Source organism: Thrips palmi, unplaced genomic scaffold (assembly GCF_012932325.1).
Source record: "Thrips palmi isolate BJ-2018 unplaced genomic scaffold, TpBJ-2018v1 HiC_scaffold_19, whole genome shotgun sequence".
Lineage (NCBI taxonomy): Eukaryota > Metazoa > Arthropoda > Insecta > Thysanoptera > Thripidae > Thrips > Thrips palmi.
In genome coordinates, this window is record NW_023144628.1 from 11,153,834 (window position 1) to 11,218,961 (window position 65,128).

The 65,128-nt window shown below is 51.6% G+C and overlaps 9 protein-coding genes, 1 non-coding gene and 1 pseudogene across 15 annotated transcripts in view; 7 read left to right on the top strand and 4 right to left on the bottom strand.

Annotated features, from left to right (window-relative positions):
- The first annotated feature begins 2,302 nt into the window (after window positions 1–2,302).
- On the top strand, window positions 2,303–4,604 carry LOC117645796 (annotated as a pseudogene).
- A 677-nt stretch (window positions 4,605–5,281) lies between these two features.
- On the top strand, window positions 5,282–14,052 carry LOC117645808 (transcriptional regulator ATRX homolog). 4 transcript variants are annotated; one of them, XM_034386247.1, is made up of 27 exons: window positions 5,282–5,437; window positions 5,850–5,947; window positions 6,036–7,369; window positions 7,444–7,592; window positions 7,660–7,779; window positions 7,865–8,073; window positions 8,155–8,288; window positions 8,387–8,416; window positions 8,944–9,093; window positions 9,194–9,269; window positions 9,352–9,483; window positions 9,570–9,821; window positions 9,893–10,056; window positions 10,154–10,317; window positions 10,395–10,532; window positions 10,609–11,027; window positions 11,119–11,305; window positions 11,390–11,537; window positions 11,646–11,861; window positions 11,954–12,131; window positions 12,220–12,390; window positions 12,485–12,665; window positions 12,809–12,852; window positions 12,933–13,004; window positions 13,323–13,505; window positions 13,590–13,662; window positions 13,748–14,052. In XM_034386247.1, exons 2-27 carry the CDS (start codon window positions 5,855–5,857, stop codon window positions 13,813–13,815), a joined length of 5,085 nt encoding a protein of 1,694 aa, XP_034242138.1. In that variant the 5' UTR covers window positions 5,282–5,437; window positions 5,850–5,854; the 3' UTR covers window positions 13,816–14,052. The 4 variants fall into 4 exon arrangements, with proteins under 4 accessions (XP_034242138.1, XP_034242140.1, XP_034242141.1 ...); XM_034386249.1 differs by having other exon boundaries at window positions 13,326–13,505; XM_034386248.1 differs by lacking the exon at window positions 5,282–5,437 and adding an exon at window positions 5,540–5,560.
- Window positions 14,053–14,293: 241 nt separating this feature from the next.
- Window positions 14,294–20,194, top strand: LOC117645809 (RNA-binding protein 26-like). Its single transcript, XM_034386251.1, is given in 13 exon segments — window positions 14,294–14,573; window positions 15,088–15,275; window positions 15,370–15,420; window positions 15,516–16,795; window positions 16,798–16,933; window positions 17,322–17,553; window positions 17,673–17,902; window positions 17,992–18,281; window positions 18,368–18,476; window positions 18,571–18,710; window positions 18,794–18,954; window positions 19,045–19,174; window positions 19,253–20,194. Coding segments are annotated over 13 exon segments (3,198 nt in total). The 5' UTR covers window positions 14,294–14,349; the 3' UTR covers window positions 19,280–20,194.
- A 58-nt stretch (window positions 20,195–20,252) lies between these two features.
- LOC117646338 lies at window positions 20,253–23,790 on the bottom strand. The gene is made up of 7 exons (XM_034387217.1): window positions 23,785–23,790; window positions 23,617–23,671; window positions 23,042–23,125; window positions 22,505–22,618; window positions 21,602–21,735; window positions 20,867–21,022; window positions 20,253–20,507 (listed from the first exon to the last, which is right to left on the bottom strand). The coding sequence occupies exons 1-7, from the start codon at window positions 23,788–23,790 to the stop codon at window positions 20,253–20,255; spliced, it is 804 nt and encodes a 267-aa protein (XP_034243108.1).
- A 1,878-nt stretch (window positions 23,791–25,668) lies between these two features.
- LOC117645916 (synaptogyrin) lies at window positions 25,669–30,789 on the top strand. Its single transcript, XM_034386468.1, has 4 exons — window positions 25,669–25,874; window positions 26,524–26,895; window positions 26,982–27,162; window positions 27,289–30,789. The coding sequence occupies exons 1-4, from the start codon at window positions 25,773–25,775 to the stop codon at window positions 27,318–27,320; spliced, it is 687 nt and encodes a 228-aa protein (XP_034242359.1). The 5' UTR covers window positions 25,669–25,772; the 3' UTR covers window positions 27,321–30,789.
- Window positions 30,790–32,150: 1,361 nt separating this feature from the next.
- Window positions 32,151–40,568, bottom strand: LOC117646093 (clavesin-1). Of its 2 annotated transcripts, none has more exons than XM_034386787.1 (7): window positions 40,441–40,568; window positions 34,839–35,022; window positions 34,210–34,369; window positions 33,725–33,786; window positions 33,324–33,634; window positions 33,092–33,185; window positions 32,151–32,911 (listed from the first exon to the last, which is right to left on the bottom strand). In XM_034386787.1, the coding sequence occupies exons 2-7, from the start codon at window positions 35,020–35,022 to the stop codon at window positions 32,757–32,759; spliced, it is 966 nt and encodes a 321-aa protein (XP_034242678.1). In that variant the 5' UTR covers window positions 40,441–40,568; the 3' UTR covers window positions 32,151–32,756. The 2 variants fall into 2 exon arrangements, with proteins under 2 accessions (XP_034242678.1, XP_034242677.1); XM_034386786.1 differs by having other exon boundaries at window positions 40,382–40,529.
- A 508-nt stretch (window positions 40,569–41,076) lies between these two features.
- LOC117646091 (DNA polymerase nu-like) lies at window positions 41,077–46,016 on the top strand. The gene is made up of 13 exons (XM_034386784.1): window positions 41,077–43,086; window positions 43,160–43,341; window positions 43,427–43,665; window positions 43,745–43,854; window positions 43,922–44,054; window positions 44,149–44,213; window positions 44,284–44,460; window positions 44,536–44,666; window positions 44,737–44,994; window positions 45,076–45,233; window positions 45,312–45,482; window positions 45,551–45,709; window positions 45,821–46,016. The coding sequence occupies exons 1-13, from the start codon at window positions 41,194–41,196 to the stop codon at window positions 45,976–45,978; spliced, it is 3,834 nt and encodes a 1,277-aa protein (XP_034242675.1). The 5' UTR covers window positions 41,077–41,193; the 3' UTR covers window positions 45,979–46,016.
- Window positions 46,017–46,110: 94 nt separating this feature from the next.
- Window positions 46,111–49,739, bottom strand: LOC117646092 (RAD50-interacting protein 1). The gene is made up of 13 exons (XM_034386785.1): window positions 49,465–49,739; window positions 49,135–49,376; window positions 48,852–49,025; window positions 48,649–48,780; window positions 48,381–48,549; window positions 48,214–48,303; window positions 47,897–48,116; window positions 47,650–47,815; window positions 47,345–47,516; window positions 47,053–47,258; window positions 46,798–46,963; window positions 46,575–46,708; window positions 46,111–46,500 (listed from the first exon to the last, which is right to left on the bottom strand). The coding sequence occupies exons 1-13, from the start codon at window positions 49,591–49,593 to the stop codon at window positions 46,278–46,280; spliced, it is 2,223 nt and encodes a 740-aa protein (XP_034242676.1). The 5' UTR covers window positions 49,594–49,739; the 3' UTR covers window positions 46,111–46,277.
- Window positions 49,740–49,925: 186 nt separating this feature from the next.
- Window positions 49,926–60,002, bottom strand: LOC117646339 (kinesin-like protein KIF19). The gene is made up of 12 exons (XM_034387218.1): window positions 59,877–60,002; window positions 59,258–59,326; window positions 53,926–54,030; window positions 53,443–53,649; window positions 53,001–53,372; window positions 52,572–52,918; window positions 51,890–52,155; window positions 51,648–51,817; window positions 51,353–51,566; window positions 51,073–51,278; window positions 50,697–50,998; window positions 49,926–49,971 (listed from the first exon to the last, which is right to left on the bottom strand). Exons 1-12 carry the CDS (start codon window positions 59,943–59,945, stop codon window positions 49,926–49,928), a joined length of 2,373 nt encoding a protein of 790 aa, XP_034243109.1. The 5' UTR covers window positions 59,946–60,002.
- Window positions 52,441–52,512, top strand: Trnam-cau. Its single transcript has one exon. It is a non-coding gene; the product is annotated as a tRNA-Met (tRNA).
- A 4,290-nt stretch (window positions 60,003–64,292) lies between the features above and the next one.
- Window positions 64,293–65,128, top strand: part of LOC117646373 (STE20-related kinase adapter protein alpha) — a 2,541-nt gene continuing 1,705 nt past the window's right edge. Inside the window, exons 1-4 of one of the 2 annotated variants that reach the window (XM_034387253.1) lie at window positions 64,293–64,469; window positions 64,548–64,600; window positions 64,718–64,963; window positions 65,050–65,128. The exon at window positions 65,050–65,128 is cut by the window's right edge and continues 154 nt beyond it. In XM_034387253.1, coding sequence (XP_034243144.1) covers window positions 64,742–64,963; window positions 65,050–65,128 — 301 coding nt within the window. In that variant the 5' untranslated portion in view covers window positions 64,293–64,469; window positions 64,548–64,600; window positions 64,718–64,741. Of the gene's footprint in view, window positions 64,601–64,717; window positions 64,964–65,049 lie in introns of both variants that reach the window. The other variant, XM_034387254.1, reaches the window with a different exon arrangement.

Below are 65,128 nucleotides of genomic sequence, written 5' to 3' on the forward strand. Positions count from 1 at the left end.
GAATCCAGCCTCGGCCATCTTGCTGCTTAGAATTTCAGACTCTCGAAACAACAAAACCGACAGCTCTCACGGGGGTGATCTGACTCCTGGAAGGTATATTATGCATGTGCGCGAGCATGTGCGGCTCCAGGTGGAGTGAAGGGTGATGGGGGGCAAAATGCACTGCTGTCCGGGATTTCGACCGCCTCCAGTGGTCTTCTGGCCCACTGTGAGGTGTAGGTCCGCTGGTCCGCTCCCAGCCGTCTGATTCCGAACACTGCTTCGTCGCTCTGTCTCTCTCGCACCCCTACGGACCGCCCCATGAGTGCGAGAGAGACAGAGCGACGAAAGCAGTGTTCAGAATCAGACGGCGACGGCAGGCCTCCGGCCCATGCGGTCTGCGGCCCTCACACTGCAGGCTGAGTCCGAGCACTGCTTTCCTCGCCGCTGTCTCTCTCGCTCCCTTGCGGTACGTCCCATGAGCGCAAGAGAGAGAGAGAGAGACGAGAGCAGTGCTCGGAATCAGCCCGCTGCCCTTGCTCCGCACCGGCCGGCCGTCCTTGCGACAGAGAGGGGCGACTATCAGCGCCGCACCCTGAGACCACAGACCTCGAGTCAAGCGAGGGACTTCCCTGCCGCACGCGCCCTCCGACCCGGCTGTTCTCGAACGCCACCGGAACAAGGAGACGCCGCGCCAAGGGCCGAACCTTTCGCCCGCCACACTGTTCTTCAACGAAACGTGACGTCATATTTCGGCATACTATTTGCTAGATTGTGAATTTTGTCACGTTAGTCAGCAGACTGATTCCGAGAGTCGTTTTCGTCGCTCTGTCTCTTCGCATGGTCTTGTCTTGAATGAGTGCGGGAGAGCCAGAGCGACGAAAACGACTCTCGGCATCAGTCAGCACAGCGCGCGGTCCATGTCAAAATAGAGTCCCGAGGGGGTAAACACTTCAAGAAATCGTGTACAGACTACTCGGTATTACGCTGTATTACGGAGGTATTACACGTGTATTACGGCCTTAAAATGCAAAAATTTGGCACATTTGACCCGAAAAAGGTATTACGACTACGTGTATTACGCGTAATACACGGTTTTTGTGTACAGGGTATTACGCGAGTGGTTACCCCCTCGTAGAGTCCCGAACGACGAACGCGCTGTCAGGCTGCACGCGGCCCCGACCCGCGGCACTTGCGAGCGATTCCGAAGCATTTTTCTCATCTCTGCCTCTGTCGCACCCATGAGGTGTTCCGTAGACGTGCGAAAGAGACAGAGCGATGAAATGTCTGTTCGGAACCGCCCGGCTGCCCGTCGTTATTTATCCACACCTCTCGGGGCCTCGTCGGAAAACTGAAAAACATTTCCTGTCCGCCTAGCCGTCTCTCCACCTTCGCCTCGCCTCGCCACACATTCTGCGGCCGCGGAGCAAGTCCTCTTCGCGCCATGCCGAAGAATCTGTCACTCTCGCAACCGCACGGGGACCGTTATGAGTGCGACAGAGACAAAGGGATGAAACGGCCCATAGTGGGCCAGAAGACCGGCGGAGGCGGCCAAAATCCCTGACGCGTTTTGAGGTCCAGAGTCGCTAAATGGGACTCGAACCGAACGTGTGGCCCCACCAATGGATTGCTCTCCGAACGAGGAATCCATTGGTTGCATCACACACTCGGTTCGAGTCCTGTGTCCAGCGACTCTGGAGCTCCAAATGCGTCTAGAGTTTTGGCTGCGTCCGATGTACGTTGGGCTGCCTATCCTCCAGTTTGCAGGCGCTCGGCAGAGGAGGGTGAAGCACTTTTCTCTCTCCCACTCGTGGGATGTGCCGGGGCTGGGCACTGTTCGGGATCAGGCTGCGGGGACGCAAAATAACCACGTCTTCCGACGCGGTGTTCACCCATCCCTTACTGAACGGAGAGTTAGGTTCCCTCGCGCGGCGTTTCCAAACGAAAGGGTAGGTCACTGGAAGAGTCGTTTACGTCGTTCTGTCTCTCTCGCACCTATACGGGACGCCCCATGAGTGCGAGAGAGACAGAGCGACCAAACGACTCTTCTGAATCGCTCGGCTGATGCCGAAGCCGAAATGCGTCGCCCTCCGTTTCGCCGCTCTGTCCCTCCCGCACCCTACGGCAAGCCCTACGGCCCCTATGGGACAGTAGAGGACCCCAGGGCCTGGGGGCGCATTTTGCCTGCCTGGTGGTTTGCAATTGCACCCCCCCCCCTCCCCCCGTCCGCGCTTCCACCAAGGAATGCTTCGAGTGCGAGAAAGACGCGGAGGCCCTGGCAGCCCTGGCTCCTCCAGTCCACGAACAGTCATCGCGGCGCCGCGGTTTACTCTGCTCTGCAGATACCGCGGGGGGCAAGGCAAGCCGGCCGGACTATAAGACGAGGAGACGGCCGGTGGAGGAGGACAGTTCCCCGCGGGCAGGCCGAGCCAGAGCGTCGCGATCATGCAGTGTACCCGAGTTGCCCGAGTGACCGGCAAAGGCAGGCCAGGCAGGCCGCGGGTCGTGGATGCGGTGGTGCTGGCGGTCGCCGTGTCCGCCCTCGCCGCGCACTGCTGCGCCGAGCCCGGCGGCACCAGCAAAGGGGGCCTGAAGACGGCGGCCAGCGAGAGGAGTGAGTAGAGCGAGGGGCAACCCGATTACCGGATTGGTACCTTTGAACCGTACAGGATTACCCCGGATTACCATTGAACCACGCAGGATTACTCCGGATTACCTCAAAAATTTCCCGGTTTACTCCAGATTACCTCCAAATTTCTGGTCATCCGGATTACGGATTCCAAGTTGCTGTCAGCCGATAGTAAAAACATCACATTTGGTGGATGGCATGCGTTCTAAATGTCAAAATCTTGTTCAGGAAACAGCTAGTTAGCCCCGTGTGTAAAAATTACCCCAACTGACCCTCTGGCGACTCTTCAAGGCATCGGCTCGCTCTAATCCTGAAATCGTTTTCGGAATTGCGGAGCAATTTCCATCGATGTCGACGTACTTTTTTTGTTCCGTAATCCATGCCATGTCTGAGCCTCAAGTGATCGTTCTTTCCCGTTCTTCTGCCTCTAGTATTCGGCCTCGGCGGCTACGGCGGCTACGGCGGCTACGGCGGCTACGGTCGTGGCGGCCCACCTACCCGTACTACGGCAACAACAGATACCCCTACGGCTGCAACGGGTACAACTGCAATGGCGGAGGGGGCTTCGGTTACAACACCGGATTCGGATATCCTTACGGAGGCAGCGGATACGGAGGATACAACGGCTACGGCGGCTACGGCGGCTACGGCGGTGTAGGCTACGGCGGCTACGGAGGGTACAGCGGCTACGGCGGCTACGGCGGCTACGGCGGCTACGGCGGCATCGGGTCCACGGAGGTCGGGTACGGCGTCACCGGGGCCGGCGGCGGCCTGTACCCGTCCTATCCGGGCTACGCAGGCTTCGGCGGCGCCTTGGGCCGCAGCTTGGGTCAAGAGCGGCAACCGGCAACGCAGATGCGCTTCCAGGGCAAGAGGAGCAACACGGAGGCCGAGGAGATGGAGGGCGGCGGCAGCGGCAGCAACGGCAGCAGTGGCAGCAGCAGAACCCCGCAGTGAGACAGTGAAGCGCCGCACTCGAGGCGGTGGCGGATCCAGGGCCGCCCTGAGGACTCCTAAGGCAAAGACGAGCTCCACTTTCGACTGCTGACAGGTGCAAAGTGTCGCGTTTAGCCTGCTATCCAGGCGTCAAGAAGAGCTATTGACTCTTTGCCCTCCCCTGGATCCGCGCAGAGCCGTCTGGGCCTCAACAGCTTTGGGCAAGGGGGTGAACACTTCAAGAAATCGTGTGCAGACTACTCGGTGTTACGCTGCATTTCCGTGGCCTTAAAATCCAAAAGAAATTCAAATTTTACCCAAAATGTTTTTCGTGTATTACGCGTTGTACAGAAGTTTTGGGTACACGCGAGTGTTTACTTTACTTCGGCTTTGGGACCGACTAGAGCCGGATGTGAAGCCAACCCAAACCAAGGTTGTGGGCTGGAACCCCTAACTTAAGGGCCGGCGCGGGGGCCTGCCTAGGGCAGGCGCGGTTTAAAGGAAAGGGGGGGGGGGCGAAGGGGCGATCGCCCCCCTTTGAGATTCCCTAAACGCCTGCTGGTAGGCAACCAGCATCACATGCCCCTGTAGGTAGGCAAAATATACACAAACGCCCTCCTGTCGGGGGCTCCTGAAACCGCGCCTGGCCTACGGTATGCCTAACTCCAGTCGAGACGATGCTTCCTCGCTCGGCGACGAATAAAGCGATCCGTGGAAAAACTGTTAGGCATGTAATGAAACTGAACTGAAAACGAGAGGCTTGTTTTGATTATTTGTTCGCCTCTCCACCGGTGGGCCAGAGGTGCAACAGTCAGCGGGGGTACTGGAAGCAAGTCGTCTCCATCTGCCCCCACTCCTCTTGTATGCTATTCCGCAGTCCTCTGGTCAAAATGAACTGAAAACTGAGCCGAGTGTATGACCTGTTTCAAACTTTCCCAGTCACTTGGGGTCGCATTGGCTGCTCATGCCAAAAAGTCCCCACCCCTCCTCACGAAATCTGCAATTATATTGTATCAACCTAAAAATGTAAAAAAACCGAATAAATTTATGATATTGATGACTCTTTTTTTCTTTAAGATAAACATTTCCATGCACCGCACCAGTACTTAATCGCGCAATTCCAAGCGCCACCCTGACTTTTGACATTGGGTCTCAATTGCATATTGACTGCGGGTCACGCTTTCTTTTTCGCTTTTCCCATTTCACAACCTACCCTCCTCCTTCGTTATACACACACATACCTCTCTTTTACATCGTGCCCTCCCACATTACACCTCACTTTTACACCCGGTGTCCGGCATGAAAGCACGCACGAGACTAGAATCACACAGCAACGTCACCCGCGCGCAAATAGGCGGAATTGAGGAGGCAGGCGGCGAAGCATAGCGAAGCAAGCCGCCCGAAAGTAAGGCAACAAGTCATGCTTGGCCCCTGTATGCAGGCAACTTTTGCGACACCCCACTACCCCCACCACCCCCACCCTGAATCCGGATCCCGGCCTGCTCATCACAGCTCACGCAAGGTGCCTCATCAAGCACCAACCCGCCACCGAGGAAATCGGTCGGCCTCTCTTGTGATTCGTTGAATAGAGATGCACCCCGAAAACGGTTGATCGAGGGGCGTAGGGAATGCCATAGCAGTATTTTACTGTGTTCACTCAGTCGGATGGGGGTGGTGGCGGGGCAGTGGCGGGGGTGGTGGCGGCGGCGGGCGGCGGCGGCGGTGGCGGGGCGGCAGTGCAGCTGCAGTGGCAGTGGCAGTTGTTGGAGGCGGGATGCGGTAGGCGGTAACAGCGCATTGCTTTCCTCATTTTGCGCTTATTGTCACAGGTTGCATTTGCTAGAGCCTGAAGATGTCCTGAGAAAGCCTGGCAATTTAATTTAGCGTTCAAAGGTTCGTCAAATCTTTTGTCTTAACATTGATAGGTGTGACGACGCTTGTACTTTGACTAGCAGTCTGTGTACCTGTGAGCCTATTCGCTCGATTTTCTTGGGTAAACAAAGCGTTCTGCAGATTGTAATGTATAATGAGACGCGATGACGCACTTATTTCTATGTTATATCCTAAAATGTACTAACTTAAGTTTCGTTTCGTTTTAAACTTTTCCTGCTTGTCGAAGTGTCATGAGTTTGGCACAGAATCTGTAGGTTAAAACTGTTTTGAGAGCTGAAATTTTCAGTCACTTAGTTTCTGTTGCTCATTCCCTACAGAATTGTCCACAAGATAAATCTTCACTGACGTGCCTTGTGTATTATCGGACCTTTGTACTTTCTCGCTAACTTTGTGTATTTTACGTGCGTTGTAGGTAATATGCCGCAAGAAGGAAGCTCGCAACCGAAGCGCCGAAGGCGCCTTCGTTCAAGAAGTAGGAATCAATCTGCTTCTCCGGGCAGCGATTCTGAGGTAGGGGTACTGCGGCATTGTCCTCTTAATTTCTCTCTATCACTTTATATTGTAGGTAGTTGCTCCTAATTCTGGACTATGGTTGCAGGGGCCTTCCAATGTAAAAGAAAGTTCCAACTGCAGAAAAAATTCTGTCAAGGCTGGACCTCTTAAATCTCATTCTGAGAAAGTTTTGATATCAATCAAGGATAGCTCTGGAGATCTGTCAGATTCTGATTTTGAGCCAAAAAGCTCTCAAAGACTGAAGCCTCGCTTACAGAAGAAACGTAAGTCCAAAGACAAAGATCCACCTAATGAGACTTCAAGAAGAGATATGGATGAAGCAGGCCCAAGTCATGGAGGAGCCATCAAAGTTAAGAGTGAATGTTCTGCATCTGGCAATTCAACCCCAAAGCCTCAATGGGTTTTATTGGATAGCCATGCTGAAGATATAGCTGGTATAGCCGGAGTTTTGGACGAGCAAATTGCCAAATTTAAGCAGAGGTATTTGGAATATAGCTGGGAGGAAAATATGTTACCACTGGCGGTTACAGAACTGCAACGATTCATTAAACGAGGAGTGCAGTCGCTTTGTGATGTAGCTGAGGATCTTAGGTCTTTAAGCACCAGCAGTGGTCTTCAGCCTATCAAAGCAGAAATCAGCTCAGATGAAGCAAAGAAAGAATTAGCTCTCAATGAAGAGAAAAAGATAAATGGAAAAAGTACTTCAGATACTATTGAATGTTGTGAATCAAATTCTAATGATGAAAGCAGTCCTAAGGCTAAAAGAACTCGAAGATGTGGAAGTACAGACTCTGATCGTGCTGCTAGCCCAGGTGTATCCACAAAAATTCAGAGGTGTGGAAGCACTGAATCTGTTGCCACTGTAGGAAGTCCCAAAGCTGGTCTCTGTGATTCAGACACCCAAGAAGGTCAAACAGAACCTGAAGAGTTAACCAGTGCTGCTGCCATGAATCCCAACACTAGTTGTGACATGTTTTCGGATCTAGACCTCCCTGAGCAGTCTATTCCTGAAAATGGTGAGAATTCTCCATCAGATGTTAACCATAAAAAACCGTCAGATATCGCTCAGAGCATCAAGTCATTGGATTGCAAGGCAAACTTGATGGCAGACTCCGATAGTGATTCTGAGTCAGACAGTAGGGAGGTTGGAACAGTCTTCAATGGAACTGCTTCAAGTGGCTCTGATTCTGATGAACAGATTTCATCTCCTAGGAATTCTGTAAAGAGGAAGCCAAAGAAATCTACCTTTAACATCGAAGATCTTGATGTGTACCACAGTGATATTAAACTGCAAGGAAAATGTTCCGTGAAAATCTCGAAGCTCCCTGAAGCAGATGAAAAGAAGTATATTCAATCTATTGGCAGCTACTACGATGTCAACACTTCTGAGGATTCAAATGATGACAATTCAGTGAAGAAGTAAGTTGAAAACCAATTTATGTGTATTACTGTGCAAGTTTTCTTCTGATATGATACTATTTTCTTTATTTTAGTTTGGTCAACCTTAAGAATTTACAAACAAAGGGCAAAGGCAGTGATAGTGAAAGTGGCACATCTTCTGTCAAGAGCTGCAAGGAGAAAAAGGAAGTTGCAAAGGACAAATCCAAGAACAAAGAGAAGCTTGCTGATTACATGAATAAAAGTTAGTGGTTGATTGTATTTCTTATATTCAAAAGGAATAACTTAATTTATTACTTGTGAATTTTCAGCTGACATTTCTGAAGGAGAGCATTCTTTTGAGAAGCTTCAACCTGACTGCAACAGTACACTTCAAGATACTGCAAATATTAATGATGCACACAAAAAACTACTGCTTGAGTCATCTGATAGTAAGAGTTATTTCAAATTAAGGACATTTCCTGTATACTAAAGTAAACCAAAGAACTTGTGTGTTTATTTTTGTTTTCATTTTAGGTGAAAATGAACAAGCTGATGATGAGTCTCAAGAGATGTCAAAGGTTGACAAAAGAAGTGAGTCGGGAAATGAAGAAAGTCCACCCACTGTCTCGGATGCAATTGAGACTGGAAATGTACAAGGCGATGATGCAAAGTCGGATGATGCAAAGTCAGATGATGCCAAGTCAGACGCTGACAAGTCGGACAAAGAGTCTGATGTTGAAACTGTAAGTCTTTCTCTCAATTCATCCACATTTGCTTACATTTACTTACATTTAGTTTTGGACTTCTGTGGTTTGTGATTGTAGAAATCTGAATCCAAGAAGAAGTCATGGCGGAATAACCGGCTGCTCACAGCCAAGCTATCTGATACTGATACAAGTGATGAAGAAAAGCGATGGGAAAAGAGGAAAATGAAGCTCAAAGATGAAAACAATTCAAGGTACAGTAATCATTGGGCCCCTTTCTTGTAGAGAAATAAATTTGTTAAAGTGAAATCCGAATGATCATAAAATAATTTTATCTTTAACTCTTTTAAAGTGATGATGAAAATATTCAACCCAAGAAACGGTAAGCTCGTTTTGTGTAATGTGTTTTGCACTGCTATGGAATAGCTTTTTAATTCAGTGAAACCCAGACTTAACAATTCATCTAATACTGAGGAGTTTGTTGTGACCGCTTTCTAAGAAATTTTTTGATTGTGGTAGGGCTGCATTTTATAGCACAAGGTTTTTGGTTTTGCATTATTTTGTTGTTTTTTATTAATATAGTTATCTCAAGGTTTCACTGTGGTTTGAGGCTTTATCTTGTTTATCTTTCAGTGCTTTTGGTATTGGTTCATTTAGCTCAATGCCTGCTGCTTTCATCCCCAGGCACAACTGGACGGTTGCTTTTGTGCAGTTCTCATGAGAAACCCCTTGTTGAATATGCATCTGTTTTTTTTCTTAACAGCCCATACATTTTTGTACACCCTAAATTGAGCTCACTCAAAGTGCATGTGAACTGTAATGTGATGTTTGCTATCAGCAAAGTTCTGCTCTTATGTGGGGTTTCTAATTTGATTTTGTTACTGAATTACTTCTTTCATAACTTTGCAGGAAAACAAAAGAGTCTCCCAAGAAAAAGGATTCAGATATAGAGGTGATTAGTGATGACCAACAGTCTTCCAGCAGTGAAGATTTTATCAAGAAGAAACCCAGGAGGACAGTCAAGAAATCATCATCTTCATCATCTTCTGAGGAAGAAAAGTATAACCACCTTTTCTTACTCAATCCCACAGTATGGTTTTTCTCTCCTCAGCTGACAAACTGTCTGATCTGTCTCTTGTATTTTTCTTTTGTTTTACAGGCCAAAGAAGAAACGGAGGAGAATTAAAGTTCAGAACTCTAGCAGTGACGATGAAGAGGAATCTAAGATAAAAGATGTAACTTTATTTCATTACTTCAACTCCAATCTTACAAGTTTTGAAAGAAATTTTATTCTTATCAAATCATTTGGTTTTGCAGGCTGAGAGCCCTACGAAAGGTCGTAAGAAGATTAGGCATGTAATTAGTGAAGAAGACTTAGAAAAGGGGACAAAAGAGGCAGCCAAAGAGGAGGAAGAGCGTCTCAAGCGCATTGCAAGCAGACAGAAGATGGTGTGTATACCTTAATTTCTTGCTCTAAACTCAAATACATAGCAATGTATTGAATTTTTTAACATTTATATTTATTTGTTAACCAGTATGAAGAGTTGTATGAGAATGTTCAGAAAGGATTTCATGTTTTGGATAGTCTAGTTCTAGACTTTGATGAAAAAACCAAAGAACCACTTGTAGAAGTTGACAAGGCCTTAGTAAAGAAACTAAAACCTCACCAAGCCAAAGGTGTGAAATTTATGTGGGATGCTTGCTTTGAATCACTGAAGAGAATTCGATCAAGCAATGGATCTGGATGTATTTTAGCTCACTGCATGGGACTTGGAAAGACATTCCAGGTAACTCTTTTTTTCATTTGTAAGTCCTGATCTATCCGAGAGTCAGTTTCTAATGGGCTTTTAACATTCAGGTTGTTACCCTTGTGCATACATTGTTTAAATTTCGTGAAACAAAGGTTGAAAGGGTGTTGGTTGTTTGTCCTGTCAGTACTGTTTTGAACTGGGTTAATGAGTTTCACAAGTGGCTTGATTCAATACGTGATGGTCCAGATGTTGAAGTCTTTGAAATGACAAGGTAAGTACATGTTTGTTATGTTATTAATTTAGGAATAAAATTATTTCCTAACCTGGCTTAATTTCTAAAATTCTTTGTAACAATATAAACAACCAAGGTGCAAGCAGAACATGGAACGCTCATACAAATTGAGAGAATGGGTGGAGAGTGGCGGTGTAATGGTTATTGGATATGACATGTACCGCAATATAACAAATCCTGAATCTAAGCGGGTAAGAGGAAGCCTGATGAAAACATTCCAAACAGCCCTAGTAAATCCAGGTATATTCAAATTTTTTTCCTCTATTAAATGGTACTTTTATAAAACATAAGCTAGAATCTGTTTCTTTTTATTTCAGGACCTGATTTGGTTATCTGTGATGAAGGACATTTACTTAAAAATGAAGAGACTGGGACTTCTAAAGCTTTGACTAGGATTAAAACGCTTCGGCGTGTGATACTCACTGGCACCCCTCTACAGAACAATTTGAAAGAATGCAAGTATTATATGTTTTCTCCTGGACCTTGGTGTTCCATTCTATAACTGATAATTTTTCTATTTCATCCTTTAAGATCACTGCATGGTGCAATTTGTCAAGCCTAATTTGTTAGGTACCAGGAAGGAATTTTTAAACCGGTTTGTGAATCCAATAACAAATGGACAGTTTGAAGATTCAACATCTCATGACGTGAAGCGCATGAAGAGAAGAGCCCATGTCTTGCATAAAACCTTGGAAGGATGTGTGCAGAGATTTGATTACTCTGTTTTAACACCCTACCTTCCAACCAAAGAGGAATATGTTATATTAGTCAGAGTAACTGATACACAAGAAAAATTGTACAGACATTACCTAGAATTTAAATCTGCTAGAGGTCAAGCGGGCAAAGGAGCCCAACTATTTGCAGATTTTCAACAGTTGCAGAGAGTATGGACTCACCCAAGAGTTCTTAAAATGTCTCAAGAACGGAATGAGCTTAAAGCAGAAAAAGAAGTAATTAAGCATAACTTTAATTGTGAACCTCCTTCCTTAATTTCTAATGATTTTTAATTGCATATTTTGATGATGAATTTGATTTTTTCAGGATGCAACAGACAGTGAAGGCTCTCTAAGGGACTTCATAGATGATGGTTCTGGCAGTGACTCATCTTCATCGTCTTCATCAAGTGAAGAAGATGATGATGATGTTGTTTGTCTTAGTGGTGGTGAGACCAAAAAAAAGAAAGCACCGCCAGCTAGGAGAACAAGGTCTAACAAGGATGTATCACCAGGTGAGATAATTGTATTAGTTTGGGAAGCACATTTGTTTTTTTTTTAACTTCAAGAGAAAAGCGGTGACAAATTTTTTCCCCTAGAACCGGAGGCTATTGAACCACCACCTAAGGAAGTTGAATGGTGGCAACCATTTGTTCAAGACTCAGACTTTGAAGATATAAGAGCTAGCCCTAAGATGCAACTATTGTTTTCTATATTAAAAGAATGCGAAGAAAATGGCGAAAAGCTGTAAGTGAAGTGGTTATGCTCAAAATAATTCTACTATATTGTACCAAATCATCTACTTATCAGCAGCTTGTTTCTTTTTCCTTCTCTCTCTCTGCCCCTTTTATACAGGTTGGTCTTCAGTCAGTCATTATTTTCATTAGATGTAATTGAGTATTTCCTTGGTAAAATTGATGAGGCGACTCAAAAGGGAGTTGAGGATGAGGCTCTAGATGGTCACCGCGGTTCTTGGTCTCTTGGAATTGATTACTTTAGACTGGATGGATCTACTCCCACAGATTTGCGTAGTACTTGGTGTAATGTTTTTAACAGGCCAAGCAATCTTAGGTAAGATATCTATAACCTGTGACATCTCCTTGTTATTTTATCCTTGAAATTCAATCTGTTCAACAATCATTAACATTTTTCTTGTCCAATAGGGCTCGACTTTTCTTAATATCTACCAGAGCCGGTGGGCTTGGAATCAACTTGGTAGCAGCAAATAGAGTGGTGATATTTGATGCATCATGGAACCCAAGTCATGATGTTCAAAGTATTTTCAGAATCTATCGTTTTGGTCAAACTAAACCATGTTATATCTACCGTTTCCTTGCTCAAGTATGTTTCTAAACCACTTGTCAAGTAGAAAAACCATTTGAATTCTAGTAAATTTTGTAAATAATTGTACGTTATTTTTTAAATATAGGGAACAATGGAAGAGAAAATTTATGAAAGGCAGGTGACCAAACTGTCTTTGGCTTGTCGAGTTGTGGACGAGTTACAGGTAGAAAGGTACTATAAAATGGCTGATCTGCAAGAGCTGTACATGTTCACTCCAGCTGATCGTGACTCCTTTGTGGCGCCGAAACTTCCAAAGGTACCACCATTTATTTACTATGTAGCAATTGCAAATTAATCTTCAGGCAGGGCCTCAACATATTTGGCCAATGAACTAACCTGAACTTTACCAGGACCACCTGTTTGCTGAGCTTCTGAAAAAGTACAAATCAACCATCACCTCCTATCATGAGCATGACTCTCTTCTTGAAAATAAGGAGGAGGAGGAATTGAATGAAAGTGAAAGACAGGCAGCTTGGGAAGATTATGAGAACGAGAAGAAGGGACCAATTATGCAACAGCCTGTAGTACCAGGTGATGTTTTGTTAAATTTTTCTAGAAACATTAATAGCAAAGCCTTTTTAGATTTATCTGCACTTCTGGTGTTATTGTGACTCATGAACACTTTTTGAAGATCAAAATAGAACCTAATACAGTTTTTTCCACCCCTTTGACAGAGCTGCCTAGTCTAGACCAGATCAAAGAAACACTACGACTGAGGGTAAGCATTACATGAAGTCCAAAAGTAATAAAACAGAATCACAGCTTATGATGAAAGATACTAACAGGTTTTGATTTCAGGAGCCCATGAGGCCGGATGAAGAACTGGAGCAAATGGCTCTTGCTGCTTACAGGCGGATAGTTGAATTCCAGGTAATCAGATTTAGATTCTTTTTCTGTCCTCTTTCTTCTTGCTTAGTCACATCACATAAAGTTAGGAGATCCTTCCTAAATGGGCAGTGTCTCTTTCCTCTTTCTGAGTTGGTCTTCATTCAGTTGCCTTTCCATTGAAACCACCTCAATGTGCCCTATGGGCAATTTAGTTTTTAGTTTCTCATCCCCTTAACTCAAGTCTAACTATGTCAGGAATGCTTTTTGTTCTTGATTGTCTAACAAAATGGTCTGAATGAAATACCTTGGAACACCTCATACAGGAAAGTAGTGTTAAAATGTATGTGGTTTTATGCCAAGCAGCAACAGCAACAGCAGCAGGCGATTCAGCGACAGCAAGCGCAGCAAGCGCAGCAGCTGTTACTGAGACAGCAGCAGTACCAGCAACAACAGCAGCAGATGCAGTATCTGAGAATGCAGGAGCAGCTGATGCAGCAACAGGGTTATGCTGCTCAACAGTATCCATACCAGTACGGCCAACAGGTAACTACATTGAGTGGTGCTATAATGAGGATAGCGTCAGGATCTATTAACGGCAATTTTTTGTTTTGTTTTGTTTTCCTGTAGCAACCTTATCTCAATGCAAGAGCCCCTGCTCCTAACTTAGCATCCACTTCAATGCCATCTCATTCTAGACAAGGTAAATTGAGATATAATTTACAGTGTTTACTATTTTATCTGCCTGAATGTTGCTATCTTATTAATGTTTCCTTCTGTTTTTGTAGGATATGTGCAGCAGCCTGCAATCCTGAAAAAACCTCCTCAGGTGCCAAGCAATTCACATCAAAAATAAGTTTTACATTATCTGTTGATAGTTTCTTTTTAGCACATTCATACATTATTTATTTTGATTTGCCTCTCTGGTGGTCGTATTGCTGTATGGTATTTGTTATTTTACTATTTTTTTCTGATACTTATATACGATGTCATGTTTATTTAATACAATTTTATTTGCTCTCTGACTTGTCTCTGACTGTAATGGAGAACAATAAAGAGTTGTTTCTTTTATTTAGAAAAAAAAAACGTTAAAGCTTTGTAGCAAATTATTTGATGTTTCCCTCTCCCAGAACTAGGACCAGAGATAGCAATCATAATGAGGACAGGAGAACTATAAAGGCCTTCGGCTCCGGCTCTGTTCAGGGCCTGTCACATGTTTGAAAATTGCGCTCCTGAGGCGTCGCCTGCTAAGACTGTCGAAAGACTGTCTGCGTGAAGTTCCTTCTTTTCCATTTCTTCTTTGGTTACGCACAAGTCGTTATTCGCAAAGGCTCTGGAGAGCCGCGCTGAGCAGACAAGTGCTGCCAACAAACTAGGTGCAGACTGAAACATGGCGTTTAGGAAAGAGAAGGGGTCGGACCCCTTTTCGCAGAAGACAAACAGATTTGATAGGTTCGCTCAAATGTCAAAACAAGAGGAAATGATACAACAGAAAAAGCGTGAAATTCAAGCTAAGCTAGAAGCCCAAAAACGTAAGGAAGCAGAAGATAATATCAAAAAACTATCAACGACTAACCTCAACAAACCTGGAAACAAGAAACCCATTGGAAAACCGTAAGTTTTTATTTACTGTACAATTGGGCTTGACAGCTGAGATAAACACAGAAGCAATTTGCCAAAATAAAGTTGTTTTGTTGTTCCGACTGAAACTCCATTACCTGTTAAACTTGCAGTAATTAGTAGTGAAATCTACAACTTTGTTTATAACTGTCTGTAAGGCTTTTCTGGTAGATTTTGTGTATCATTAGTATTACTCATTTTTAAATTATACATTTGCAGGAACCCTAATTAAGTGGTTGTCAGGGGGGAAGTTCTGCTAGTACACTATTAGAGTCGATTTCCCAATGCTTCTGGACCACTAGTTTTACGAGTTGTTTTGATTTCTTATCCATCTTGGTCTTTATTAAGTGCCTAGCCATTGAGTTATCTCTATGTTCTGATGATATTAACACAAGTGTTAATTCTTTTATATTCATATTCTCTAATTCTATGGCAGAAGCTCTCTCTTTGTCTGTCTTTTGGGAAACATACAAGAGTTGCTTTACCATCCGAATGTTTTATCTCCCAGGTTAAATGTGAGATCTATTGGCTCTCAACTGAAATCGTCCACTTCATCAACGACAGCACAGACATCACAGCCTTCACAGTCGTCACAGTCATCGCAGTCATCGCAGTCCTCCTCAAGTGGTGCCTTAAATATATTTTCAAATGATGGTTCTTTCATGGATCAGTTTCGAAAACTGTCTGGAATCAAAGGTTTGACTTTAAATAAAAGTTTTGCAAAGTAGTGAAGAGTAGAATAAACCTCCACATGCATGTAAGAAACTTTTCATTTTCTGTTTGTTTTCAGAATCTAAGCATAGTGGTCAGAAACGTGATGACGGGAATTTTCACCCAGATGGTGAGCCCATAAACTGGATAGCAGGATTTTTGATTAGTAATAGAATCCATCCTTTCTTATAGTGTGTTTTTTTTGTTTTTTTTTTTTGTTGACAGACTGCAACGGCCCAAGCCGTGACAGGAACGACGACCGAGAGGATCAGAAGAGACGGGATCGCGACAGGGACCGGATAAGAGACAGAGAGCGAGACCGAGACAGGGACCGCGAACGGGACCGGGATCGCAGTCGGGAGAGAGACAGAGACCGCGACAGAGACCGTGACAGAGACCGCGACCGGGGCAGAGACCGGGACCGGGACAGGGAGCGATGTCGAGAGAGGGACAGGTCTCGCGAGCACGTGAGAGACCGCTCACACGACAGGGACTCCTTTCGAAACAGGCGGGAGGAGCGCTGGCAGAGCGTGCAAAGCGTGCCCGAGCCCGCTCGGCCTGGCTCGCCGTACTCGCCGACCAAAGTGGAGCAGTACTCCCCCGTCTTCTCGCCCCTGTACCCGCCCCCCAACCTCAGTCTGCCCCCGCCTCAGCCCTTCGTGTCTTACCCCGGAACGGTGTCCGTGCCCTCGGTGCCACCGCCCCATCAGTCTCACCAGCCTCACCAGTCTCATCAGCCTCACCAGCCTCATCAGTCTCACCAGCCTCATCAGTCTCACCAGCCTCACCAGGCGCCACAGGCAGGACCTGGCCCCGCTCCCTGCCCCACCTCCCTTCCATCCCTGCCCCCGCCCACCTCCATGGCCCTGCAGATGATCCCGCCCCCTTCCCCCATCCAGCCCCACTCCATCCCGCCCCCCTCCCCCATGGACCCCCACCTGATCCCTCCGCCCCCCATGCCCCCCACGGGCATCCCACCACCGGGCATGCTGCAGTTCCAACCTCACGGCCCCCACAGTGTGCCCCCGCCCGTGCCGCCTCCTGGCGTCCGCCCCCCTGGAGTCCCGGGGGTGCCGCCTCCCGGCATGCCGCCCCCGGGAGTGCCGCCGCCGGGCGTGCCTCCGCCCACTGGAGTGCCGCCTCCAGGTTCCAGTGTCCGGCCGAACATCCCTGCCGGAGTGCCTCCTCCATCACTGTCTCGGCCCCCTGGAATTCACCCGGGCATGCCTCCTGGAATGCCTCCGGGCATGCCGCCGGGCATCCCCCCTCCTGGAGTCCCTCGCCCTGGAGTTCCCCACACTGGAGTTCCTCCCCCGGGGGTTCCGCCTCCGGGCGTTCCACCCCCGGGTGTTCCTCCCCCGGGTGTTCCTCCCCCGGGTGTTCCGCACCCCGGCGTTCCACCCCCGGGCGTTCCTCCTCCGGGTGTTCCTCCTCCAGGCGTCCCTCCTCCGGGCGTTCCTCCCCCTGGAGTCCCCCCGCCCGGCGTGGCGCACCCGGGCGTTCCGCACCCGGCGTTCCCCCTCCCATGGCGCACCTGACGGGAGTTCCGCCCCCAACGGTTGTGTCATCGTACCCCCGCCTCCCCGTCATGCCAGTGCCGCCCCCGCACGAAGTCAAACCTGTCGGTAAGTTCGCATCAATGTGTCGTGTCTATCGTTGTAGCAGCGCTTCAGCTGAAAAAAAAAAAGCGGTTCTGTCTTGAGGAAACTCTGCAAAATATCATTTTTAATTCTACTTGAAAATTGAAAGAAAAGAAATTTTGGTGTCCATCAAATTTTTGCATGTATTATCTTTATGCTGTTGGTTAAAGTATGTCATTCACCCAGAAACATAAACAATAATAAAAATGGTCTGCTGAAGTTTTAGCAATTGTGCTTCAAGGCCTCCAGTAAAATTGCAATTTGTTTCAAGGATCTATATTTTCCTGCTGAAACTTTTTTTTTTTTTTTGTTTTTGTGTGTGTGTGTGTGTGTGTGTTTCTATTTTTAAATTAGTTTGTAATTTTGAGTGATTTTGTTGTTGTTGCAGAAGCACCATCTTTACCTTCCTTGCATTCAACTGCTGCATCTCTCATAGTACCAGTTCCTCCTCCACTGAATGGCGTTCTGCATTCACTAAAGAAAGATCATGTGCATGGAAACCAGAACACTGGCAGTCTGGAGGATGATGATGGAGTTTTGCAGCTTGCGAAAATGGTGTCCCAGTGTGGTGATGATATAGAGGATATCATTAAAGCACGGAACACAGATGATGCAAAATTGTGGCAAGTTCTAATTTTCATGATTTCTTTTTATTGTTCCCTACTCTTGTACCCTTAATCTGAATGTTGTTTTTCTAATACTTAAGTATTTATTTTAAAAATATAATTATTTTTCCTTAAAGGTTTTTGCACCAGAAAGACAGTAATGCATATTTACAATACCGCCACCTTGTTGAGACATTCAGGAGAGAAGTGCATCGGGGTGAAGTTAACGATGAGACTAATAATTGTTCAGAAAGAGAGAGGCATCAGAATGTTTTATCTTTGCAAGGTTCCCCTTGTTCTGGGAAAGAAACCAACAGTAGTACAGAGAATGGTCAACAACTGGGTTCGTATCCAGGAACATCACAAGGTAACTAATCTTACTACCAAAAATAGTTTTCATCAAATATTTTAAAGCCAACTGATTTCTATATGTACTTTGTTTTCGTTTCCTCACAGGGGAATCTGAAAGTGCAGCTGTTGCACGCAAAAGGAAGAGGAGAAGTCGATGGGCACCAGAAGGTGGCAAAGCTGATGCGCCCTCATCCGTTCCTTCCATTCTTTCAATTAATGTGCCACCGCCAGGTTACCAAGGAATAGCAGCTCCTGTCCAGCAAGGGCAAGGGGCTACTCCTACGCTAAGTAGAGTAAATAGAACTGACCCAGGTCTTCTTCGGTATGCTATCCAAACATTTGGAACAACAAACCTATCAGAAGAAGACTGGAAAAAGGCTGAAGATCACTACAAGGTGAAACACTGACTCTAACTGTACACGTGCGTAGTTTCTGTAAATGACATTTTTCTATCAACTTTTTCTTTTTTTTTACCTTGTAGATAAACCTCTTGTATCAAGACTTATTGAGAAAGAGAGAAGAAATTAAGAAATTGGAATCAAAAGGAAAGCACAAGTATGAATACGATAGTGATGAAGAGTGTGATGGAGGTGGGGTTCCTTTCCACTTACTTGTTCAAGCTCTCAAGTTATATTGCAATCTTCATAATTAATTCAAATTAATAATTGTGTTCTTTCTTTTCAGGGACATGGGAACACAAACTAAGGTCAGCTGAAATGGAGGCAACAGAACGATGGGCCGAGGAGCTTACCAGGCAATCTCAAGGCAAGCATCATATAGGTGACTTCCTACCACCTGAAGAACTTACTAAATTTATGGAGAAGGTATTAAAATTTTCTTTGTGGAATGTTGAATTTTAGAAGAATCTGTGCTGCAGGTGATGTAATGATGGTTGTTTTCTTTGCAGTATTCTGCATTAAGAGAAGATCGCGAACCTGATCTGTCTGATTATAAGGAGTTCAAATTAAAAGAAGATAATATAGGATTTCAGATGCTTCAGAAATTAGGATGGTCTGAAGGTCAGGGCTTAGGCTCAGATGGTTCAGGAATTGTTGACCCTATAGGAAGGTCGGTTTTCACTTATGTTTCAATTTAGAGAAATTCTTAATATGCTTTGCTAACATCTTAATAATTGACTGTGTTTTCTTAATTCTGCAGAGCAAACCAGAGAAGCGAAAACCAGGGACTTGGGGTAGATCGCCCTGATGAAGTGTGTAAAGATGATGATGAGTTTGAGGCATATCGTAAGAGAATGATGCTGGCCTATCGGTTTAGACCTAATCCCTTGGTAAGTATTGGAACTGTTGACCTCCATTGTGCTGAGTATAATAATATGTGATGACTTTTGCTCTTTTCTTTATTGCAGAATAATCCTCGTCGTCCATACTATTAAACTGTTTTTGTGGAAGATATTTTTTTACTCAAAAGCAACATTTTTAGAAATAGTGAGTGATAAGAAGTGTTGACTTTCTTTTCTCTTCCACCGTTTTTCAATTTTTCATTTTATCAACAATACTGATTGCCCATCTTTTCTATTTTATCATAATTTTTCTATGTGTATTTTCCTACAAGAACTTGTCATCATCTGCAGCTATTTCTATAAATTCTTATAGATGTTTGGAGTTACTGGAGTTTTCAAAGGAAATCATTTAATTTTATTGTAAAATTCACTCTTTTCATCGTAAGGAATTGTTACTAGGTGAAAAATCTGAGAATCTTGCAAATTACTTCATGTATTATTGAACATTATGAACCTATGAACCACTTTAATGTTGTATTTAGTTTGAGGTTTTGCAGAGCCCTGCAAAGTACATGTGCCATTTTCTTCAATGTCTCTATAGGCCAAAGGAATAATGTGTTTTTTTGTTTGTTTTTGTTTTTTTGAGAAGCGCTCATGGTGGGCCATTAGTCATCAATTCATATCTGAAATTTCCAGGAAGAACTAATTTGATGGAGGGAAGCATTTAGCTCTATTGAGTCTGGAATGTTGGATGTTCTCATTCTGTACAGATTGTTCAAACACTGGTTCTGCAGTGATTTGTATTTATTGTTGTGTATCATATTTTATGTTTTATAGATGGTTATATATATGTATGTATGTATATTTGTATGCGTGTGTGTGTGAGTGTGTGTGTGAGTGTGCTGTCTGTGTATTTGTTTGCTTACTCGTTATGTAAGCGTTGTTGAATCATCTGTGAAAGAATTTTCGTGACTGCCTCAAGCTGAACATTTCCTCTGCACATGAGAACGATTGTTAATCTGACGCAAAAAAAAAAATAGCTAATAAAATGACGCACTTTGAATACAAGTTTCCTCGTCTTTATTCTCAATCTCAATAGCATCCCGCTTCGCAACAAGTGGCTAGCTCAGGCGCGGCCGTGGCCGTGGCCGTGGGGTGCGAGGCGCTGTGGAGTCTGCGCCCCAGCCGCAGCCGGGGTGGCGGTGGCGGCGGCCGCTCTGGCGCGCATGGACGTCCCCGAGCCCCCTCGGACAGAGACCCAGGCGCGCCCGCCCGGCCCGCCCGGCACGCCCCCTCGCCGGCCTTCCCTCAGGCCCGCACTCAAGCCCAAGCCCAGCGTGGAGGAGGACTGCTCGATGTCCTGCAGCCGACGACGAATGACCTGTGAAGGAGACGGAAGAGTTCATTGTGTTGAGCGCTCATTCAAATTTCGGGACACTTCGACGCACAGTGGGCCAGAGGACCGGAGGAGGCGGTCAAGATCCCGGATGCGTCTCGTGCTCCTGAGTCGCTAAATGGGACTCGAACCGAACGTGTGACCCCACCTATGGATTGCTCTCCGAACGAGAAATCCATTGGTGGGGTCTCACGGTTGGCTGGAGTCCCATTTAGCCACTTCTGCAGCTCAAAACGCGTCTAAGAATTGTGGCCGCCTCCACCGGTCTTCTGGCCCACTGTGCGACGCCTCCTGAGGAAACCATGCCATCCTTTCTGGGTGCAAGGAAACCAACGAGGGCGTACCATGTTCTCGCGGTCTATCTGCCTCTGGCGCGCAGTGCGGTTGATGGCCGAGGAGGCCGTGATCTTGATGGGCGTGGCTACACTGGGGGGCGTCACCCTCCTGCACGCGCGGAGCCGCCGCAGCAGGTCCTGGTTCTCGCGCTCGATGCGCCACATCTGCACCACATACACTGCACAGTGGGCCAGAAGACCGGTGCAGGCGGCCAAAACTCTAGACGCGTTTTCAGCTCCTGAGTCACTAAACAGGATCGAACTGAACGTGTGACCCCACCAATGGATTGCTCTGCGAACGAGGAATCCATTGGTGGGGTCACACGTTCGGTTCGAGTCCCAGTTAGCGACTCTGGAACTCAAAACTCATCAGGGATTTTGATCGCCTCAGACCCACTGCGCGTCGAGCGCCTGCGAATCTCGGGGTAGGCCATCACAATGACAGCACTGCGCAGCGGCGTGCCTACCCTGAGGTTCGCAGGCGCTTGCTCTCGGTTCTCGGCTCGCTAACCGCACGAAGAAACTTCGTGAATGCACGAAGAAGTCTTCGTGCATGCGCGGTGAATGTGTGTGGATTTAGTTCGAGAAATCCTCGTAGAGGCAGAGGCAGAAGAATCTTCGCTAGGAAGTTTTCATGAAGTACTACCCAGAATCTTCGTGAACTTCGTAAAAAGTTCCGTCGGCATTTTTTCCCCCAGAGGTACCTTTGTAAAGTCCGGGAATGAATTTTTACAGCGTGCACACCTGGTCCAGGCTGAAGGACCTGCCGCGGTGCTCGACGTCCTGCCTGTAGGGGTGCGACGGCTGCCCCAGCGGCTGCCCGAAGCCCAGGCACTGGTGGGCATGGCCGTCCAGGCGCCGCGACCGCGCCAGGACCCCTGCAGCAGTCCCCGCGGACACAATGCACAGCGGGCCAGAGGAGCGGTGGCGGCGGCCAAAATTCTGGCCGCGATTTGAGCTCCGAAGTCGCGAAATGGGACTCGAACCGAACGTGGGACGTGGGACCCGGTATGTGCTCTCCGAACGAGGAATCCATTGACCGGTCACACATTCAGTTCGAGTCTGTTAAGCGACTCTGGAGCTCAAAACACCGCGTCTGGAAGTTTGGCCACCACCACCGGTGTTCTGGCTCACTGTGCAATGCTCAGGGGAAACGAGACATTTTGTCACATTCGTTTGAACGTGTCGACACGTTCCTGGAATGGGAGTGACAGGGAGACATTTAGAGTGCACTCAGGGGGTTTTATTTTGAGTGAAACTGCTGAGTGACCTGGCCCGTCGCCGTTAGACTCGTCCTCCGAGGTGGAGGCCGCCGGAGTCGTCGTCGAGGACCTGGAGGTGCTGGAGCGGCTGGACAGTCCGGGAGGCCGCGGCGCACCGTGCCCGACTAGGCTGCGGTCCTACAGCCAAACATCAACTTTGAACAGACAGACAGACAGACAGACAGACAGACAGACAGACAGACAGACAGACAGACAGACAGACAGACAGAAGACAGACAGACAGACAGACAGACAGTCAGTCAGTCTGTAAGTACCTTGCGGTGCACGTGGCGGCACTCGGAGCGGTGTCGCGGACGGGCCGCCAGAGAGTCCCCCGCCGCCCCGGCCCCAGCCCGCCTCCCCGGCGCGGCGCAGCAGTGGTCGCCGCGGTCGCAGAGGCAGGGCTTCTGCCGGGGCCTCCACTGGCAGGGCCGGCCTGGGGCGCTGTCCAGGGCACTGCTCGAATCCGAGTCAGACGACGAAGCGCCGCTGGGCGAACCTGCAGCGGAGCAAAGGCACGCAAGAGTCATGACGCGGCAGGGGGGGGAACCTAGAGTCCTGTAGTCCCACTGCAGGACTCTAGAGGCAGGGCGAGGAACCTAGAATCTCGTACGTGTAGTCCCACTGCAGGACTCTACAGGCAGGGCGAAGAACCTAGAGCCCTGTAGTTCCGCTGCAGGACTCTAGAGGCAGGGCGCGGAACCTAGAGTCGCGACTCCTGGTCACTTTCGGGCTTCTCAGTTGCGTACCCAGAATATTTTTGGAGGGGGGGGGGGTAAACAGCCATACTTTATACCTAAATCCAGGCCTTCCTTCCAGGAGTATGAAAAGGAGGGCGGGCGTCGTGAACCCCTTGACCTCTCCCAGCGCAGCGCACGCCATAGCTAACGTGAAAAATTCCGCCGAACTCTGAGAAACTCACCTCCGGCAATGGCGATCGCATTGGTCTTGGTTATTTCCAGCTTCTGCAGCTGCCTCTGTACAGACGCCACGGGGCAGCTGCTGCCTGGAAGAAGTGGCCGTGGTCAAACTGGAAGGGTGCGGGGATGCGCCTGGCACAGTGGATTTGCCAGAAGACCGGTGGAGGGGGCCAAAACTCTAGACGCATTTCTGAGCTCCACTGTCGCTAAATGGGGCTCGAACGAAGCGTGTGACCGCGCCAATGGATTCCTCATTCGGGGAGCAATCCATTTGGTGGGGTCACACGTGCGGTGCCATTCAAGCGACCGGGATTTTGACCGCCTCCACAGGCTTTCTGGCTAATCCACTGTGAATAGCTGCACGCGCGCAGCGGATCGGCACACAACACTGTAAAATCGATCCCAAGTTTGATCGCCCCAAAATCGGCAAGCTATTCTGAATGCCAAAAAATTGGCAAGCCTGGCGCTGAAATACTCCACAGGTTGCCAAATTTTGGCATTGCAAATTTCGGCATTAAAAACAACTTGCCAATTTTTGAGGCAAGCAAACTTGCCATCGGCTGAGCAGTGCAGTTACATTTTGAGGCCGCGACGTGCTTCCCGTCCCTCAGCGGCGTCGCCTCCAGCCGCGACTAGAACAACACAGAACAACTCTAAGATGCACCTGGACCGGCCGGCCGTTCTTGTTAACAGCGGAACCTTCGCGTATCATTTGTACATGAGTTTAGCTGCTGAGCGTATTAACTGACATGGCAATGGCAGGCTGATTTTTCAGTGCTAGAATTGCGCTTCTAGGAGTGCTCCATCGTGCGTACAGCCTACTTGCAGTGGCGGATCCAGAGCCGGCGAGCCGGCCACAGCCCCCCCCCCCCTCCACTAGCATTTTCTCGATCGCGGGTTTTCCCTGTTGCAGTTTAGTTGTCTGCGTTTACCTCGTCCTTGAAATGCGCCCGACCACGCACCGCGGTCGTCTTGGGTGCCATTCAACACGCTCGCTCAGGGCTACGCAGGGCACTGCTATTTCTTACAGAGGGGCGGTCAGGGGCGGCAACAACTGCTTCAGAGCCTTTAGAGCTCCCGCCCCGCCGCCACCAGACCGCGGGGTAACCAACCGGGGCAACAAAGGCCGCTGCACAGTAGATTTGCCAGAGGACCAGTGGAGGCCCATGGAGGCCCCAGAAAAGTTTTTCCCGGGCACGCCTTAGCTTTTTGCGACGATAATGGTCGACCACCTCAGATTTGTCTGAAATTCATATGGAACCATGCATTGTTCCAAGAAAAAGATGCCTGGTGCCCAAGGGTCTTTGTTGCGCAGATGTTAAAATGACTTTTCCCCTGAAACTAAATGAGTTGAAGACGCTGCTATGAACGGTGGGTTGCCTACCTATGCGGCGCATGCTAAAAAAATCCCAGTCCAGCTACTATTTGCCAGACAAAGACCGTCTTATGTCGGAATTGCCTCGAAATGGTGACAAGAGTCACAAGGGAGTCATCTAGTACAACATATTCAAATTCGGGCCGTTAGCGACTGAAAACGTGAAAAACCATGATGTATAATGCATCATGGTTGTTTGTCGTTTTGGGCCAAAAAATTTAAATAGCCCAAAATTGGATTTTTTTTAGAAATGACTCGCCGACGCTATTTTGGCTGTAAACAGTATTTTTCTAGAGAAAATCTGGAATAACAAATGAGTTGTCGCTTTTGAGCAGCAAGTTTGAACTGAGTTATGATTAGCATAGGCGTGGGCCGTACTTCGTTTGACGATATTACGCTTGTCAAGGGTAAATTTTCCACGTAAAAGTCAATTCCTGTGTTCCTGTACAAGAATTGGCATTTGGTGTTCCTCTTTATTATGAACCAAGCCCACAAAGTATAAAAGCGTCAAACGAAGCACACACCACAAGTTCAAACTCGCCGCTCCAGGTTGGGGCCGACGGTGCTGCTCTCTGGCGGACCCCGCGATCGACAAGCGCCTTCCTGAAAGGGTCAAGTTCAGCTTCGAACGTGGAAACTCAGCTCGCCGCTGATTGGCTGCGACAGCTCCCATGTTGCACCGCGCGAGAGTGTGCATTCGAGGCGCGCCAAAATTGAATGGGGTGAGGGCACTTGGGGACATTTGTAGGGCGCATTGCCAAAATCACAAGAAACTTCAAAATTCTCTTATAAAGTCCGTACGGTCTATATCTGTTGCACTTCGATTGTCGACGATACGGGCGTATAGCCTCCATCCGTCTCTGCGCTCTCATCGATTCTCCCTCCCTCTCCTATTGCCGAGTTTGCAAAAGTCAGCAAAAGTTTCGCTCTGGTCAGTCATCAGTGGCAGGGCGGCGTCGATTCCGACACCAGTCACGCCTCTCCGCTGTCGTTGTCGTCGACGCGCGGGCCGCGGGCAGTGGTGGGCATTCTCATCGCGATCAATAAAGACCCGCCGAGTCAAAGCGCCCAAACACTCTCGTGTCGCAGATAATATTTCACAGTGGCAAACCAACGGCTCCACAAATAGCCAGATAATATTTCTCTGCCGTTGGACGACGCTCTGCGTACGCGAAAGCAGCCAAGAGAGCGAAATATCGGTATTTGAGCACGGTTGTGCCCCTTGTCTCCCTTCCCTGCGCGGGGGGGTAGGGGCGAGGGGGGAGGGAGGTAGGACCCACAAGCAAGCAGAGGGTGGCTCGTCGCGGCGCTTGCCCAGGCTCGACTCGGTCCTCAGTGGGTGAAGTTCTCGGCTAAAGATGGATGTCGGGGGTGCTTACGGTGGTGGAAAGGCGGGGGCGCCCTTCGACCCCATCACATTCGTCCAACGGCCGCAGGTTATTCTGCGAGCCGTCTGCCTGGTGAGTAGAAACACCCATTTCTCCCGGGACCCTTTGCTAACCTTACTGGCCCCGTAACCCAGTCCTCAGACATGGGGCGTTGTGTAGATCGATTTTGTAAGCGGCCATGATTCCTCGCTGGTTTTAAGAGGTCAGCTAAATTTTACTCGTTTCTGTCCGTCGTGAGACATGATTTGAAGTCAATTCACTGAACTGAACATCATCACACTGGGTTCTTTTAATTCGAGCCTGACAGCTATGAGATGACACCACAGGTTGCTACCCACTCAACCCACACACTGCCTGAGACAGCGTTTTTGCTCTCACAGTAGTGCTTGCTGAAACTATTTTAATGAAGTTTATATTCATGTTGTGGTTGTCATTTTTTCAAGATTATCACCCATTGTTATCTTAGCGGCCCTGTCAGCTGTCAAATGCATCTTCCCTTTATCTCTGCTGTCATTCCTCAAGCGTTGGAAGGAAGAACACCTTCATAAAATCCTGAAATTAATTAATTTTTTCAATACATTATTAAACCTTACATAAATTTGACACTTATTCTTATTCAAGATTTTGACTACCAAAGTTGTCTAAAAACGAGCCACCTAAAATGTATGTTAGTGGATGACGTTCGTAATTCAAAGTGGCTTTGTGGTTTTCTGTGTTTCAGCTTTTTGCCATTATTGTATTTGGCTGCATATCATCACAAGGTTGGCAAAAGGAGCCTGGTGCAAAGCAAGAACAATGCCTGTACAACAAGAATGCTAATGCTTGTAACTATGGAGTTGGCATTGGAGTCATTGCTTTCCTTGCATCTGCTGGATTCTTGGCTGGCGAATACCTGTTTGAGCAGATGTCTTCTGTCAAGTCAAGGAAGCACTATGTATTGGGTGATTTAGGATTCTCAGGATTCTGGGCTTTCCTCTACTTTATTGGATTTTGCTACCTGTCCAATCAGTGGGGCAAAAGTGAGGAAACTCCGGTTGGAACAAGCAATATGCAAGCTGCCATTGCTTTCTCCTTTTTCTCTATTTTCTCCTGGGTATGTTTTTGAAGTAAATGCCCTCTCATTATACTTTTTGAATTTTTTCTTAAATTATTTCTATTTATTTCCCTACAACTTTGCAGGCCGGCTGTGCGTGGTTTGCCTATCAAAGATTCCGCCAAGGCTCTGATGCTGCATTTGCCCCAAGCTACGATGCAGATCCCAATTCCGTCCCAGGTGGTGCACCATATTCTTCCTACCCTGTAGGACCTGATGCTGATGGCGGATATCAAGAACCTCCATTTTCTGGCAATCAAAATAGAGGTAAGTAGAATTTTCTCTTCAATTAAAGAACTAAATAAGAATTTAAACATAATTTTTTGGCAGATAAACCTTTTTAACATGCTTGGTTCTCCATGTTAATGTATCTGTTTACCTCATTTTTTTAAGGACCTGGAGACTTCCAAGCACCTGCATATTGAAGTACTGAAAAAGAAGACATTCTTTGAACCTGATGCTTGGCTGGCTTTGAATTCATCCCCAAACTGATGTTGAGAACAACAATTTTGGCATGAACATTGACAAAACAAGAAAAAGAAAAAAAAGCATATACATGTATATTGATGAATATAGTCAGCCTGCAAGAGGCTTTGCAGCTTACTTATGTTAATTCATTCATTATCAAAGATTGATATTGTAGATTGATATTGCATTCCAGTAGTGTTATCTGCAAAAAGTCCCATTGTTTTAGGGTACTCTTTTATTTTGTGGCCCTTTTGTGTAAAAAGTCACTTTAGTATCTCATGGAAGATCTGAATTTGTGTATAGGGTCATTCTTGCTTTACTTTACATTTGTATTCTTGTGTGGTTCCCTTATTTTTCTGTTAGGAAAACTAACAAAGCAGTGACATGAGTTTGTAGAAATTATGTTTTAATTTTGAACATATAATATGGATACCATTTTGAATTGGCGTATCTCGTAGATTCCCTTATATTGCTGTGAAAACAGGCATTCTATTCAGAGATAAAGCCTCAAGGGCCTCAATATATTTGTTGATGAAATGAATCTAGCACCGGACATGGATGTTGTTTTGTACATACGGTAGAGGATAGTGTGAAAGTCATCATTCGTGTGATGTAGTATACTCTGTGAGCTGTACCAGGTATATAGCTTGCATTGTACTGTTCAGCAAATAATATTGTGTTCCATCTTCTCTTTGTGAGGCTTTTTCTACCTATTCTTCTTGACCTTAAATTCCAATCCTAAGAAGCTTTTCAAGGTCAATATGGAATTTTAATAATTACCTTTGAGAGTTATCAGTACTTACTAGATCTAAATTTCTCAAAGAAATAGTTTCCCCTCCCTCCACACCCCTTTAAATGTAGTCGTTAAATCCTTTTAAAATTGCAGTAATGCTTCAAATAGGTATGCAAACCTTTTCTGTGTATATGAGTGACCTTTTGATGCCTTTACTTTTTTACTCTATGGGGAAAGTTATTCTTTCTTCCAATTAAAATCTTGCATTTCCTCGCATGTGCATGAGAGCACGTACGTGAGCTTTACTGAAACTAAATGCTAACAAGTTTTGCTCATTCATTCCCTGTTAATTGCACCTGTTAACTCACCTGTACCATATCTTAGACCTTGATGTTTCAAATGTGTTTTACTTGTTCATGTTCCATGGCAATATATACTTTGTACTTACTTGTGAAGTTAGGAGATTTAATGTGTAAAAATTTATCTATGTCTTGTCCTTACCAAGTGTGTTGGTAATGATGATTCATGACAAACCAAGCACCTAGTCTGGCAAGCAGTATTTTACTGTTGTTTAAGAAAATGGTAATTTTATGATTGTTATGAATTTTCGTAGGGATGTATAGTTTTATCAAAGGCACAAAGTATTTAGTTGTAACTTTATGAACAAACCCTTGCTATCTTTCCATTCTCACTGGTTTTTCCCAAAACCAGTAATTGTGATGGGTTTTGATCAAGTGATGAAATGCTTGCTTAAGATCATGTCTTGCGTTGAAGGAAAAGTTACCTCTTAGGTGATTTCTTAAATATACAACCGCCAATAAAGGCCTTCTGTGTAGATCTTTCCTTGTTTTCCCTCTCTTATTTTTCTTTTTTTGAGTGTGTGTATTGGTCTTAATATCAGCCAGGTACATTTGCATGTGGTGCCCCTGAGCTACTTAAAATTCATGCTCTTCATCCAACTTTTGAAGCTTAGATCCCTGTGAGTTTATTGTGATACTGGCTAAAAGATTTTACTTTTACAGAAAGATTGGCAAATTAGCATATATTTGTGTGTTAGAGTTGCGCATATGCGCATGAGTAAATGTGTTTATTTTACAGGGCTGGCAAGATGCATCTATAATTTTTTGCTTTGACATTTTGTTGTTAAGTAATTTGGGGCCAAAGAGGATTGAGCTATCATGTAGAGAATGTGTTTGTTTTCTGGACAGATTGATTCGCAAAATGCATCTGGACAACTTTTTCTGAATTGATCATGAGTAGGAATCTTACCATTCTTATATGAAAAATCTGTGATCTCAATTGTATTCTCTGCTCTAGCCTCTTGACATCCATGACTCAAATTCCCAGAATGGAATCATGTCTAGTTGAGTGATGGAATGGGCCAGTCTTACCTCAGCCATTTGGTCGATCTCAACTCCTCTAAGCAACTTTTGAAGTCTAAATTCTTGGGTTTGTTGCTGGCTATTTTTCCCTAATGTAGATAAGGCCACAGCCAAGATCATTACAAAGTAATTGATTTCGTTATTAAGCTATGATGCTACAAATACTTCTGAGTTTGCTTGTAGAAATGGTAATGACAATACTAACAATACTTTAGCATGGCAGATGCATATTGTGGAAACTTACTTTCCAGAGCTCTAAAGTACAGGACTTGTTTGAGGCCTAGTATTTGTTGTGCTTTAGACTTTGAATTTTAAATGCTGACAGTGTGAGCCAGTTTTAGCTGTTGTGTGGTTGTCCTTGAAAGTTTGACTTCATAGGGAGATACTACTGAAATAAACCTTAACAGGGGCTAGTGCTGTCTAATTCTGTTCAAAAACGAAGGAATGTGCATCTATTTCAAGTCAAATAGGTTGGAGCCTTGGATACCAAAGAAATAATGTGAAGATTCAAGTCTTCATCATTATGTTATTGCCATTTCATGTGTGATTTCCATGCTTGTTTGACTGCCATGTATATCAAATAGCTAAGTTTGAAATTAGTATTGTGTACATAATTTGTGTTTCCTCTTTCTAAGAGACCACTTAACTAATTTATTTTAGATCGTTTAAAAAAAAAAGAGACCTCATCAAGGTGTAATACAGTTTAATGGTCTTGTCTCCTCATTGAAGTAGCTCCAGTTCTAAAGAAAATAATTATGTGTGTGGCATCGAACGTGTCCAGGTGTTCCAATTTTGTCTGCACGCTATTATATACTACTCAGCAGTGGCTGTTGTTATTTTTTAAAAAGTGAAGGAAAAACTTAGCAATCAGCCCTTTGGTTGGAGTTTCAATGGGGACGATGTGACGCCAGAGAAGTGTTCTTGCTTCACTAATTAACACTTGCTCCCATCTTTGAAAAAAATTATCTTCCCATAATTATTTTAGTTATGTTTTAACTGTGTCAAAAATCACAGTATTTTGAAAAGAAACAAACATGGAATTTTCCAGCTCCTCTTAAGAAAGATTGAGACAACTTTAATCATGTGACTAGAGCTCTAGTCTAATGCTTAAATCTGTTTAAATTTCACATATTTTCATTAGAAGACCACAAGATTCACCCTCCAGTTCTCAAACTCTGCTGCTTGGTGGTGTCTAGTCTTGGCTTGAAAACTGTTGTTACATTTAGAATGCTGTAAGTTATGTGTTTTGACTGTAGAAAATGTATATTGGAACATAACTTTTGACTGTCAATAAACATTGTGGGGAAATAATTTGTGACGCATTGATGCACAATATGAACACATCTGGAACCTTTACTAAAATGAAAATAAAGTTTTTTGTTTTGTCAAGAACACATTTATTGTGAAACTTCTAATACATCATAGTTTAAAGAAATTAACATAAAGGCTAAGCAAGGAGCTGGTGGGAATTATGTCCAGAGTTGCGCGCAGGCAAGACGAGCACCGGGGGGAACAGTAAATACAAATACCTGAACTTTTGAATTAAAAAATTTACATCTTGGTTTCGATTGAGGAGAAATAGCACTCTCGAAGACTGTTGACATTGGCAGAGACAGCGAGATCGTGTGTTGTTTGGTTTGCCTCTGTCGGGCTCGCGAGTCCAGTCCAGTCCACTGTGGGAATTCCCCCTCGTCCCCTCGCTCCGCTGCGTTCGCCTGCTTTGCCGCCGCGGCCCGCTCTACTTCCACTTGGATCCAGCATCCATCGAATCGGCAACCACGAACCTAGTGCAACCTTGTGCGGCCGAGAAAAGCGTGCGAGTGACGCGATGCGACGTTTATTTACAAAATGAGAAGTGAGCGCGAGTGAATGCAAGTCGATCCTCCCTACGAAGACACTGTACACGATGCGGATTAACGAGAAAGAGTGTGCGTTAGTTACGATTTCTATACAAAAGCGTAAAAGTGACAGACCCCGAAGAGAACGGACCTTCCCCCTCTTGTTACTGTATGTGTGGGTGTGTGTGTGTGTGTGTGTGTTAGCTGGCCTGCCCGCGACAGCCTTTGGGCGACCATACGCCGACTTCCCCGCCGGCGTCGCGCTCAGCCGTTTTGTTAGATAGATGGTTAATAATGCGGTGATTGGTTACCAGCTCGTTTAAATGCAGCTACACTGTGGTACGAGGGGCTGCCGCCACCTGTCGGCGAAATTAAAACTACTGCAGCACCATATGCTACGGATAGCATTCAGCTTATGACTTTCGTCGCTACTACTTCCTACTATACTATTTTTTACAAGTTGCCTATGCCGGCACGCGACGGTGACCAAGGCCCGACCGGCGTCCACTTGAACCTCTCCCCGACATTCCCCTTCCCCGCACTCGATCCGAAACGAAGAAACGCACCTGGGGGGCTTAGGACTTCCCTCCCGTTTGAAGGGAGCGCCCCGCGGCAGGGCGCGAGCAGCGCGAGCTGGCCGACGCCCTCGCCACCAGAACTCGCAAACAACCAAAAGGACAGTAGAAAAATTTCATGACTAGATTTCCACTTGAATTTAGAGGTCGTGGACCATGCCTTGGCCACGGCTATTCCGACGCACCCGTGGACGCGGCGCGCGCCGTGGTCCCGTCTGGCCGGGCGACACCGTGGCCGGGCGACACCGTGGCCGGGGTGTCGCCGGGCTGGGCCGGCTCGCCGCGGCGTCCTCGCGCGGACACCGCGGCCGAGAATAGTTGGGTAACTTTGCACCACCATCAAGGGGACCTCAAACGACTACGCTAAACTACAGCTACGTACTTGTGCGCGAGGCGCGGCCGACGGGCAGCCCACTGGTGCGGGGCTGCGCGCCGCCGGCCCCCGCTATCCCATGTCTACCTAGTTCTAGTGCCTAAGGGTTAGTACCTGCCTAAGCGTGTTATTAGAGGGAGACAGAGAAGCTATGCGGTGCGAGGAATCAGTCCTATCGTGGTTGCCGACGTTGCAGACGTTGCCGACGGGGGACGTACCGCGTCCGCGGGCTGGAGGGGCGAGAGTCCGCGGCGCCGCGTGAGTTCGGCAGCAGAGAGGGAATTCCCCAGTGTGGTCACAGTCACGCCCACACTGTCAGCACGGGCCGGGCGAGACTCGGCGATACCCCTCGACGCGCGCCCTGGGGTATCGCCTCGTCACGACGAGAGGCCCCTGCCGGTTGGACGGGCGACGTGGCGACGTGGGCTCGGACTCGCACTCGGTGGCGTTGTCGTCGCCGACCTGGTCGGGGCGGCGGGCGCGGCGCGGCGGTCAGTCCACCTCCAGCTTGCGGAACGAGCCCGACAGCCCGGCGAGGTCCTCCTGCATGTCGCTGACGTACCGGGCCTTGGCGTGCAGCTCGATCTCCATGTCGTCCAGAGCCTTGATCATCTCGCGCTTCGCCAGCAGCTCCTTCTTGAAGTCGGCTGCAACAGGAAGGCGGTTGCAGGCGGGCAGCACAGCGGACTGATTCTGAGGGTCGTTTTCGTCGCTCTGTCTGTCGCACATACCATAGGGGACGCCCCATGAGTGCGAGAGAGACAGAGCGACGAAATCTCGGAATCAGTGTGCAGGCCGTGTGGGTCGCGGGAGGGACCAGTACTCACCGATCATGTCGGCCATCGGGATGGTGCCACCGTACTCCTTGGGCAGGATCTTGGGGTTGATGTGCTCGTGCAGGTCCGCCACGCTTGTGTGGAGCTGGAAACGCAAAGGGGCAGGTCAGCGCCAATTGGGGAACACACACACACACACACACACACACACACAAGGACAGGAGAGAGAGAGAGAGAGAGAGAGAGTGCGCGCGTGCGACGGACGCCACGACAAGCGACTCACCATAATCCTGTTGCGCAGCTTGTCGTTGAGCAGCATGGTGAAGAACTCGAACAGGCGGTTGGCCATGCTGGGCACGTTGAGGAAGTGCGTGGCCTTGTGGCGCATGGGCGTCGAGTCCTGCAGGCAGCGGATCATCTTGCGGATGTCGGCCAGCGACCACAGCGACACGTGGCCCGCCGTCATGCCCGCCTCGTCGTTGACGTACGAGTAGCCGCACACCTGGTTCTGCTCGTCGTCCATGATGGCCTCCACCACCAGCCCGTGCGTGCGCGCCATGTCCGCCGAGGAGAACTTGTACGGGTCGAAGCGACCTGCGGGCAGAGCCATGGGTTTACGTCTGTCCGTTTGCTTTCTTTTTCTCATCTTCCAAAAGTCGGGTGGGACGTGAAAGGTGAACTCACCCGCGCAGGAGAAAAGAACCTTCCGGCCGAAGTCATCTCTCTCGGGGAGTGGGATGAGGTACCTGCCAACGCCACGTCATAACTACCCGGTCAACGCCGAGGCGACGACGCACAGTGGGCCAGAAGACCGGCGCAGCGGCCAAAACTCCAGACGCGTTTTGAGGTTTAGAGTCGCTAAATAGGACTCGAAACGTTCGTGTGACCCCACCAATGGATTGCTCTCCGAACGAGGAATCCATTGGTGGGGTCACACGTTCGCTTCGAGTCCTGTTTAGCGACTCTGGAGCTCGAAACGCGTCTGGAGTTTTGGCCGCTGCGCCGGTCTTCTGGCCCACTGTGTGACGGTGGGGCTGAGCGCCCGACGACGGAAGAAGGGCAGTGCCGGCGAGCAGGGCTGCCGCGCGGTGCTGCCTACCCTCGCGTCGTCGGGCGCTCCCCCCACCCCTACGCTCCCCACTCTCCGCCGCGCTACGGCCGCTACGCACCCGGCGTCCAGGATGTCGCTGATCTTGGGGTCCATGACGTCCAGCCCGCGGAACCACTGCGGGTACAGCTGCCTGATGGCGAGGTAGCGCTCCAGCATCTCCTGGGCCATCGGCACGGAGAACTTCTTGGTGCGCAGGAACCGCAGCAGGAACAGCGAGTCTGCGGGGGAAGAGGGGGGAGAGGGGGGAGGCGTGAAAAAGGAGAGAAACAGGCCCGGGCGCCGCCAGCCGGCCGGCCGCATGCAAAGCTTTCATTCAGCGAAAGAAGTGTGGCATTGGGGCCAACCAGCGCGCTGATTCCGAACCGTTCGTCTCTCTCTCTCTCTCTCTCTCTCTCTCTCTCTCTCTCTCACACACACACACACACACACACAAACACACACACACACACACACACACACACACACTCGTGGGGCAACCCTAATGGCCGTGAGAGAGGCAGAGTGACGAAGTGTTAGGAATCGCTCTGCAGCCTTCTGATTCCGAACACTGCTTCGTCACTCTGTCTCTCTCGCACCCCTACGGACCTCCCCATGAGTGCGAGAGGGACAGAGCGACGAAAGCAGTGCTCGGAATCAGACGGCAGGGGCAAACAGGCCGAAATCTGTCCACGCCACGCCGAGCCTCACCGGTGCGGCACTTCCTGATGTGGGGGTGCTTGGCGATCCAGTCCCTCATCTGCTGCAGGGCGTGCGCCCTGGAGCCGTCGTCCTCCCGCAGCTCGGTCCTGGCCGCGCGCCGCAGCTCCTCGCTCAGCCCGCACTTGTAGGCGTCGCCGTCCGCACCGAACAACTCCGTCCGCTCGACACCCATCTGCAAAACACGGACAAAAGGACACGGGTCAGCGAGAGTCGTTCTCGTCGCTCTGCCTCTCTCGCACCCACGCGGGACGCGCCGTGAGTGCGAGAGAGACAGCGCGACGAAAACGTGGCAGTGCGGGAGCGGAAAAAGCGCCGTTGTTGCGCGCGTGACGGGAAGCGCCGGCAGCCGAGAACACGCCGTTGTTCTCTGCCCTTGACCCACAACGGAAGACGGCGCAACGGCTGGCACGCCCCCGCTGCACTTGATGGAGAGCGTGGCGCGTGCAAGGCGTGAGTCACCGACAGTGCTGCGCCCGCCGCGGCGCCGCGCCACTGGGACAAGGTGAGCGTGTCCGGCCGGGCCTCGGCCGGCCTCAACTAGTGCAAGGACCTCGCGTCCCGCGGTCGCGCCGGCCGGACTCCCGACTCCCGTCAGCGCCAGCGGGGACCGCCGCCGGGCGCTGCTCGTCAGGCGCACATCACGTTAGCTCACTCCCAAAATGGCTTTCGTCGCGCTGTCTCTCTCGCGCTCGCGTGTGGCGAGAGAGACAGTGCAGAGGTGAGAGAGACAGCGCAGATGTTTATAGTGGGGTGGCGTCCGCGGCGGAAACGCGGCGAGTACGCCACTGGATTGGGTGGTCAGCTGATCAATGCCGAGTGGCACCCTGTCTCTCTCGCACCTGTACGGAGCGCCCATGAGAGGGAGCGAGACGGGCCGACGAAGTTCCTGCTGACTCGGGACGCGGTGGCGGCCGCGGCGGCGCGGGAGGCACCTAGCTGCACGCGTGCACGTGTGCATGCTGCAGCAGGTGCACTGGGAGGGGGCACGTCGATGACCTTGACATGCGCCGCCGGTCCAGCCCAGTCCGGCCCAGTCCGGCCAGACGAGGAAAGGGAGGAGAGAAAGGGGAGGGGAAGGGCAGACGGACGGACGGACGGGTGGAGAGAGAAAGGAGAAGGTGGGGTGGGGCGTTGGCAGTTGGAAGGCCGCCCAGACACAGCGGGTCGGGTCGGACCGGGCGCACGGGCCGCGGGCCGGCGGGGACGGCGGGGTGGGGCCCTCGGCCACTTTCACTGGGCCGGCCGGCCTGGAGTGGGGGCCGCCTGGGCCGCCGCGGCATGCGCAGCCGCGCAGCATCCGTCTGCTCCATCACAGCGCCATCCAAGATCAGCGCCGTCAATCATCGGCAGGGAGAGAGGGAAGGGGTACCTCCGCGGGGCGTTTCGACATCGCAACGCACCCACCACGGCGGCCACGGCGGCGGCCCGCTGCCCTTATGCCAGGGCCAGCACACTGCCAGCAGCACGCGACGCGCGCGCGCAGGTGCGCGCGAGGGACAGCAGGTGTTCGCGCGTTCGCGCCGAGCAAAAGCAAACGACTTCTTTTAAAAAGAAAACATTAAAAAAATATAAAGTAGATACGAAACAATGAGACTTTCCCTTGCTCGCCATCGTGACTCGGGCGTCCCCGGCGTCGCCGCGTTGCCGCAAGGGGCTGGGGCGTCGCCCGCGCCGCCAGTCGTTTCGCGTCGCTCTGTCTCCGGCGCTCTCATGGGGAGCCCCGTAGCGGCGCGAGAGAGACCGCGATGCAAGCACTGTTCGGACTCAGCCGCCAGGCGCAATGAATGCTGCCACGGTAGTCGCCCTCGTCGACGAGGAGAGGCGGCAAAAAAAAGGGGCGGCGTAAAAACAACGTCGGGAAACGCGCCGATTGTCGAAAAAACGAGTGCAAAGTGTCCAATTCAGTGTATTAGCTACACGGTTCAGCGAGCGGCGCGCTGCGTGGGTTGCGTCACGCAAGGAACACACTCACACACTGACAGGCAGACCTAGGCGGACACGGACACACACAGACAGGCGTGTGCGGCGCGACGAGGCGCTGTCACGCGGCGCTGTCAAAACCGAACGCAGGCAGTAATGCGTTTCGGATGCGTGACGCAATGCCGGGGCGTCGGGACGGCGGGACGGCGAGATGCAGCTCAGCAAGCGCAGCGGCCCCGCAATCCGCGATGGCGATGGCGATCGGCGTCGCCTTGATGCCGGCCGCCCGCCATGGCCGCCACGGCCCCGCCACAGGCCACCCGCTTTCTCCCACCCCGGCCACACCGCCCCAGCCTGCCCCAGCCTGCCCCAGCCACCCGCCTCCGGTCCGGTCGGTCACCCACTCGGCACCGGGCCGCCCGGAACAGCGCACAGCGTACTGTACATCCGTACGGACCGCCGATGACCCAGAATGCATCTCGGCTTGTTTGAGGCGGGACCCTCGGTGACCGTTCACCCGCGACGGCTAAAGGAACTTGGAATGTGTATTGACCGGAGTCCTTCCCCAAGAACACGAAACGCTCAGTGACGTCATTTTGATGTCAATATAACAAATTTTAGTCAAAATTTCGACAAAAAAAAGCATCATTTTGACGTCAGTTTGACATCCTTTGACTGCTTTTGTGAGTGTTTCGTGTTCTTTGGGTTTGCGCGAATACTCCGGTAGTGTAGCCCTTCCGAGCGGCAAAGGTGAAGGCAGAGGCAGCCGAGCTGGCGGGGCGTGCCGTGCCACGGCGTGCCCTCTGCCCCGTCGGCCTGCACGGCCTGTAGGCGCTGGCCTCGCACTCCTCGCACGCCAGGGAAGCTCCGCGCTCCGCGCCATCGCTTTGCCATTGCTATTGCTATTGTCAGGGAGCCGGCGAATTAAGTCGTGCATTTCATTTTTTCCGCGTCCTTTAAACTCTCGGCGTAATGGGAGATGCAAACGGCGACCCTCGCGTCGACCCCGGGGCGCCGTGCCCGGCCGCGCCGCGCCATTAACTCGTGGTCTCGTGGTAGCTGCTGGCTGTTTGGCTTTTTGAACGTCCGATTATGAAGACGTTGTTATGCGCGCTTCGCGGGGGCCGAAAAAGTGGTGACGTCTGGTTTGGTTCGTCAAAGAACGGCAATTGCTGCGCGACAAACATTAACGACCAGGCAGACCAGAGTAAGCTGTTCGTGTTTTCCGCCATTGCCTGCTCCGGGCGGTACAAAAACATGCCCTTGTCTGCGAGGCTGCGAGTGCGTTTCGTTTCCACGCTGCAATTTGAGAGGCTTTCCCCGCGCCCCTCCGCCGCCACCGGGCATGCACTGCACTGTAGGCACCAGGGTCGCGGCAGTGTCGTGCCGTTATGGCATTACGAGACGACGGCCCGCCGTCCGCGTCCTCCAGGACACGCCGCCCTGTCTCTCTCGCACCCGGCATGCCCCACCAGTGCGACAGAGACGAAAGCGTTGTTTGGAACCAGCCCGCTGCTGCGGTCGTGGGTTCAAATCGCGGCCGCGGCGCCCTTTTCGTGCGGGTGCTCCGGGTGCTTTGGGTGCTCGGCGGGCGAGAGCCAGAGCGAGCGAATGCCTTACGACACTGGTCTCTGCCACGGCTCTGGCCGTACCGCGGACATGCGGTGAGTGGCGCGGGCCAGAGGCCAGAGGCAGCCGCGTCTGAGCGGGACGTCCCACGAGTGCGAGAGAGACAGAGCGACAAAAACGACTCGGGATCGCAGCCTAAGGCCGGGGCAGGCCGGTGGAGGGCGGACCACCAGGAGCCGAGCGAGCTGCCTCATCATCGCGGTGGTCGGATCGGAGGTGGTTATGCCCGCCCCGCCGTGAGTGCGTTCGAGTTCGAGTTCGAGTTGGCCTTCCCCGCGCGACGCGGCCCTTCGATTGCGCCACTGCGGCCTTTTATTGCGGCACAGGTTCGGCGCGCTCGGCGCTCCAATTTCTCATACGGCCTGTCTCCCACGCCACCCGGGCCTCCCGGGCCTCCCGGGCCCCGAGCAGGCCGTCGACGTCCCGATCGACGACGCGGTGCCGCCTTGCCGCCGCGTCCACTGAGGCGGGGCGAGCAGAGCGGACGAGGCGGCCGACGAGCGCAACAGCCGCTGCCACTTCCAGGCAAAAAAAACAAGGGGAGAAGAAAGGGTTCCCGTTGTCGGCGCCCCGGCGACCGGCTATCTCAGATGACACGCCGGACGAAACTCGGTCGATCAGGGCGCCCGGCGGGCCGTGACCGGGCCGTGACGACGACGGCGGCGTGACGCTGTGAGGAGTTTTCGGAAGCTAGAACGGAACGGAGGCGCGTTTAGTCAGTACAGTGGCGTGGGAAGGAAGGAGTGAAGTTCTCGACTACAGATGGATGTCGAGGCTGCTTATGGTGGTGGAAAGGGGATGCGACGCGATGAAGCGGAAAACCACCCCCGCCCGAAAAAAGGTAAAGTTAGCACATCGCCGAGGGGGTCTGTCTGCAGTCTGCACCGCCAGGATGGAAACAAGAATGAGTAGGCGGTTTGCGATTCGTCCCGTTTTTGTGAAAGTCAAAGACCGAATGTCCGAATGGCCCGGCACGGCACGGCGGCCCCCGCGGACCGCCTTTTCGGAGATCCTGGCCGCGCCGCGGCGGCCACGGCGCGGCGCGGGACGAAGTGGACGGAGGAGGCAGACGGAGGAGGCAGACGCCGGGCCGCGCTGGGGCGGTATCGAGGTAATGTTACTTTCACTTTCTTCCCTGCTCCGCTTCGACTCCACTCCGGTCATCGCTCCGAGCGCGGCGGCGCGGCAGTACGGCCTGCCGTGGGCATTATCCCCGAGCGCCACCGCGACGCCACGACGCCGTCGTCAGCGTTGACGGGGACCCGCGCGACGCGCTGCCTGCCTACTACATGGTGGGCCAGTGCGTCGCCGCCCGCGACCTGGCGCACGACGAGCAGGGGAATGACCAAGACCGCAAGGCTCTCTATGCCTCCCTAAGTTCAACCCCACCAGGAGCCACCTCGGCGATGTCGCGCGTCGAAGGGTGGCTCGGTTTCCTCCACCGAGAGCTTGAACCTGAACGATAGCCTCACTCTCGCTTCCACGGCCGATGCGTCATCGCCCCCGCGTCGCGCCGCCAGGCCCGCCAGGCCGCCAGGAAGACGCGGACGCTTTCTCGCCTTCCCACGGCGCCACGCCCGCCAGCCCAACGGTCCGCCAGTGCCAGGCCCCGCGGCCACGGCGGAATATTCTGCGAGCAGCGAGCGACCTCAACGCGCGAGCGGCCTAGAGAACCAAGAGAACCGAGAGTCGCAGACGGCGAGTCTCTCCGGAGTCAACGGCCCCGGACTTCCCCGAGGCCGCCGGCGACACGGCGCGGCGAGGCGCGACCCGGCGGGGACGACGCGCTGCTCGAGGCCCTCGAGGCCCTCGGTGGGCTGCCGCGCTGCCTCAGCCGGCTCCACTTTTCGGCCGTGGACATGCAGCCCACGCGGATGGCGGATGGCCCAGAGAAAGCGACTCGGGCCGACACCCTGCCCGCCGGCGGCCTCGGCCAGCAGAGCGTCGTCGCCTTCGTCGACGACGGCATCCTGGCCACTCACCTTCACTCGCCGCACAGGCACGGGGATGATGCACACAAGTCGAGGGTCGTCGTACTCACGATGTTCGTGTCCAGAGCGCTGCCGCGTTGTTCGGTGCCCGTCCCTTCCCTGCCGGTCAGCTGGTGCTCCTCGCACCAATAGCGTCCGTCGACTGGCGGCCCGAACGCCGCACGCCGCGCTCCCGGAGTCCCGGACACCGCGACCTGGTGGTGGAGGGAGCGGTGCGCCGCCCGCGCGGGGAAAGGGGGAACAACTCTCCCTCTCTACGCCGCGCGGGGCGGGGGAAGGGGGAGGGGGGGGTGCACTGAGGTGGAGTGCAGGCGCGCTTATTGCACGACACCTGACGTAAAGTACGTAAAGTTGCTGCACCTGGCTGGCGCTAGCGCGGCCGCCGCAGGGAATTGCGCGTTCGCGCGTTTGCATTTTGCACGCAGCCTTACGGTTTCCGTTAAGGTGGAGGCGGTTAGCACTGCTGCCAACGTACGAGTCGCGTGGCACTGCTGCTGAATGTGAAATTGGGCGATCGGAGACGTGTTTGTCCTGCCTCGCGAGTGCTGATCATGCAGACAATTGCTGTTGCGGACGGGCGATTTTTTTTTCTTGATGGAGATTGGTCTTGAGTTTGACATCTGACTTTGGTCTGTCATGTTTACCATTCGGGAGGCAGTGAGGGAGTTTTGGAGTTCGTTGTTCGACGGACGGGCTTAACCGACGAGACAAAGTCGTGACATGAACGTTTTTGTTGCCGAAGAAGATATTCGTCGAATTGTGAAAGGAAATCAATCTGAGCCGGCCAGTGCACGATACGAAAAATGGATCTGGTGTGGCTTCGACCAGCGAAGAAGCCAGTGCGCCCCTGGGACATCGAGGACCTGTCGTCGCCAGCCAGGAGAGTACTGCAGCACCTTGAAAGGAGGTTTCCGCCTCGGAACCCCGTTTGTATCGCATCTGCTTATCAGCCTGCAACCAGGTACCATGACTCGCCGGTGCCTTTCTTCGGCCTCTCGGCTCCGCCTCAGTCTCAGGGCAGAAACACTTTCAATTTCTTCAGCCAGAGGGCACATGCAGAGGCAGTCAGTCGGGGCGAACCTCTCTTTAGGCCTGGACGCTGTCCTACAGATGTTGAAAACTATCCCTGCAGTCGTCAACCAGATGACCCTTCACGCAATGACTGGCCTCCCTATCACAGTGTGGTGAACGCACACCAGGGCTTCCCTACCATGCAGCTCAGTCAGCAACGGCAAGAGGGGGTTTTCGTTCCACGGAATATTTTGACGAATCTTGAGAGACCATCTACGGAGGAAAATCCAGGAAACACAGAGGGGCAATCTGAAGCTTGTGGATCGGGACTGGGAAATGTTTCTATACTGGACATTTCAATAGATCAACGCAGTTCAGCTAATCCGGACAATAGCCCTCCTATTTCCAATTATGATGCATTTGACGATGAACTATTGAATAGTTTCCCAGCAATTAATGCCACCCACAGTCCTCCTATTTCTTGTCATGATTTTGCTGAAAGTAGATCAAACCTGGAGAGAGAATCGTCTGAAGAAACAATTGAAGACATTGTGAGGCAACCTGAAGCTTGTGGATTGAAAGATGGAAATGTTACTCCTTTGGCAGACATTTCCATGGATCTACGCAGTTTAGCTGGTCCCCACAATAGCCCTCCTTTCTCCGAAAAAGATATGTTCGATGAAGATATAATCAACGATGGCTCCCCAGTGATACCTTTGATCAGCAGCCCTCCTTTTAGCAGCTTTGATAATTTTGAAGAAGAGGGAGTGAGAAACTTCCACAATGTCAGTCCTCTTTGTCCTGAACTACAAGCTCTTGAAGATGATAAAGAAAACTTTAGGAGATCAGGGAGTGACAGATTTAATAACACTGGTGAACTCGAGGAACATATTGAATGCATTATTAGGATGGAGCAGAAAGGAAATGATGATGTAAGTTCACCTTTGAAAGACATCACCCGAAGTCTGAATGAAACAAATTGTTCAAATGTCAAGAAAACAGCGAATGAGGGAAGCTTGCTATTTGCAAAGGAAAAGCCCTCAATGGGATGTGAGTCACCTCAAATTGATCAAAGGCATTTGAGGGCAATGTCACACTCCAGTTTCACCCAAAGCCCAAGTTCAGTCCACATGCTACATATGGATAGTGCTCCTGCTTTCTCACCTCAGACAAGCAAAGGACCTTTAGAAACTGACTTCAGCTTTGATGATATCTTTGATCCTTCTGGTCAAAATAATATACTAGAAGAGAACAACTTGCAATATAAGTCTCCGATCATGGCTAAAAACCAATCCTCTAGCAGACAAATCACTCCTGGCAGCAAAAATAGGAAGAAATTCTTAGGAACTCCTTTTCAACGAGCACTTAGTTCAAATAGTTTAATAACTGCAGTTGTTTCTGAAGATATACCTCTTACAACCATAGAAACTCCAAATAAAATTAATGAAAATAAGTCCATTGGAACTGAACACATCTCTCCCACAATGAATCAGAACAATGAATCTTTTCCCCTGATCCAAAACAATATTGCAAATGAAAAAGCCTCAGCAAAGCCACCATCTCCTTTGTTCCCAATTTTCAACGTTCAAAGGAAAAGAAAAAATGTTCTAACTGAAAATTTAGTTTCCCAGCCTACAACTTCTTGTAAGAAGAAACTCAAATTTGTGGTGCCTTTCAAAAAGAAGGTAAGAACAAAGTGAACAATTTGTTAACATCACTCCTGGAGTAGTGTTTGATTTAAAAATTTTATTGTTGCAGGAGCAGGATGTTAAGGGACCCTCATCACTTAAAGATATCCAAGCTCTTTCTCTGAAGTTGTCGAAAGAGGTAAATTCAAGGCAATTGAAGATGCAGAACCTCACTGAAATATTGGCTCATGATATCAGGCAAAAAGTAATATTGGATCCACCTCAAGAAATGTCAATGACTCTTCAGTACAGGTGAGCAATAAACCAATTACTTTTGCCATGCACTAAGTGTTTTGAAGAAAGGAATCATTATGCCATCTTTTTTTTTGTTGCTTAGAGGAGGCTTTTGCCAACTAAATCGGCCAGGCACAAGTGGGACCCTGTCCCCAGAAAGTGTTCTTGTTCGAATTATGTGGTCTTCTGACATAAAATTCATCTCAATACCTGTACAAAAATATTCCTGGTCTTCAGACTTAGTTAAAACCTTATTTAGTGACAAAGGTAGAAAAGTCTGTTTTGAAGCTCAAACAATGATTCAACTTATGGTAGACAAGTTTGGCTTCAACGCAAGTGAAGGTAAACAACTTTTTTAAATTTTTTATTGCTGTTAAGTTTCTAAATAAAGTAATTTTTTTATCTATTGTTTAATCTGCAGTTTCTTCGCAATGGATTATTTTGGACCCTTTAATTGGATGTTGGCTGTTAAATCCAGATAAACCACCTCAGACGTTTAAAGATGTCTTGAGCATGATGAAGATATCTGAGGTTTGAATATTTTACTTGGCTTAATGAGTTCAAATGTTGGTGAATATGATGCATTGGTTTTCATCAGGAAATGGGAGGAATTGAAATTCTACTCAGCAAGCTGTCAGAATGTGCTAAGGTTTTGTATGAACACCTTACGAAGAGAGGATTATGGAAACTCTTCCTGCATATAGAGATGCGCATAACTCCAATCCTAGCATGTATTTAAATTTATTCATCCAAAATGTACATTAAGTTTAAAGGGTGTGGTTTTAGTGGCTCTTATCTTTGTTTTCCTGTATCTAAACATTTCAGGTATGGAATTACATGGTATTCAAGTAGATGTAAATAAATTTCAAGATATGGGAAACCTACTGAGGGTAAGGATTGAGCTTTTTTTTCCTTTAGTGTGAAACTAAAAAATATTTTTATGATGACGTTGTTATGTAGGTCCGTCTAGAGGATGTACAAAAGATGGCTTATAAGGCAGCTGGACGACAATTCCAGTTGACATCTCCACAACAGTTAGGACATGTCTTATATGACCACCTAAAATTAGATATGAAACATAACATTAGTGTGAAAGAAACTGACAAGAAGCACAATAAAAGTACTTCTGAACCCACGGTAAGTTCATTCTTCACAGTTGTATGTGTAATCAAATTGACATGCATTAATTGCCTATTAATGTTGCTCTACCAGCTCATCAAGTTTAAGGATGTGCATCCACTGCCGGGTGTAATGCTTGAGTTTCGACGTTTGCACAAACTTAAGAGTACATATGTGGATGCTATATTAGGTCATGTTTCAGAAAATAGGATTTACAGTTCATGGTAAAACTTCATGGTCTCCTTTTTTTTTTAAAGTGTACTTTTAGTATATGCTCAGTGAATTCTGAATCAGGGACCAGACATCAGCTGCAACAGGGAGAATAACTTCAAGCGATCCAAATCTCCAAACTATTCCAAAGCAGCCTCTGATGCCAGATCAGCCGGACTTACTACTTCGGACTGCGTTTGTGGCAAGGAAAGGATATTCCTTTTTAACAGCTGATTTCCAACATATAGAGCTTAGAGTGTTTGCTCATCTGTCCAAAGATACCGCCTTGATCAGAGCTTTAAGTCAATCCACAGATGTGTTCAAAATACTGAGTCAGCACTGGTAAGAGTGTCAATATTTTTTTAAAACTCAAAACAAGCAAATCTATTATAATAGTATTTTACCTTGATAAAATTATTCCAGGCTTCAAATCGAAGACATCTCAAAAGTTAGTGAGGAGGACCGGGATAAAACAAAACGGATAATGTATTCTCTGATGTATGGAGCAGGTGCATCCAAACTTGTCGAATTCCTTCACATTGACTACAATCAAGCCTCCAAAATACTTCAGAAGTTTGCAGGTAGGAGTAAGAAGGCTAACTATCAGGTATCTAAAACCTATAATGTGATTTTAACCCCAAATATTTGTCTGATTTCAGGAACTTTTCCTAAGATGGAGGACTTTACTAAGTCTGTTGTGAGAGACTGTCGCAAACAGGGCTACCTCACAACTGAAACTGGAAGAATCCGATTATTTCCTAATATTAATAGCCCTAATTTCCAGATTCGAATGCACAGTGAGAGGCAGGCAGTGAATTTCCTTGTTCAAGGTAAAGTAAAATGAAATTTGGAAGTCTTTTCTTACATACCAGAAGCTTCAATAGATTTTAAATTCCAGGAACTGCTGCAGATCTATGCAAGTGTGCCATGGTGCAAACACAAAGGTTTCTGACTGGAATAGGATCCCAGAAACGTATTCCACAGGCGTGTCTCCTCCTCCAAATCCATGACGAGCTCCTGTGGGAGATTCCTGATGCTGATGTCATGGATGCTGCAGGTTAGAAAATATTATTATTTGAAAGAACAAAATAGGCGGTTTCTATTCTCCCTAAACACAGCCCTCGTACTATTATAATCGTTTTTGTAATAATTTAACAACTTGTTATAGATGTAGTTCAAACAGCTATGGAAGGAGCAACATCAGTATTTCAAGGCTTATCAAATTTTTCAGTTCCCTTACCAGTAGTAATGAAAATTGGAAAAAGTTGGGGGGACTTGAAAATTGTAAAGAATACATCATTGGGCACAGCTAGTCAACTACCATGAAGCTAGTTAATAATATTTGGAATTCGTATTATTAGCAATCATTGTAATTTTCCTATTGTGATAATGAAACTTAATACCTAGTATACTTGTAAGAAAATTAAGGTAAACCTTTTTGAAAGAAGACAAACAAAATCTTTAACAATGATATATATTTAATTATTACATTGATTATATTAATGATCACAGACTCAGAGAAGAAATGAAATAAAAAATGAACTTTGAGGTAGTGTTATTTAAATGAACCCTCTTAGAACACAAAACCTAAAGAAATTAACAATCAAAAGAGATAGGATCACAAGTTAGGGTGACTTAATGAGGTCAGTCCGTCGTTGCAACATGGCTAAGGCACTTTGTCCATCTGTACTATGGAGGCTCAAGTCCGCAAGAACGTCCCAACTAGTTTGATCAGATTCATCATTAGGATGCCCCCCACTCTCTCTTTGAAGGCATTCTTGTAGTGTTTCTCGAAGCAGAAGTGCAGAGCCCTTAGACATGTTCAGAAGAAAGCATGCTTCTTTGACTCTAAAAAGAAGAAAATAGATTAGGAAAAATTTAAAAACAACAAAGGAGATGTAAAGGATCTTTGTGAAACATACTGCTGGAAGTAAGAGTCTGGATGTGCTGTGTATTGACCAAACAGTGGGAATAGATTTCTTGTCATGTCAAACTGCAGCTGCAGGGCACCTCCTTCATTAAAACAGTTTTGTAAAATGACTTCTTCGTAAATAAACTGAAACAAAAAGAAAGAAGAAGTATAAGACGCATGATATTAGGCAGATGTGACAAAAGTGTAATTGCTTTATTGGCTTTCCAGTATACCTGGGATACACTGCTAGCAATTTGCCTCCATGCTATGATGAAAAGTGGGACTGCAAGAACTTGCTGAAGAGTATGCAAGTTTGAGGAAAGCACTTTAAACATGGGACATGCACTTGGTGTCAAGGTAGCACTGACAAGTTCTGCAGGAGAACTCATAACAAACCACCTAGCAGACAAAAAAATTCAAAACGTTTTAACTTGCTACATGTGTTGAAAGACTTATCTAAGTAACAGCTGTTGTAAGGAGTGGCTTACTTGTCTTTCCGATATGGCCTGCTCCGAGCCTTCACATCAAGGAGAACAGCCTCACACAAATTGTTGAGAAGATCATGTTTCATTCTCTCCAAGAGCTCTAGGCTCTCATCAAATACAGATCCAGCTGTTTCTTCAAGCTCTTTCTCTGTTGGAGTTTCTCTGCTGGCATTGAGTTGACTTTGAAAATATTGCAAATTTAAAAAATGCTGAAATTAATGAAACTCTATAAGTTTACCATCAGCTATGAAATTAAAAGTGAAAGTCATCAATTTAATTAAAATATGTTACTTACAGTATTGCTTCCCCATTCTATGAGAACAGATGCTAAATAATTGATAGAATTAAGAATAGCAGGAAACCTTGCTTTTGGTTTTAATGGGTCTGGGTGTTCTTCTCGAAGCAGTTGAAGTAATCTGACGCGCCAGTCATCGAGCAATTCTAGTTGAAGCTCAAGAAACTGCAATCTAAAATATTAAAATATATTGTGAGCAAAAGCCGGCATTGCAAACAAAGTACAAAGACCCCTCATCTCGCCAACAAATAAAAAAATGGAAAGAAAGGAAACAAATCCTGCATAAACTGCTCATTTGAAATTACCTATGGCCTGGTTGGGGTAAGCAACTATATCTTTCAGTTATTGCCAGAAGTAAGGACAGGAAACTATCAATACTCTCTGTAACTTTCATGTCGTCCAGATCGGATGGACCAAGAGGTGACCAAGCTGTTTCACTGCTCAATAAAGCATCCATTTTCTCCAGGGCATCTGGGGGCGAATAAATACAAATTAACATAAAGCCAATCTAAGCTTGTTTATGATAATGAAAACAGAACAAATATTACTCACGTTTCTTTTCAAGATGAAGCCACCGAATGAACAGAGATGCTTGAGTGAGAACTGCCAAGAGTGTGTGCTCATTGTATCCATAAGTTTCACGTAGTTCACGGGCCAAAGATAATGTTTCATCGACCGCATGTGAGAAGAGCAAATCATCCCACTGGAGTGTTGGAAGCTCCGCATGTAATTTACCAGCAACCAATTGTACCAGCCCTCGAATAAGTTCAGTCTGCGGGAAGACAAAAATAGAGTGCAATGTCACATAAGATAAAAATATCTTACAATATATAACATGATTTTAAAAATAATTTTGAATATAAACTTACTTGGGCGGATACATTTAGTGACAAGTTATCCATTACTGGTTGTACCCACTCTTCAACAAACTGATGATGGTCCCTAATCCAAGCTAGAACCTGTTTCATGAACACATTTAATTATGCTGATACAACAAAAGAAAGACATTTACTAAACTTAAAGAATATTAGCTCACCTGTGTAAAGCACCATTCTGGTTTGTCAGGTCTGCTTGTCTCTTTGTCAGGGCGGCAGAAATGGAAAACGAAGCGGCGTCTTAAAGGTCTAAGAAGCAGCTGTAAAGGTGGTGAAAGAGGGAGTGTATCCGTCAAAAGAGTTGAGTCCACTGTTTCTTCAGCCTCATTACTGGAGCCAAGTTAAGGACCATATAAGATGAATATTTTTAAACAGTTAACAAAAGTTTGTTGGTTAGCAAAAGTAGATTACAATGGTCTGTAAGGATACGGTAGCTGTATTTTCAGGAGATACTCTGTCAGTACTTGAAACCGAGCCATGGTATCAGCAGGAGGAGCAGACACAACACCATTTGAAGAAACAAAAGGCCACTTTATGGCTTGCAGGATTTCTTCAAATTCTCTGAGGAAATGAAATGTTAAATGAGTGGTTTTGTTATATTCTAAAGAGTTCATTTTACATTAGATACTCACTTTGAAAATTGTGATTTTAGAACTGTGTGCCAGAAAAGAAGAGTCTCTTTCAGAAATGCAATGAAGTGGGAACACTGAGACCCGTGAATATCTTCATAACTCTGCCGTAATCTTTGAAAAAGTACAACACAATGAGCATCTGCTCGCTCGTGCAAACTTGATTCCAGTTCACAGCTGAAAATTTTTTAATTATGATTAATGATACAGCTTTTGAATGAACTTAAGCTATGAATCATTTAATTCAATTAAGAACAGAATAATATCATAGAGATTGCTAACAAACCTCAGGTCTTCAACAGATCGAAGCCATCCTAGATATGACTTTGTCCTTTCAAGTGTCAGTATTTTGTTTAAATCATCCTCTAGGGAGCTTATAATATTTTCTCCATCCTTTAAGGGACCAGCACTATTTTCTAGTAAAGATGTCAAATCATCTGACAGTCGAGCGATTTGCTGTGACGTCTGTTCAACCTGCTGTACAGCTGCGCTCACACGAGATGGGACCTCGCTGCTTGCCAATGACAACTGAAAATATAAGGATTTTACTGAGTAACAGCATATTGATATAGAAATTAAATCATGGATCAGGCAGTTTCAAGCACATTTTTAATACCATTTTTTCAATTGATTCCTTTTCTGCTTTCACTCGCTCATTTATCTCTTTACATTTCCACAAATTTTGAATGTCACCGCCGAGCTCTTCATTCAACTTCTGAATGGCAGTCGTCGGACCCATGGCCATTACAATGTTCACGTTTGCATGTAAAAATCAATCGGTCAAAATGATTAAATGCCAACTGGGAAACCAGTCAACTTCAAAGTTTTGCTGCTGGATGATGTGGAACGAAAGAGGTTAGTGTCTGTTTGTATGTGTTTGCGTTTGGTTGGTAACTTTCTCATGCTACACGTCATCTGTCAGCTACACAATTTCTCATAGAAGCTGTAGGTTACGGATGGCGGGAACTTCAAATGCTTGCGTAGTAACGAACACTGATGCTTGTAAGTAGTAATTGTGTTATTGTGAGATGGAGGAAATATTTGTGAAACTCATAGCAATAAGAAGAATATGAAAAGCTATTTATCAGTGGTTTCAACGATTGTCTTTTTATTTGTCACAAAACTTTACAATACAAATGGCAAGTTGATATAAAAATACATACAACCAATTCTAAGCTGTCATCACTTTAACACTTAACGCATGATCGCCTCACAAGCGCTATTCACTCAAAGAGCTAATCTCATTTGTCCTAGGGGTGGCCCTCACCATCACTCCTCGTCTTGAGACGAGGACGAGGTCGACGTCGGGGATGCGGAGCGGGGGCAGTGAGGGCAGGGCCGGCAGCACGCCCCGGGCCGCAGCCTGGAGCGCAGCGCCCGCGCCGCGGCCAGCACCTCCAGCCGCTGGGGGCTGCTGCAGCACGTGGTGCACCAGCACGTCGAGTACGTGTCGCCGGCGGGGGCGGACCTCGCCGTCGCCATGCCCTTCCGCGACTTGGGCGGCGGCGGCGGCACGCGGGGGCGCTGCGGGTGGGGTCGCGGTGGCCGGCGCCGAGGCCGCCACCCGACCACGGCGACGGCGGGGGCGGAGGTTGTCGCCGCACTGCCCCACGAGCCCCGCACGCGTGGTGCCGCCCCCGCCGCCCCCGCTCAGGACAAGGCCATTGGGGAGATGTCGCTGCGGCGCGCTCGCTCCGCCGAGGAGGGGAGGTTGTCCGTGCTGGCCGCGCGCCGCATGACGCCGAGGCCGTGCGCCGCCATGCTGCAAGACGACAGACTGCTTGAGCACGCCGCCGCTCCAGGCCGCCAGCAGGACGAGGGTGGCGCCTACACTGAGACAAGGTATACCTGATGGGCGGGAAGTGCAGCGGGCGCGCCGTGATGGCGGGCTCGGGTCCGGGCAGTCCCGGCCCCCGCCGCAGCACGGGGCCGGCCAGCCCTTGGGCCAGCCCTCCCGGCACTGTCGGCAGCGTGGCGATGGTGGCCACGTCCCAGTCCGAGCCGTTGGAGCTGTTCGGGGAGACGCCGCTGCTCCTGGACGCCGAGTCGGCCGCGCGGCCTCCTTGGCCGCGGCTCACGCGTCGGTACATCCGCTCGCCCCTCCGGATGGCGGGCAGCTCGCCGGCCCGCGCCGACGCCCGCACGTCCGCCTGAGTGCCAAAAAGAACTTTAGGTCGTCTTGGACTTGGCAGTGGAAGCACTCGGAAGTGGCGGCGAAGCTCACCGCGTCGCTGCGGTCACTGGCGGCCTGCGCCGTGTACAGCCCGCGGCCCGTCGAGTCCGCCGTGAAGGTGGAGCCCAGGCTGCCGTAGGCGTCCGCCAGCCCGGACGCACTGTAGGGGCTGAAGGCCGAGTAGGCCGCGGCGTGGATCTCCTTCTGGTACAGGCGGTAGAGGTCGTGCAGGTCCGGCGGCAGGAGCAGGCGCCCGTCTGGGGACAACATTCGGGCAGGTCAGACAGACCTGCTGGCTGACTGCGAAACTGCAGGATTGCAGCTCACGCACCCTCGATGAGCCTGCGCTGGCGCGTGATGATCTCGTCGCAGATGTGGCGCTGGCGGTCGTAGCGCATGAGCAGAAGGTCGCGGCGCCGCAGCTCGTGGCGCCGCAGCTCGCGCTCGCCCTGCAGCGCCAGGCGCTCCGCCTCCAGCTCGTGCACGCGCAGCACCAGCGACAGCAGCTCGCGCTCCTCGCCGGACGTGGCTTGCAGCGGCAGCCCCTGCGCAAGCATGCGCAAGCACACCGTGAGTTCCGCGAGCGACCTACTCGCGTGCACCACCTCGGTCACGACCCGACTCACGTCCTCCAGGCGCGCCGCCTCCCCGCGGGCCCGCTCCAGGTCGCGCTCCGTCTTGGCGCGCAGGTCGGACAGCCGGCTGCGCTCGTGCTCGATGGACTCCAGGGCGTGCAGCGCGCGCCGCATCGGGGAGCCCGGCGGGGAGCCGCTCTCGCCGTCGCCGTCGGACGTCTCTGCGGTGGACGGAAAAGCGTCACGACACGAACTTTCAGAAATGAAGACACAGCGAAGTTATCTGCGAGTACCCGTGTCCGCGATGGTGGACGGCGCGCCCCGCACGCTGCGCGTGCCGCGGTACGACGTGCGCGTGGTGCCCGCCGTGCTGGGCACGGCCTGGCCCTGGTACAGCTTGTTGGCGCGCGAGAGGATCATCTGCTGGCGGTCCGTCTCCGAGTCCAGCCGCAGCAGCTGCGCGTCGATGTCCAGCAGCGTCCGCCGCAGCCGCATCTGCTCCCTGAAGATGGCCACCAGGTCGTCCCGCAGCCGCGACAGCGCCACGCCGCCCCCGGGGCTGCGCGCACCGCCACCCCCGCCACCCCCGTCGGCCGCCGCGGGCATGGGGGCCGGCACCCCGGCACCTGCGGAACTGGGGACATGACGACAGTGTAAAGGCAACGGAAGTGAAGCTCGCACGGAAAGCGCCCGCGGAATCGAGCATAGGCAGGCCCGCACCACATGGCCCCGCGCCGGGACTGCCCAACCCACAGGCGCTTCGCTCCCCTCCCCTCCTCGCCGTCTCGAGCCGCGGCCGCGGCCGTGCCGTGCTACCTGGTCGCCGCGCTCCCCTCCACATCTCAGCAGAGTGGCGCAGTGGAAGCGTGCTGGGCCCATAACCCAGAGGTCCGAGGATCGAAACCTTGCTCTGCTAGTCTCTTTTACGCGCCGCTAAGACAGCTTAACAAACACTCGCAGGGAGTTGCGGCGTACCTGGCGGTGAGCTCGCCCTCGGCCAGCTTGGCCCTGAGGCGGCCGATCTCGGCCCGCAGGTCCGACACGATGTCGCGGTACTGGCCGGCGCGGCTGGTGATGGTGCCGGCGCGGTGCGCGTAGGCCAGCGTGTTCCTGGTCTCGTCGGCGTGCTTCTCGCCCGGCGACACGTGGGCGATCATGACGGCGCGCACGTCCCCCGTCAGCGCGTCCTTCAGCAGCCGGGTGAGCTTGGAGTCGCGGAAGTTGACGTAGCGCGCGCCGCCCGCCAGCGCGTTGATGCAGTTGCCCAGCGCGAGCAGCGAGCGGTTGATGTGCGCGCCTTCCTGCAGCCGCTTGCCGCGGTTCTGCGAACAAGGCCGAGCAGGCATTGGTCTACACGGAAGCCCTAGCAGCCTGCAAACGACGGCCGTTACTCATCGCTAGTACCTTGGTGTTGGAGGCGCGCTCCGACCCGGCCAGGTCGATCATGTAGAGGCGGCCCGAGGGCGCGCTGAGGGCGCGGACGCCGGCCGCCGGGTTGGGCGTGCGCGTCAGCCGCACCGACAGCAGCGCGTGGCTGCGCGACGACGCGCGGTTGGCGGCCGTGGGCTCCACGGTGCGCGCGCGGTTGCCGCGGTGCAGCAGCTGCAGCACCTCCGCCGTGGAGCGCGTCTCGGTCTCGGTGAGGCCCGCCACCCGCACGCCGCCCGCCTGGTCCTCGCGCAGCTCCAGCGAGCCGCCCGCCGTGCCGGGAGGGCCCGAAGGGTTCAGCAGGTCGCGGATGTTCTCGTTGTAGATCTCCAAGTACGACAGCGTGACCTGGCGGCGAGGGATGGATTCATGAAAGGCCCTGCCCCACCAGAGGACGTCCCCGTCGACCGCCACTCACCCTGTCGCCGAGGTGCGCCGCCTGGCCGAACAGCTCGTTGAGGGCGCGCACCATGACGCCCTGCTGGCCGGGGTCGGCGGCGTCCTCGGGCCCCACCATGGTGTGCGTCTTGCCCGCGCCCGTGGCGCCGTACGCGAACACCGTGGCGCTGTAGCCGCGCAGCACGGCCTCCACCAAGGGCCGCGTCGTGGACGCGTACACTTCCTCCTGCAGACAGAGACACGCGTTGGGAAGCATTTCGACACGGTTTTTGGGGTTTTGGCGTGCTTTCGCGAAAGGCGCGAGCCCTGTGCGATGTCGGCGATGTCGTGACGAGACGGCCACCCGCTCGACACGCCATCTCAACAGGTGCACTTTCCTGCAAAGTATCGGGCCGAATCGAACGGAAACGGGCAGTGTGCATGCGTGACTTCGGCTATCTTTGCCGTTTCTCCGCGTTTCGTGCAAAATTCTCGTGTTCGGTGTCCCTGTCCTGACGCTTACCTGGGTGGCATCCTCCTCGAACACCTTGTCGCACATGTACTGGCGGCTGGGTCCGCGCGGCCGGGCCCTGGTCCCGGAGGCCGGCGGCTCCTCCAAGATGACGGTCTGCAACGAGCGGAACAGAGAGTGACAAAGCTGGTCGCGCGCCCGAGGCCGCGCCGCTCCCTCGCACTCGTGCGGCGTCCCTTGGGAGTGCGAGAGAGACAGAGCGACGGGGCGCTGCTCGGAATCAGAGCGTGCTTCGGCTGCTTCATCGATTGACCGCAGCACCGCGTAGCACGCCAAAGTCCGGGGTCCTGTCTTGACGCGCAGCGCGCAGCGCCAAGCCGTGCCAAGCAATCAGGGAATTTTCAATCGACCAGCACGGAAGGGAGTCGTCGTGTCTGTGCCGAAGGTTACACCGCCGGCGTTTGTTTACATTTTTCAACAGTCCGGACTGTAACTTTAATCAAGCCGCAAGTGACTAGTCTTCCATACACTGTCTCGTGGGGACTTTTAATTGCAAGGCTGACTGCGTACGATAGTGTCGAATGGGGAGGTCCTTTCCTTTGCCACCCCCGGAATAGCAGACGCCCTCGCTTTGAGCACATTTGCCGCCAACTTCGGAGAGACAATAACCTCGACCATCTTCTCCTGGAGACCGACCGAGACCGGAACACACAGCGTTGCGTGCAGTGGCGTGGCGCCGGCATCATTTTTTCGTTGTGTTGTCTGGGAAGAGGAAGGGGAGGGGAGGGGAAGGCCCTCGGAGCGCGGCCGCGCGGCGTGCGGCGTGCCCTCCGCGACCTCATCAAAGGCCTCATGATCAATGCAAGGGGCCGGGATGAACGGCCGACGCGAAGAGGAACAGCAGGCCGAGAGAGAGAGAGAGAGAGAGGGGGGGGGGGGGCGCTCGTCGCTACGTCGCCAGAGGTCTTAATGCCGTGCAACAAACGCCGCGGCTGGCAGTTGAACCATTAAACCATCACGCCGCTTCACGAACGGCGGTGCGTGCCGCGCAGTGCCGCGTCGTTTGCGAACGCCGACCTCCCTGCACTCGGTCGCACCCCTTTGCCTGCCTCTCTCTCTCTCTCCTCTCTCTCTCTCTCTCCTCTCCTCTCCCTCTTCGCCTGACCGGAAGTGTCTCTGTCCGCCGCCGTAAAGCGCCCTCGAATAGCCGGGTCGCCACCTCGCCCTCAGGGATTTAATTCACATATTACGTGACGTCTGTCTCTCTCGCACTCACTCGCAGTCTATAAAGAGCAACAAGGACAGAGCTATGGAAAAACGTCTCGTAATAAGTGATCGACCCCTACCGTGGCTAGGCTCGCGGTGCACAGAAGACCCAAGGCCTGGACGGACAACTCTACACACAGTGTTCTCTAATAGTATAGTTCGAATCAAACGCAATCAACCAATGGACTTTTGGTTCCAAGATCATGTCGCTGTGGGTTCAACTGTCGTTTACGATCGAATCCCATGTTGGGAGAGGAAAACTGGCGTCCGACTGTTCTTTTGAGTCTTTGTGCGCTGGATGATTGGGCACGACAGTCTCGAGTGTTCCGAACAGTACTTTCGTGTCACTCTTTCTCCCTCGCACCCATGAGAGAGAGAGAGATAGAGGCTCTGTTCCGAATCGGCCCACGGCGGCACTGTTAAATAGAACGTAGCGTGATCAGTCCAGGCATGATCTTCCGGCCGCGATTACGAAGGAACGGCGCGACCGCGACCCCGCGCCTCGCCCCGCGCACGTTTTGCGGCCGAAACGTAAAATGTAGACGAATACGCGCGACGGCTACACGACACGGCGCAGATACCCCCGGCGGCGCTGCGGGCGATACCCCGCGCTATAATTACCGGCAGCTTCGCGTGCTCATAACGCGCCGCCTCTGCCGCTGCCGCTACCCGCACAGTGGGCCAGAAGACCGGCGCAGGCGGCCACAACTCTGGACGCGTTTTGAGCACCACAGACGCTGAACAGGACTCGAACCGGACGTGTGACCCCACCCATGCATTGCTCTCCGAACGAGGAATCCATTGGTGGGGTCGCACGTTCGGTTCGAGTCCCATTTAGCGACTCTGGAGCTCAAAACACGTTCGGGATTTTTGACCGCCTCCGCCGGTCTTCTGGCCCACTGTGCCCCGCCCGGCGAGCAGGCAGCAGTCGCCTGTGAGGCGCTGTGGCGCCGTGGCGCTGTGCAGTGGGCCAGGCGAGTGAGTCAATTGGCGCGGTGGCGTCGATCGGTTCAATGACACTTGCCCACTCGGAGCTCGTATGAATGACATGCCGCGGCCCGTGTGCTCCGAGACAATCAATAGAGGGAGGTGATGACCCCCACGCACTGGGGGGGGGGGGGTGATTTTGGATTAATGTGAAGGGGTCGCCGCGGCGGCCAGCAAGACCGCGAGAGAAGGGCCTTCTTCATGGCGAGACACGCACCATCCCCGTGAACCTGCCGCAGCACGGCGGTGCCGAGGCAGTGACCGCCACCGCCCTCTCCCCTCCCTGATTACGCCACTACGCCACGGCTCAGGGTAATTTGGACCAGGGGCATCGATTTGGCAGGGCCCTAAAAAAATAGAAGAGGTGAGTCCCGGTGGCCGGTCGGGCGGCTTGATGGCCATCTTGGTGATGGCCGGATGACAGAGGGCCTTGAGACGACCTCGGCCGGCTGCAGCAAGCAGGGCGAGGGGGACGTTCCAGCCCCCTACGGCGCCCCGCCCACCGCAAATATTTCAAAACAATGTCCAAAATCCTTTCCCCCTGAGGCCGTCTCGACACGCCCCCTGCTTCCCCGCGTGGCAGGCCGGCGTCGGTCGGGGCGGCGGCCGCGGCCATGGATTCGTTTGTGGCGGCCGTGGCGGCCGCCACCGCGTTGTCCTTCGCCGGCCCGCAAATCGTGTATCGGCGTGCGGTGCGGTACGCGCTGAATCGAAATCGGCCTGGCGGAGCCCGCGGCGCGCGCGGTGCCCCGCGCCCACTCGACTCGAGCGTCCGCCGCGTGGTGTGGTGGAGTGGCGCGGCGGCATGTCGCGAATCGCTTAATGCAACACAACCGCAACCACTCCTGCCCGCTGCACTGCGTGACTGATAAAATGTCAAATGGAAAGGCCTTGGACCCGATTCCTATCGAGTGCACGGCGGGGCCCGGCAGGGCAGGGCTGGGTGTGGCGGGAGGGCGCGGGCTATCGACCTGCCTGGGCTGGACTGCCTGCCTGGGCTGCCTCTGGGGTACCAGTGGACGTGCCCGGCCCGATATCCTCACACCACCCGCATCCACACGCCGCACCGGCCGCAGCCGGACGCCCACTCCGCGTGGCCCGTGGCTTCGCGGCCCGCGGCCTCCACCACCGCCAGCCTATCGACTTCCGAGGGCCGCCTTCGTCGCTCTGTCTCTCTCGCACCTATACGGGACGCCTCACGAGTGCGAGAGAGACAGAGCGACGAAGGTGGCCCTCGGAATCAGTCGACTAAGCCAGCGCCTGGGCCGGCCCAGCCCTCCCTGCTCCCTGGGGCCGTGGCCGCGGGCAGCCCATCAGCCCCACTAATAGGCCGCCGCCAGTGGTGTGGCCAGGGACCGCTTTAGCTTATAGCTTCCCGTCAGCCCTCGAACGGGCGCCTGATGAGCGCTGAGCCCGTAAGCAGGCAAAAAGTACGAGCAAAGTACCCCTCGCCACCGCCTTTGGGCGAGCCTGGCATTGCACGGCCTGGCGAGGGTACTGTACCGCAGGGCAGGGTTCGGCGCCATGGACGCACAGTGGGCCAGAAGGCCGGTGGAGGCGGCCTAAACTCTAGACGCGTTTTGAGCTCCAGAGTCGCTAAACAGGACTCGGATCGAACGTGTGACCCCACCAATGGATTCCTCGTTCGGAGAGCAATCCATTGGTGGGGTCACACGTTCGGTTCTAGTCCCATTTAGCGACTCTGGAGCTCAAAACGCGTCTAGAGTTTTGGCCGCCTGCACCGGTCTTCTGGCCCACTGTGGGACGGCAGGGATTGCGGCTAGGGGGAGGGGACCGCGGGGAGGGTCCGCTCGGGCAGCGCCGCGTGGCGACGGACGACGCCGAAGTACCTCCCCACACCCTAACGAACCTGCACGATAGCGATGGCATCGCGGCACTGCACGGCGTGCTGCACGGCGTGCGCGCCCGTGTCGCGGGGGCGGGGCGTTTATCGGGTGAGGCTCGTTGCCGAGCCCCGAGCCCCACTGGCCGACTGCCCCACCACTCCCTGCAGTGCACTGCCGTGTACGCTGTCCGCCGTCGTCGCGCGGCCTCGCCAATGTCACCGCCGCGTGTCACAGGCGTGGTCTGCTGTCTCCTGACAGCAAGCTGATCCCGAGCCGGCCGGGATTCCCCGTGAGCGCGAGAGAGACAGAGCGACGAAGCGCCAAGGAGTGCGAAGGGCGGCGCCGGGTGCCCTTGGCGCGCCTCGGCGGGGCGGGGCGGACCGGCGGGGACTTAACTGCAGGGAGAGGCGCCCCATAAAGGCAAAGCACAGTGGGCCAGAAGACCGGAGAGGCGGCCAAAACTCTAGACGCGTTTTGAGCTCCAGAGTCGCTAAACGGGACTCGAACCGAAGGTGTGACCCCATCAATGGACTGCTCTCCGAACGAGGAATCCATTGGTGGGGTCACACGTTCGGTTCGAGTCCTGCTTAGCGACTCTAGAGCTCAAGACGCGTCTAGAGTTTTGGCCGCCTCCACCGGTCTTCTGGCCCACTGTGCAAAGGCCTGGCCGCCCTGGGCGTCGTTAAGCCGCTATTTTCAGCAGCGCCTTCCGCTGCCTGCATTATTCAGTCCGACTCGCTCTGTCGCTCTGTCTCTCGCGCACCCGCAGGGAGCGGCCCGCAGTGCGAGAGAGACAGGGCCCTGGAATAGCTCTGCAGAGTGGCCGACCTCGCCGAACTGATTGGCGGGGCTGGGATGCGCCGGTGAAACCGCTATCTCGCCCACTGCATCTGCTTGTTCGCGCGTTCTTTTTCGTGCTTCTCTTCCGTGCTCGGCGCGCAAGCCTGCAGGCCGGACAGGCCGGGGGGCGTGTTTTGTTTGCGCGCCGACACCAACCACGGCCCAAGGGCGCACAGTGGGCCAGAAGACCGGTGGAGGCGGCCAAAATTCGAGACGCGTTTCGCGCTGCAGAGTCGCTACACGGGTCGAACCGAACGTGTGACTCCACCAATGGATTTCTCGTTTGGAGAGCAATCCATTAGTGAGGTCATACGTTCTGTTCAAGTTCCATTTGGTGACTCCGGTGCCCAAAACGCGTCCGGGATTTTGACCGCTTGCACCGGTCTTCTGGCCCACTGTGGGGCGATGCGGCGATGCCCAAGGGTGCCGTGGGCCTTACCCACCTTTTCATTGAGGGCGTGTACGACCCGCTGACCCTCGTCAGGTCGATGGGGACGCACCCTGACGGCCACCTGCGAACAAACGAACAAACAACAGGCTTCAAGTTCGACAGTGGGGCAGCGCCGGGCAGCGCGGGAACAAGGGCGGGGCGGGGCCGGGCCGGGCGCGGAGTAAACAACAAAGTATCCGACGCACTAACACCAGGCCAGGCCCGGCCGGGCGAAAAACGCGCCGGTAACAAGCGTATCGACGTGGCCGCCGTGTCTTCCAGCGGACTTGATTCCGAACGGCGCTGCCGTCGGCCCGTCTGCCTGTCTCTCTCGCACTCACGGGACGTCCCGTATGGGTGCGAGAGAGACAGAGCGATTACGCTAGGCGTCAACGTGTGGGCGTGGCGGGACGGCCCGGACGAGGCGTCAATATTTCCCTTTGTCTAATGGCGCGCAAAGCCAGCAACGCGTGGCGGCGTGGCCCACCCTCCGCATCACCAACGCTATCTCTCCGTCGTCCTTCCCGTTTTTGGCTTATCTTGGCGTGTCGGCCGCAGTTAGCGCCGCGACGCCCCGCCCGGTGCACGGGCCCCACGGGCCGCGGGGCAATGGCGGCGACACACTGACTCACCACGAGCTTCTCATCGCTGCTCTTCGGGGTGTCCACGGGCGTGGGGTCGGCGTGGCCCCACTGCGTCATGGCGCCCCGGACTGGAGGCAGAGCAGGCCGAGCAGGCGGAGGCCCTGGCGGGGGAGGACGCTGAAGCCGCGGCTGCAGCAGCGCGTTGCGGACGGTCGCGCCACGCCGCCCTGCCCAAGGCCCTGCCGTGGCGGCGGCGTGGAGGCCGCGGGGCGCTGGTCCAGGGCCGCGTGCCGCGCTGCTCGAGCTGGACGAGGGCCTTCAGGGACGGGGCTGGGTGCCGCGGTCCCCGGCGACGCATCGCCGCGCGCACGTCCCTCGCGCTGCCGGGGGAAGACACGAGTCGGTACCCGAGACTCTCTCGCAGGCTTGCCGGCGATGCCGGGCTGCCGGGCTGGGCGGTGGAAATCGTTTTATTCCCGGCCGCGATGCATAATCCGTATTCCTTTCGCTTCGCGAGCGCCGCGCAGCACCGCGCTACTCGGCCCGGAAATTGCCTGCAGGCCCGCCGCCCCTGCGGGACTAGCACTGCGGCGAGGGAGCCCTCTCGCCAAGGACTCCGCGCCGCGCCACCAGCTCGCCGAGGAGCCGTACCACCGCCGTGAACCCCACGCCTGGACAGCGCGCACGCCGCACGCACCGACGGCACTCTCCGCACGCTTGACGCTACGTCACGCCGCCGCAAAGGCAGCAGCCCCGCGGGCCCCTCGCGCCGACCATCGTACCGCCACTGCCAGCCAGCCGCCACTGGCAGCACGCGGAGCACGCCGCCGGCACGGACCCTTCGGCCGCGGAGCCGCGGAGCGCGGGGTGGCCGTCCCGCCCCACGCCGCCGAGCCATGCCGCCTAGCCGCACCTGGTGGGGGAGCGGGGCGAGGCGAGGCGAGGCGCACTTCGCGGACCACGCAGGTGCCAGCCGTGCCGGCGGTGAGCCCCCGCCCTCCTTCCTTCTCCCCGAGCCCCTCGTTAGCCGTCTCGCAATGCTTTTGCACAAGACTGTGCGCCCCTCGGCCCCCGGCCCGCGCAAGGAGCGCGCGGAGTGACCCCCGTGACCCACATACTCTCTCGCCTGCTCGGCACCGGCCAAGGCACTGGCCAAGGCACCGGCACCCCTCGCTGGCCGCTTAGCGCTCGGCTCGCCTCGCCCGCAGCTTGGCCGCACGCTCCGCGGCAGTCCACGGCCAGCGCCCGCGGTGCTGTGGGTAGGCAATCCCGCCGGCGCGGCCCGCGCCCCGGGCTTGCCTACCCGTCTCTGCGCGGGCGCTTCGCCGCCGGGACGAGCAAAGGTGTGCTCTTAGTTGGATTTCAGCAGCGGAATGCCGTTGGCCGCTTGATGCCAGCGCATTCTTAACTCAACTAAAGATCTCCATCTCCGCCGTTCGTGGACCGCCACGCCCTCCGGTGGACAAGTGAGTCTACCGCAACAGGTGCAGCACCGCGGGGACGCCCCGGGGCAGTGACAGTGGCAGTGAGGCGACCCAGGGATGAATAATTGTTGCCGCCAATCAGCGGCCCGCTCCGCCCCGCCCCGCGCCACCACACCCCACAGCACACGAAGGTCGCCGTGAATATTCAGGAAGGGCAGCGAGCTCACCGACGACCAGGGTGGCGTCACCCAGCGGGGCAGTCACCCTCAGGCTGACTGACTACGAACGGCCCACAGTGGGCCAGAAGAGCGGTGCATGCGGCCAAAACTCTAGACGCGTTTTGAGCTGCAGAGTCGCTAAACAGGATTCCAACCGAACGTGTGACCTCACCAATGTTTTGCTCTCCGTACGAGGAATCCATTGGTGGGGTCACACGCTCGGTTCGAGTCCCAGTCCCGGGAGCTCAAAACGCGTCTCGAATTTTGGCCGCCTCCACCGGTCTTCTGGCCCACTGTGCGGCGGCGCCCCCGTCGCTCTGTCTCTCTCGCACTCAGAGGCGTGCCGCAGGGACGCGAGGGGGCCAGGGCGATGACGCAGACGCACTGGATTCAGCCCTCCGGTGGCGTGGTTGACGCCCTCCGCCAGTCCGTCCCGGCGTCTTCCGGCGCGCCTCCGAGCAGTGCCTCATTATTCCGGGAACGCCAGTCGTATCGCGGGGAAGTGGAAACGGCCCCGGACACACAGGTGGGTGGCGTTGGCCCGTTGGCGTCGCGGCGCCGTTTACCGGCGTAACAACAAGCGCCCCAATTCTTTTGACACCACCGCCACGGCACGGCCACGCCACCGCCACGGCACTGCCACGGCACGGCGCACGGTGTAGGTTGCAGGGGCGCAGCGTTACGGCCGGCCGACGCACGCAACCCTCGGCCCGACCAGCCCGACCCTCTCGAGGTGGCGGACGACGGCCTGCGATATCTGGGTCACGACTTCGGACGGCGCCGCGTTGTGAGGTCGGCGAGGTCCAGGCGGGGCCTCGGGCGGTGTTTCGTCGCTCTGTCTCCCTCGCACCCCAACGGAACGCCCAGCGAGAGCGAGAGAGGACGAAAGCACCGTTCGGAATCAGTCTGCAGGCCGGCGTGATGAATTGGGGGATTAGGGTAAATCAAACACTGTAATTGGTTTCCCTTTTAAAGCCCGCGGTACTTCCCCTCCCCGCGGCGGCCGGCAGCACTTTCCCTGCCCACCCCGAGGCCGCCGCCGTCACCGCCACTCAGCCCCGTGCAAAGGGGAGAAGCTTGCATGGCCGCCATGCATAAATGCATCAGTATTTAAATTTTCTCCCAGTTTCAGCGCACGCCTCGGCCTGGCCGGCCGGGCCCGGCACGCCGCGCTGGGAGGCCACCGTGTTTTACTAATGAACGGGGCATCGTCACGCAAACCGCGGATATGGACTCACCCGTGAGGAGCCGGGGGGGGGGGGGTAGGTAGGCCCAAATGGGGCAGGAATGCTGGCAAGGGAGGCACCACGATCACCCCCTATGCAACCGCCGACTTAAACAAACTGGCCTTAAAAATGTATCACGGTACAAATTATAGTAGAACTCTTAGTTTAACTATGAAGAAATTTTTGTAGGACTATTGTTTTGCTTGCTCTTTGAACTTTGTTTACTTAAAAGCAGAAAGAACGGGCGAATATCAGCGGATGAACACCTGGAAAGAGCACTACCTACTCATTGAGTGAATCAATAAATTGAATTTGAATCTTAGTTGGGCCCGTCCAAACATAAGAACTTGAAATAATTTAAATTTATTACTTTTATTTTCACAGTGTTACAATCTTGGGAAGAAGTTTTGCTGCATTGATACATTGTACAAATGAGTTTCTTTGTAATGCAAATAAAATGCCTTATAATTGCGAGGAAATCCCTTTGCAAGCGTACAAAACTACCATACGATGCCGATCCTTCGCAAAGTTACTCGCCAGTGCACACCTAAACACAGCAAAAGCAAGCACAAGGGAATTCCGAGAAGACTATAGAGTCCTAAAGGCCCTCACAGGGGAGAAAGCGAACCCTTTTTTTTAAAAATGTTCTGGGTTTTTGCTTTCCCAAAAACACAAGAAAGTGCTATGCGTAATTCCTCATAGTTGTTGTATGTTTTCGTCTTTCGGTAGCCCCGTGAAGCCTAGAGCCCTTTGGGAGCCCCTTCGGGTCCAAGTTATAAATCCTCATTCTTTTCTTTGTTGATTGAAGCCTTCAATATCGAAAGTCACAGCGTTTTAGGCAAATCCGGAATTTTGAAATCCTACGCCGGGAACGGCGCACGGGGTCAATTTTGTTTCATTTCGACCTTTTGTTTGATTTTTTGTGTTCTTTGTTTGAGGGGAAAACTAGAATCAAGGCACATTGGGCGCTTGTCCTAAAAAGCTCCTCATTTCTCTTGTCAACTGAACAGTCATTGAACGTCAGATGCAAACTGTTTAGACGTTTTCAGGCTCTGCCAGACGAATCTTAAAAACGCAAGCCGGAAGCGGAAGCGCATGGCGGACATTTTGGTCGTCAGTATGAGCACCAAAATCGGTCAGAAGTCAAGACGCGGTTCGCGGATCTCCCCTTTAGGGCCTTTAGCCTTATATCCGCTTGGGCGATGGTGGATAGTGGACAGTGGACATTTCAGGGTGCGACGTTGCCAGCCTGCTTTTGTTTATTTACTTCCTCGTCTTGTCACCCACCACAAATGGTGCTCATCTCGTGTTTTAGCCATTTCTAACTCACTATGCAAGAAATGCAGCTGGAGCAGCTTCAGGAAAGAACGCAATAAGTTCAAAATGATGATATTGTTATTGGTGAGCGGCAACGTCGCACTGAACCAGCGCCTTATAACCGGGAACAGACTCTCCTGAAACGTCCACTATCCATCCACTAAGGGCTAAGCGGATACGGGGTAGGACTCTAGAAGACTACTTGAGTGCTCATCGATTTTTCATACCTCGAGTCGTTATAGCCTCGTCACAGGCTTCCGCGCAAACGAATGTGAATGTGGCTTCTGCTTTTCGTTTCTAACCTAACAGTTGTTGGCTGGTTTCTACTGCTTTCGGCAGGCCAAGATACACAATGCAAAATTACTCATAAGAACGTGTTCTACATGACGGGTTGAATATGTTTTCATGCTTTGCGGTAGCAGTGAGATTGCGGGACTAGTGGTCATGTCCCTTGAAGTATGCCATGCTCTGCTGTGCTCCAAGAATTATTTTTTCTGCAGAGGATGCTGAACATTTCTTCTGCTTTGCTTCCAGCATACAAGCCTTGAATATCAGAAAGCCACTCACAGCGTGAACAAAATCCGCGGGTTTGTGTCTTTTATAATTCCTATCGTCGACTTACAGGCGCTTACGCGTCAATTAAACTGTCAGTTATTTATTTTTATCCTTTTGTTTAATTTTTTTTGTTGCTTTTGTTTTTGCAGCTGGCAAATCTAGAATCCGGCACAATGGTCTCTCTTCCTGAAAATATGACACCTCCTTTGTCTTGTGACAATCTTGGGGGCGTGTTTGGACCTGATCCAACTCAATACGCAATGACTTCGGTGTTGGGACAGTGCTGCGATGATGCAGGTCAAGTATACCTGGCAGTGTATTTGCCTACAAACACTCCAATCGCTCTTAAAAAGTTTAACATGGACAAGGCCAAAGATGAAATGGATAACATCCAGGTGAGAACAGTTGCAGTATAAATCAATGATTTCATCAACTGCTCCAATATGAATGTTGGCTAATGCACCTTTTTGACTGCTTCCAGAATGAAATAATTTTGACCCGTCAGTTGCGCCACCCAAATGTTGTTGTGATCAATGCAGCATTTGTATTAGATAATTATA

Bases quoted from the DNA above. Each gene is read 5' to 3' on its own strand.
- LOC117645808 (XM_034386247.1), top strand. From the start codon at position 5,855: ATGCCGCAAGAAGGAAGCTCGCAACCGAAGCGCCGAAGGCGCCTTCGT. The intron at 11,862-11,953 runs GTAAGATATCTA...CTTGTCCAATAG, and splicing joins AACAGGCCAAGCAATCTTAG to GGCTCGACTTTTCTTAATAT. The intron at 12,853-12,932 runs GTAAGCATTACA...TTTTGATTTCAG, and splicing joins AAGAAACACTACGACTGAGG to GAGCCCATGAGGCCGGATGA.
- LOC117646338 (XM_034387217.1), bottom strand. The intron at 22,619-23,041 runs GTGAGTTTCTCA...GCTCCGCTGCAG, and splicing joins TGCGATCGCCATTGCCGGAG to GTTCGCCCAGCGGCGCTTCG. The intron at 20,508-20,866 runs GTACGCCCTCGT...TCTCCTTCACAG, and splicing joins AGATAGACCGCGAGAACATG to GTCATTCGTCGTCGGCTGCA.
- LOC117645916 (XM_034386468.1), top strand. From the start codon at position 25,773: ATGGATGTCGGGGGTGCTTACGGTGGTGGAAAGGCGGGGGCGCCCTTC. The intron at 25,875-26,523 runs GTGAGTAGAAAC...TCTGTGTTTCAG, and splicing joins TTCTGCGAGCCGTCTGCCTG to CTTTTTGCCATTATTGTATT. The intron at 26,896-26,981 runs GTATGTTTTTGA...ACAACTTTGCAG, and splicing joins TTTTCTCTATTTTCTCCTGG to GCCGGCTGTGCGTGGTTTGC.
- LOC117646093 (XM_034386787.1), bottom strand. From the start codon at position 35,022: ATGGGTGTCGAGCGGACGGAGTTGTTCGGTGCGGACGGCGACGCCTAC. The intron at 33,787-34,209 runs GTGCGTAGCGGC...TGGCGTTGGCAG, and splicing joins AGCGACATCCTGGACGCCGG to GTACCTCATCCCACTCCCCG. The intron at 32,912-33,091 runs GTGAGTACTGGT...TTCCTGTTGCAG, and splicing joins CCCGATGGCCGACATGATCG to CCGACTTCAAGAAGGAGCTG.
- LOC117646091 (XM_034386784.1), top strand. From the start codon at position 41,194: ATGGATCTGGTGTGGCTTCGACCAGCGAAGAAGCCAGTGCGCCCCTGG. The intron at 43,087-43,159 runs GTAAGAACAAAG...TTATTGTTGCAG, and splicing joins TGGTGCCTTTCAAAAAGAAG to GAGCAGGATGTTAAGGGACC. The intron at 45,234-45,311 runs GTAGGAGTAAGA...GTCTGATTTCAG, and splicing joins AATACTTCAGAAGTTTGCAG to GAACTTTTCCTAAGATGGAG.
- LOC117646092 (XM_034386785.1), bottom strand. From the start codon at position 49,593: ATGGCCATGGGTCCGACGACTGCCATTCAGAAGTTGAATGAAGAGCTC. The intron at 46,964-47,052 runs GTAAGCCACTCC...TTTGTCTGCTAG, and splicing joins AGGCCATATCGGAAAGACAA to GTGGTTTGTTATGAGTTCTC. The intron at 46,709-46,797 runs GTATACTGGAAA...TTTTTGTTTCAG, and splicing joins TTGCTAGCAGTGTATCCCAG to TTTATTTACGAAGAAGTCAT.
- LOC117646339 (XM_034387218.1), bottom strand. From the start codon at position 59,945: ATGACGCAGTGGGGCCACGCCGACCCCACGCCCGTGGACACCCCGAAG. The intron at 59,327-59,876 runs GTGAGTCAGTGT...GTTTGTTCGCAG, and splicing joins GCAGCGATGAGAAGCTCGTG to GTGGCCGTCAGGGTGCGTCC. The intron at 50,999-51,072 runs GTGAGCTTCGCC...TTTGGCACTCAG, and splicing joins CCAGTGACCGCAGCGACGCG to GCGGACGTGCGGGCGTCGGC.